This window comes from Pinus tabuliformis, chromosome 5_2, assembly GCF_031772625.1.
Source record: "Pinus tabuliformis cultivar Carrire ecotype Pingquan chromosome 5_2, CPIR1, whole genome shotgun sequence".
NCBI lineage: Eukaryota > Viridiplantae > Streptophyta > Pinopsida > Pinales > Pinaceae > Pinus > Pinus tabuliformis.
In genome coordinates, this window is record NC_142306.1 from 764,937,572 (window position 1) to 765,009,660 (window position 72,089).

Below are 72,089 nucleotides of genomic sequence, written 5' to 3' on the forward strand. Positions count from 1 at the left end.
AAATCATATGCTATAATAGATTAGTTGAGGTACTTCAAGCAACCAAGCACATTCATGTCTTTGTAATTTGTTTGGATAATAGCAAACATATGGATCAATTAGTTTAGCATATCCATGAAGGCATATAAATCAAGTAATTCACCATGAACATACACATATCTGAGAAAAATTCCATAGACAATGTTAATCCATACATTTTACACATCACATATCACACATTCTTCATCATCCATAGTACCTGTTGTCGCTTCAAATCACACCAGCAACACAAGTGCTGCAAGGGAGATATAAATCCTCCTAGAGAAAACCTTTGGGTTGACTGTAGACCAGTGCCTAGGACATCTTAAAGAGAGGAGTGCTTGAGAGATAATCTGTGACGGGTTTTTAGCACTCCAATTGTCAGGTGAAAAGGTAATAGGATGGGCTTGGTTCAATAAGCCTTCACTGAGGTAGTTTCAAGCCAACACATGGATCCAAATGTTGGGGGTATATTGGGGCAATCTCAAAGAGAAATGGCCTCTTCTTCTGGTGGCCGACACACAACAATGAGACATCTTAAGACTAAAGTTGTATAAATGGTGGAGAGAAGGAAGGAGGGAAATATATGTGTAGGGTTGTAACAAACAAAATCCTAAGCAACAATGTTCCAGCATAAATATGGAATTCGATATATAGGGTTGTAAACAACACAGAATCCTAAGCAAATATTTTCAAATAGAAATATGGAAGAGGGAGGAGGTGGAGTGATAGAAACAACGGGGTGCAAAATAAGTTTTGAAACCAAACATGACATGGGTATCATTATCTACCAAAAGCTAACGTAGATCCGGGCTAACTTGGGTCCTACAGGTTAATCAAATACACAAGTAAATATATAATTTTGTAGGTACTACAATGCTAGTGAATAACACAAGTATGTTTGTGATAACACAAGTATTGTCTTCTATTGAGCAGCTAAGATAAATCCAGAGTAGAGAGGAATAAATTGCATTCATTATACTATTTCAAACGAGGAAAAACACAAATGGAATGAGATTATCGAGAGGAACATGTTGCACAATAATAATGCTTGGAATCAACAAGGAAATTCCATTTATCTTAAAGGGTCCAAATAACCATTCCATACATTCAGCACGACATCAGTGAAGCCACCATGAAAAACAAATTGAACCAAAATGGCTCCTCATAATTCAGACCCAGCAGGTGAGAAATTTCGGAACCATCGAACCCCTGTTAAAGTGTTGCTTCCCCCTTTTTATAAGAAGAGGGGGAGCTGGAATTACAGTTTACAAAATATCTCAGCCCAGGGCCAGTTGTCCGACGGACTAGCTGCCTAGGCCTGCGATGGCATTGTTGCCCAAAAAGATTACAATAGGGATCTGCTCCCTTTCTTGGAAATAAATGGAAATTGCAGAACTAATGAAAGAAGGAGGAAAACGAAAAGATGAAGGAGGAGGTGTCCCTTTGTTGTTCCAATGGAGGCCCCTAATCAAGCCATATCCCTATTGTGATGTGTTCCTCTGCTGTGGAGCCGATTTCTATCATTTATGCCTTTACTTTACTATGTGAATGACCAATTCTATGGAATAGGGAGTGGGTCACTGCAAGTGCCTGTCTCGGCGATCCTTTGCTGTGTAGAGGAGTGAGGCTCCATGCTAAGCCATTAAGTCTTCTTGAGCCTCCCATACTGGTTCACCGCTACACCATACTCTTATTCAATGCTCCAGTTTCTGACCCATACGCCTTTACTACCCTGTATCGTGCTCTCGGAGCCCTGCTGTAATCGAGGCCTTTACTCTTGCAAATGCTGCAAAACGACAAGTTTCAAAGTTCCTTAGCCCCCTTGAGTTTAGCCCCTTATACTGTTGTTTTATTTATATGACCGGGGGTCGCAACCAGGGGCTTAGCCATCAGGCGCTGAGACCTTTAGACTTGTGTTTGGGGGCCTGTTTCCTTTGTAACACAAAATCCCGCATCACGGCGGTTTATAGTGCTTTCCCCTAAGACTTCCCTTTGAACACTGTGATCACCGATCTGTAAGGTCGGGCCCACTGGGGGTATAGCAATTGCATGGGAGGGGAAAGGCCCATTACCCTTTTTCCATAGCGCGGGTCGACTTGTCCAAACGTGAAATCCTCATGAGGTAGAACAAATAAAACATCACATCTGGAAGGATTTCCCGCATATCTCAATCGCAGGCCGAGAGGGACTAAGGTGTAGGAGTGCCTTAACCTATGGGATCTTTGATCGTTGATCTACAGTCGGTGACATCATTATTGCCACATGTCACCCTATGAGTGGTAACACGTGTCACCAAGAAATGCCCCCATAGGACCCTTGAAAATGCCAAAACTGAGTGACATGTGTCCCTCGTACGACCACGTCGCCTTCCGTACTTCCATGTGGAAGAGAGAGAAAGGGTTCGCTCGGCCTTGGTGTTTCCATGAAACTCCTTTGTAAACTGGTTTCGGCCTTCCCTAACACTTTTACACTGGATCACAAAATCGGCAGTTCACAGGGCTTTTAAAGTGGTAGCCCCTCTATTCCACCAATTATTGATATCGTAGTGTTGTGGGACTATAGGATTATGATGTGCGATACTGAAGGATGCAGCAATTTGACAAGGCCGATATGCCGGATTCACTGTGCCTGGGGCCCCTGACCTCCGATATGCAGTACACAACTTTGCCCGGACCCACCAATAGTCGATTTTCCGATATCGCGGGACTTGCACACCGTCAATAAGCCGATATACCATAAGCCTATGCCCAGGACCCCGCCGGTAGCCAATTATCCTAGTTCTTCTGATATGCCTAATTTGCAATCTGCCTTGGTCCTTTAGGCTTCCCTCTTTGTTTTCTAGCTTTTCAAAGGCCGCTTCAATATGCTCTAACTTTTGATCTAGAAGTCCATTCTTAGACTTCCATATATTGTTGGAAAGCTCTTTCTGAGCACTATGCAATGGAGGGGGTCCAATTAAGCTCTGAGAGCTTTTGTGGCTTGGGAAATGGCTTCAACTTCACTGCTATTTTCCACTCTTTTCATAGTTGCAATCATATTTAGCAGTGAGTGACAACATTGGCTCCTCCTGGGGATAGTGCCTTGTTGGCAAGGTGATGAGAACCTGTAGACCAGCATCCTTCACCATTAGACATGGAGTCAGAAATATATGAGCTCACATAAAATCTCCATGAACCTTTGTTTGCAAGGAGTCACTTCCTCCTCAAACTGAAATGCAGAAATAAAAATTCTAACAACTAGAAATTTAAATGCTTAGTAAGTGAGATTATTTATATGCATTCCTACTTATTCACAGGGATCAATTCAAGTAAGTGAGTTCAACCCTCCAATGGATCCATGCCAGCATTAGAGTATTGGGCCTTATGCCTTTATATTGTTGAAAAAAAATAAATTAAAATGAGTATGCACCATGAAAAATACGCAAATAAAAGGCTTGATGCATGCTCCATAAACAAACTTTGCTGTTGATTGAAGAATATGCCCATGTACTCAACCACAGGGTCTTGGAATGGACTGGGAAAATTTGCAACTACCTCTTTTTCATGAACAATCTGCTAACCAATATCCTCTTGGTTAGGGTAGCCACAAACACTTCTCAGCTCCATAGCTTTATATTTTTCTAGAAAATATTGTTGTTGATCATTTGTTACCCATTTGTCAACGGGCCAACCCTCTTGGAATTCTACAATAGAATCTTCATTTTTTGAGCTGTAAGAGCCAAAGACTTGAGGGCCTAATGAGAATTCCTAGCAGGGACTAGCTTTCTACAATAAGTAATCACAGACACTGCTTGGTTGTTCAACTTCAGGCTCTTCTTGAAAGTTTTGTTGTTGGGAGCCTTCTCCCCACTTACTAGTAAACGTCCCCTTTTTTACCCTAGTGACCATCTCTTCCTACTATGAATAATATGAATCATGCTTTGGAGGAGGGTCTTGGTCTTGTTCTCCATTCGAAAGATGAGCATTGCAAACTAGAGGCTCATCGTTGACTTCCTGACGCAGCTTCCCCTGACTAGAAGCATTGTGGCTATGCATCACTTGACTCTCTAGCAAAGTCGTATTCATCATCTGAAGGAGAAACATCTAGTTTGGCTTAATCAGACTCCTCAGGGTTTGTAGGTAGCTTGATGATATCTATTTCTTCACATTCTAGCTTAGTGAGTGATGCTTCTTGATGCGAGCAGATGCTTTCTTAGAGCGGAGTTCCACAAACATATTCAGCACGGTGTTTGACCTTGGGAAAGTCTTCATCATTAGATTGCGCGTAGCAATATTCAAATAGAGCATTCGGTGGGTAAAATCTTTTGAAATATTGATAGACTGTTGTATGAAAATATTTCAAGGAAGATGTGTTGCCACGAGGTATTGTTTTAAACCAAACTCTAGCATCCTCATCTAAAGACCACTTGAAAAACCTCATTTATACATCTTTAAGAAGAATACCTTGTTGCTCCATGCATTCATGAAAGTCTTTGAGGTGTTGGTTAGGTCTTCTCTCTGTGTTCCCACTGAATCTAGGCAAATAGGTATTCCACTCATGACATGCAAGGACATGATTGGAATAACCAGCAATAGAAGAGAAATCTAGTGCGGAAAATTGGTTGGCCAGAAATGCAGGAAGGGCCATCTCGAAAACCTCCCTATATGAGTGATTTCAGTTTCAAAAGTAAGGAAAGTTTTTAGTTGTTGTAGCATCAAAGTGAGTATGGGGCTGCTTGAAAACTAGGATGATCAAATAGAGATATGGACAGTGGATTCGCCAAGATGTTTACCATAAAATTGAGTGTGGAGTCTGTTATCACTCAGGTTGTCCTTCAGCTCCAAAAAGGATACGGCCGAGGTAACCACAGACCAAGTTTGGACTGTAGGTTCTAGCCAACCTGCAATCAGAGAGGGCTCTCTCTTTTATATTTAGCTTTGTTGAAAAGGACTTTAGGCTAGGTCTCGAGTTCAGAGGGTTTTTGTTTTGTTTTGGTGGGAAAATTGATATTTCAGGTAGAGAGGCAAAGCATAGTCTAAGGGTTTCGAACCATTGGGCGTGGAGTCTAGGAGAAAAACTGTTGGTGCTTTTCCTTAAAAACAGTGAGGGAAAATGGAGCAAGATAGCTGAGCATGAAACAATGTTTCAGGTTTTAAGGGATGGAAAGAAGTGCTAAGTAATGAGAGGCAATTAAGAATCTCTCAATTATGCTTAACAAGGGAGAATGACAAGGCGCTACCTAGGGGCAGTTAAGAATCCCTAGATAATTGGCAAACACAGGTGAATCGGGGTGAACATGAGCCAGAAGGAATTCATATTCATAACCAATTCAATCAGAGGAAAACATAAAGAAATAGCAGAAATTGAGCATAGAGAGTATTTAAACTAATTCTAGGCTATTCTTTCTTTCTGCTATTCAGATAGTGATAACAATAAAACAGAGGTAAGATGCACTTATTGCTTCAGGCTGTAGCACAAGAATTCCATGTTCATATCTCCATAAACATTCATTCACAACAGACAGTTTGCTCTCCGAACTTTATGCAATCTTTGATTATAGAAACAGTCAGGTATACAGTGCGAGTCTCTAGTGAAAATTCTCAATCGACCAACCCTTAAAACTATACAGAGGGTGGTATATATAGGGCAAAACTTTCTATCCACAGAGTTCTTTATTACATCTTGACCTAATCAGGTCATAAAGAATAATTAATTTACCTACTCCTATCTGAAATAAATGCATGAAAATATCTCAGGCTGCGCTGGGGCGGCCGTATCAAAACTGAATAACTTATGTAGTCCTTGGTGGCTTGGTGCAGGTGCTTCTGAAATAAATGTGCATGGGTTTCTGCTTCTTTGCTGTCCTGTGGCTTTGAATGCCTTAATTGTGATTTGAAGGCAAGGATGGGCTGATGATGCCTGATTTGACTTTCTGGGGGCTTCATTAATGTATAGGTGCTTTGAGCCCCTAAAAAATCTTTGTTGATACTCTTTGGCGTCTTTTCTTTCTTCTGATACTCGTTGAAAAAATCTGGACTGCTGTTCTGATGTGCTGCGGGTCTAATCACACATTGATGGCCATTGTTCAGCCTCTGTATCCTCTGGAACTGTCTTCTGCTCCTTTCGGTATGCTCTGCGAAGAAAACGGGTCATTTTTGCGCCTTTTGGGCTTCCTGGGGCCGTATGATGAAAAGATTCCCTGAAGATTCCTTGAAGATTCTCCATTTCGGCCTAAAAAATCCTGCGATGAGTGATTTGCGTAGGCGCAAATCGCTCATCAAAAACTGCCTCAGAATTGGATTCCGGGGCTCCGAAGTGCGACTTTTGCTCCTTCGCGCCAAAAAAGTGCTGATGACGTCAGCATGATGTGACGTTGTACGGCAGGTGACGTAAGCGATGACGTCAGCATGATGATGTGGCAGCATGACGTCAGCATGACGTCATCACGTACGGACAGTGATGTGGCATGACACGGTGGCAGGAGGCCACGCAGGCGGTTGACGTGTCGTGGTGACTGGGCAAGGGGGTGACGTAAGCGGCGACTGTGCAGGGCAGGAGGCGGTAAGCGGTATTGTGGCGCACCGCTTTTTGGAGATGGTGGTTTCGTGAGGGGGGCCTCCGCCACAGCCCAACGCTTGACGCGTGGCAGGAGGTACGGCGGCAATACCGCCCATCTCCCGGACGCTAAAGCTCGGGGATGGGACGACCCGCCCACCGTTGATCTGTGGGGCGGGCGATCCAACAGTCGGCGGTCGGTGCGAGGTGATGGCGGGATAAATGACGGGGAATATGCGAGGAATATACCTTTTTTAATACATGCGCAGGTGGGTTTATGACTTAGGGAAAGTGGGTTCCGGGTTTTGAAACGGGTGCGATTAATATTTACAGTTGGGACTTAGGGTAAGGGATAAAATATGGGTTAAATGCGCGCGGGTTTAGGATTTTATGTACAGAACTTTGGTTTGGGAGCGAAGTAGGGGGTTTTTTGAGGGTTTTAGGGCTAGGGGAGAGGTTATTAGTCTGACCAGGTGTCATATTAATCCCTGTTATGACTCGGATGGGCTAAAAACAGCCCCAGATGGACCATTTTTTCCCCGAACTTATAAAAATATGGCTATATTGCCAAGGTGGGGATATTTACATAGGGGAGTTTTATGTACATAGTTTTAATAGGGGAAGGAGAAAACTGCTAGGGAGTTATATAATATTGTTAATAGTTAATATGAAGGTGATAAGCAGGCGCTAAGGTCAGGGACCTTAAGCTAGATTTGGGGAAAATAACTTGAAAGAAACTGAGATCCTTGAGTGAAGCAGATATCCACCAAGGCAAGTGATATGGATGATGATGAAGCTAAGAGGAATCAAGCAGATCTTGACCTCTTTTGCGGAAATTAGTGAGTGACTTGGGGAATTAAGAAGAAGGGGGAGTTAGTGATGTCCAGCTCTGAGCTCTTCTGAATGAAAAACTGCCTGCAATGTGATCTGTAAAGATAAAACACAGTTTGAAACACAAAATTGATCATAAATCACCTTTCTGCAACCACAGCTACCTACCCATCCTACTTTCCTAGCATTTTTTCTTCTTTTCTGATTAGGGTGCACTTAGACTTGCAGATCCAGAATTACAATTTTTCTTTTGAATGTTTCCTATCTAAATCTGCACTTATTTCTGCCAGGGCCCAGATTAAACAGTTGGGTCCCTTTGATTCTCTACCTTTCTACAAAATCTGCCAAGGTTAAATTGTTTGGACAGATGCATTCTCTATATTCTACAATAGGAAATTGAAACCTAGGGAGACCAAGATTAGACTGTTTGGACCTCCCTTAAATGAAAATTCTTCAAAACTGGGACAACTCATCAAAAATTGGAATCAGCAGTGGCATTTGGACTAGCACACTTCATGGCTTTCTTCTTCGGTCTCATCTGGAAATATGGAACACTGCAGCTTGCAAAGTATGACATATTTGGCATGTAAAAATGTCAATCATGAAAAATGATACCCTGTTGCAACAGGAGGCTAACAGTGGCTCCACTTGGGGATGGCTTTTCCTTGTGAAAAGTCAAGAACAGCAGGTCAGACTGCCTTGATCTTCTGTTGTTGTTGTAGACTGGAAACATTTGTTCTGGCTGCTTAAAATATAAACTTGGAACTGTGAACAACTTCCTCCTCAACTGAGATTTCTGTGAATGGTACAGCATCACCTGCTTTCTTCTGCCTGCTTGATAACTATGCACAATGCTGCTGGAACATGCTTTTTTAAAATAGTTTAGGAACAAGGATCAAACTGTTGTGCTTGCCTTGCTTTTGCTTAGAGCAAGGTGTTGATATGAACTGAAAATTTTTGCTCTGTTTTGATACTCTTGAGACTGGAAAATATGCATCGGCTAAGTCCTCACCGAATTTTATTGTTATTCCTCAAAAAATCAGCCGGTTTATACAAAAATAAAAACTGAGTGCTGATATTTACAAATAATATTGTACAAAGGTGTTTACAAAATTTGCATTGTTTCAACAACAAGGATCATGATAATGTTTCAACATCCTGCCATTCACAGGGCCTTCTTCAACCGTGTTGTCCTCCATAGATCTGAGAAAATAAGTGTTGTTTCCCTGAACAGCAGAAATTACAAATGGACCTTTCCATAGAAAATCAAACTTGGCATGTTTACCCTTGTCTTCTCTTCTTGAATCCCACTTTAAAACTTTGTCACCAACATTGAAATCTTCAGCTTTTGCTCTCTTATCAAACATCCTTTTGAGCTTCTCCTGTAGAATTTGTGCTCTGTCATAAACTTGTTCTCTGGTTTGCTGCAGATGGATGGTCTGATTAATCCTTCTTTGAATGTCATTTGGTTCAGCCTGAATCTCTTGTAACAGCTTGATAGTAGGAATGCCCAGGGATGAAGGAAATCTAGCCTCCATGCCATATACTAGCTCATAGGGGCTCATCCCAATTGATCTTTTGCTTGAATGTCTGTCTGCCCATAGGGAATTTACCAGTTTTTTGTGCCAGTTCTTCTTGTTTTCTTCCAGCACTTTCTTTATGATGTTGATGAGGCTTTTGTTAGATTATTCAGCCAAGCCATTGCCTTGAGGGTAATAGGCTGTGGAGTGGCCCAAGGTAATATGAAATCTGTGGCAAAAATTGATCATCTTTTTGGACTTAAAGGCAGCGGCATTGTCAGTGATGATTTTCTCAGGGCAGCCAAATCTGGAAAGGATATTGCACTCAAGGAATTGGATAATGATGGTATCATTGGCCTTGGCCTGTCTACAAGGAATGGCTTCAACCCACTTAGTGAAATAGTCAGTGGCTGTTAGGATCCATTTGTGCTGGCCTGAGGAAGAGGGATGGATTTCTCCAATGAAGTCAAGGCCCCATTGTTGAAAAGGTTTTTTGGTGGAGATTGGTTTAAGGGGCAGGGGCAACAATTTTCTCTTGCCCTCAAAAATTTGGCATTTGTGACATGATATGGAAAACTTTTTTACATCTGCAAAAAGAGTGGGCCAGTAGAAGCCAGCCCTTAGAATTTTATCAGCAGTGGACTTCCAATATAGGTGTCCTCCGCAGTCACCTGCATGGAATTCTTTCATGACATTGTTAGTTTCATTCATGGTTAAACAATTAAGCAATATACCTTCATGATTTCTCCAAAATAATGCACCATCTATAACACAAAACTTTAAAGCCTTCATTTTCAGAAATATTTTCTTTGTTCTGGACAATCCTGGGGGAGCGCACAAGTTTAACAATACAAAGCATATATCAGTGTACCAAGGGGATTGTAAAAAGATCTCATTGATCTGTGGAGTCGCCAGCTCCGGTTCATTATCCAGCTGGTTAATCTCTAAGGCTTGAAAATTCGTCTCAGACATCAGTTTAGCTAAACCTTGTCCCTTTATCAGCTTGGTCGGTTTTATTTCTATGTCATATTCAAGGATGTTTGCAATCCATTTACCTCTTTTGCCTTCTAATCCCTCTTGGGTCAGTATGTCTTTTACAGCAGCGTGTGGGACATAGGCAATTACGTGTGAATACAGTATGTATACTCTAAAATCCTTGATGGCCTTAACAAGTGCGTAGGCATGTTTTTCCATGATTGGGTACTTCAATGGGGCGTCTCTTAAGGCTCAGCTGAAAAAAGCAATTGGCTTTTCAACTCCCTGCTCATCCTTTTGCAAAAGGACAGCGGTTATGGCGTGATCAGATGCAAATGAAAATATGATAAAATATTTGTCAAACTGTGGGCTAGTTAGGACAGGGGTTTGTGTTAAGGCTGATTTGATACTCTCAAATGCTTGCTTGGTTTCAAGAGACCATTTTACCTTGGCATCCTTCTTTAACATGTTTCTTAACAATCTTATCAGTTCATCTAGATTTGGAATAAATCTTCTCAAGAAGTTGATTTTCCCAAGGAATGCTTGTAGCTCTTTAATGTTTCTTGGAAATGGGATTTGGAGGATGGCTTGTATTCTTTCAGGAGCAATTCTGATCCCATCCTTTGATATGATGTGGCCAAGTAATTTGCCTTCTTCAAGGCCAAACAGAGACTTCTTGGGGTTCAAGGAAATTCCATATTTCCTACATGTCATGAAAATTTGCCTAAGATGCTTGAGGTGTTCTTCATCAGATTTGGAGAATGGGGTTAAGTCATCAAGGTAGACAACTAGGAAGTCATGTATTTCTTTTGCAAATGCAATATCCATTGCTCGTTGAAAGGTAGCACCAGCGTTTTTAAGACCAAATGGCATCTTTACATACTTGAATGTTCCCCAGGGTGTAGTAAAAGCAGTTTTGTCTTGATCGTCTGGGTGAACAAGTATTTGGTTAAAACCTGAAAAACCATCTAGCAAAGAGATTCTAGATGATCCCACTACTCTCTGCAATATGTGGTCCATTTTAGGCAAAGGGCAATGGTATTTTAGGGAGACTTGGTTTAAATTTCTGAGATCTACACAAAGTCTGATTTCACCTGTCTTTTTCCTTGTAGGAACAAGATTGGACACCCATTCGGAGAATCTGATGGGTGCTATTATGTCTTCTTCAAACATCCTCTTTACTTCCTTCTCAATCGGGGGAAGAAGCATGGGGTTAATTCTTCTAAGTTTCTGCTTGAAGGGTTTCTGGTTTGGTTTTAAAGGAATGGTGTGTTGGATCACCGAGGTGTCATAGGATTTCAAATCCTCATAGCTCCAAGCAAATACATCTTGGAACTCTTTGAATAGGTCAATGTACTTGGGCTTTTGATCGGGTGGTAGATTTTTGGACAGTTTGATCATTTTTGGCTTTTCTACTGTTCCAATGTTATGTTCTTCTATTTCAGTGTTTATGGGCTGCAATTTTGGTTTTCTGGGCACGTCATTAGCATCAAACATATCTTCTAATGGGGTTAGGCCAGCAGGCAAAAAATTATCTTTCAAGTTAATGACCTCTGCCTCTGTTTTGTCTATCTCTTCTATCTGTGTTTGTTTCAGCTGTTCTATATTTTCTTTGTCAAAAACAGTCGGTCTCATGAATTGCTTGACTGCTGTAGCTGTTATATCTTGTTGATTTTCAGTTGTTTGGTGTTCTGTATCTGTCATAGCATCCATGTCAATGTTAATATTTGAAAATTCATGCTCGAGGGGAAGGAAGCTGTTAATTTGGGCATCATTTTCGAATACTTGCCAATTTCTAACGTTGTTTGGAACAGTAGGCCTATGTTTTATTTCGGCCGTGAAGTGATGGTTTGGGTCAAAAGGAAGCTTACATGTACTTGCAAAGGTGGCTAGGCTGTGTGCATGAATGTTGTGATTTCTGGAAATCTTGTCAAGCTTGAATTCAGTGAATGCCTGGAGTATGTTTGTAGCAGCAATCCTATAGGCTCTCATTCTGTTGTCGTTAGTGACAAAATTACCTTTCATCTGTTGTATAACTAGGTCAGAGTCACCCAAGATAGACACTTTTACAGCTCCTAGAGTTTTAAGCAATTTAAGGCCTAAGAGCAGAGCCTCATACTCTGCCATGTTATTTGTGCATTTAAAGTTCAGTCTGTAGGCATGACCTTCTGCATGGTTATTGTATGTGTTGTGAATCCAGACACCTACCCCTGCTCCTAACTTGTTGACAGAGCCATCAAACTCTAAATACCATGTGATTTCTTGCTTATGGTTTGTAGTAAGAGTTTGAGCTATCTCAGGATTGGGCAGATTTAAAATTTATGTTTGAGAATGTTCTTCTGGTAGGCTGGTTGCATCAGCTGCTGTGACAGTTTCGTGGGTATTTGCAACCGATTCTTCGTTGATGTGTGCTTGTTGCTCTAAAGCGAAGGGCTCATTATCAATTGAAACATTTGTATCATGATTAAATAAAATAAATGAATCCATATCAGAGTGGATTGAGTAAATGGGAAAATTTTCAGGCCTGCTCTCACTACTCACCACATATTTCATGAGTGTTTCTCTGTACAGTCTCTTTGGTTGCCCAAAGACTGAAATGGTGGCATAGGAGAGGTCTAATTGAAGGGATCCTTGTAACTTTGCTCCCCATGATCTTGACAGGAGCATACCGTACTTTGGTGGGATGTCAGCAACTACTACATCCATGAGGATGGTTTTGTTGGGATATTGGACTAAGGAGACACACAAGTCTTTGATGAGGCCTAAACATTTCACTTGACTTGAGTCAAATGAGTACAGATCTTTGTAAGGTCTTGTAACATCAAGATTTAGTTTTTCCATCACTGCTTTGGGCATAAAATTGTGCGATGCCCCTGAGTCAAACATAGCATTGTGCAAAACTTTGTCATGTATATGTAAACTGACATAAAAGGGTGGGGCAGGTCCATGTGTTGATTTTCTGTTAACTTCTGGGCCAAATAGCAGTTATGTGGTGTCATCCAAAATGTTTACATCATCCTTGTTTTCTGGAATTTGAAGTGACTTTTGAATTTGCTGCCTATATACATCGTGTTTAGCCAGTTCTGATAGAGGAATGGCTATCTTGAGTTTTCCTATCTCTGCCTCTAAGTTAAATGGCTTTTCCAGTGGAGTCTTGGTGTTGATAATGGCAGTTTTTTCTGTTTCATTTGAATTCTCAGCGATCTGCTCTTGTTTATCAGCGTTATGGGAAGTTTTTGCTTGCGGTTTTTCAGTTTCAGGAGTGCTTTTTGGGATACTGTTTGAATTTTCTTTTGAGGAAGAAGGTGGCAAAGGTTGCTCAACCGAAGGTTGCGAGTCTGTTATGTCTTCTACAGTCACTTGATGAGGGTTTGGAACGGGTATATCAGCTGGTTCTATTATGACAGCCTTGTTTTTAATCTTGTTGGGCTGTTTGCCATCCTTTGTTTTACTAGGTTCGGAAATGTTAATGGTCCTAGTTCTCAGCTTATATTGTTTGTGTACCTCATACACAGCGGTATCATAGCCTTGTTTAAAATCAAAAGACTCGCCAGACTTAGTCTGAAACTGATTGTAATCGGGTTCATTTTGGTCTTCTTAGGACAGGACAGTTTGATGCTCACCCTTTAGATCCATCAAGTTCATGTGAGTGTCCTCTATGGGTTGACTAGAAGTAGATCCTTCAACATAGTTATCTTGGAAAGGGGGTCTTATATCATGGTCTTGGTTAGGCCTACCAGCATTTGTGTTCTGTGTTTTTCTAAAATTTGGGTTCCTTATGGTATTAGACTGTTGTCCTTCCCATGATGCCTTTCTCTCAACATTTTCTACTCTTTCTCCTAGCCTTTGCAGGCCATTGATAATAGCATCAAGCTTCTGGTCAAAGGCTGAGGGTTCTTCTTTAAAGGTGGTTCTTCTTTCCATTCTAGCTCGGTTTCTTTTGGCAATTAAATTGGCTTCTACGCTGACAGCAACATTTTGCATGTCCGCAAGGGTTTGAGGAGCGCTTTCTTTTAACTGGTATGCCATATCCGGGTCGAATCCATCAGGAAATTTGTACAAGGCCAGATCGGGTGGAGGCCTTAATTTCTGTGGTATTGTGTTATATACATTATTGAATCTTGCACAATACTCCAAAACAGTCTCTTGAGGACCTCGTTTGATCATATCATATTCAGCTAGTATGTGCAAGGGATCTTTCTTTTTCTCCCATCTGTTGGTAAAGGATTGGTAAAGCTCATCTGGGGTGGTTATGGAATTTGCAGCAAGTGATCTGAACCAAGTTCTTACATCACCTGTCAAACTCTGAACAAAAATTCTCATCCTTACACTATCATTGTCTATCTCATAGTTTTCAAAATAGTCTTGCATTTTTTTGGTATGCTGAACGGCTATGAAAGGACCGGTGCTGTCAAAATATGTGATTTTAGATTGGTACTCTTAAGGTAAAGCCCCAGCATTAGCAGGTAATTGCAGGGGTGCATATCTATTAGCCATATTGGCAGGTATAAGAGGAACAACGGGGATAAGTGGAACAACTGGAGTGACGGGGATCACCAAAGTAGCTGGAACGCTGGAAACAACAGTGGTGTCAGTATGTGCAGTGAATGAAGGTGTGGAAGGATTACTACGGGATGTAGATGATGAACTGATAGAAATAGGGGTTGAACGGAACAAAACCTTGACAGGAGTCGGAAAATAGCTAGGGTATGTTGTTTCAGGGCTCAAATCATCAAAATTTTCCTGTCCTTCTTGCTTCCTAAGGATTTTCAGGATTATATTAGGGTTTTCAAAAACAGCTGGAGGGTTGGGATCTGGATTTGACCTTGTATATCGTGGATTTTTCTTGGGAGCCAGCTTCTGAATTGTTTTTTGGGTATTTTTCCTGGGAATGTTTTTGTAATCTACAAGGGACTATTAAAATATGAGACAACTTGTTTGTAACTTAAAACTAGCATGAAGATTGACTGAAGCAGCATTTATTTACTCCTGTTAACGCAAAGCAAAAACAGTCTCAAAGGCTTCCTGGCTGACATTCAGGCTTCATCTGTAGTTTTAAGAAATAAACAGCAACTGGAAAGTTTGATTTATGGTCTCAGCAGAGCTTTCTTACCTTCTTCATGAAACTATCTGAGGAAGGTCCCCAGTGGAGTCGCCATTATGTTATCACTCAGGTTGTCCTTAAGCTCCAAAAAGGATACGGCCGAGGTAACCACAGACTAACTTTGGACTGCAGGTTCTAGCCAACCTGCAATCAGAGAGGGCTCTCTCTTTTAGATTTAGCTTTGTTGAAAAGGATTTTAGGCTAGGTCTTGAGTTCAGAGGGTTTTTGTTTTGTTTTGGTGGGAAAATTGATATTTCAGGTAGAGAGGCAAAGCATAGTCTAAGGGTTTCGAACCATTGGGCGTGGAGTCTACGAGAAAAACTGTTGGTGCTTTTCCTTAAAAACAGTGAGGGAAAATGGAGCAAGATAGCTGAGCATGAAACAATGTTTCAGGTTTTAAGGGATGGAAAGAAGTGCTAAGTAATGAGAGGCATTTAAGAATCTCTCAATTATGCTTAACAAGGGAGAATGACAAGGCACTGCATAGGGGAGGTTAAGAATCCCTAGATAATTAGCAAACACAGGTGAATCGGGGTAAACATGAGCCAGAAGGAATTCATATTCATAACCAATTCAATCAGAGGAAAACATAAAGAAATAGCATAAATTGAGCATAGAGAGTATTTAAACTAATTCTAGGCTATTCTTTCTTTCTGCTATTCAGATAGTGATAACAATAAAACAGAGGTAAGATGCACTTATTGCTTCAGGCTGCAGCACAAGAATTCCATGTTCATATCTCCATAAACATTCATTCACAACAGACAGTTTGCTCTCCGAACTTTATGCAATCTTTGATTATAGAAACAGTCAGGTATACAGTGCGAGTCTCTAGTGAAAATTCTCAATCGACCAACCCTTAAAACTATACAGAGGGTGGTATATATAGGGCAAAAATTTCTATCCACAGAGTTCTTTATTACATCTTGACCTAATCAGGTCATAAAGAATAATTAATTTACCTACTCCTATCTGAAATAAATGCATGAAAATATCTCAGGCTGCGCTGGGGCGGCCGTATCAAAACTGAATAACTTATGTAGTCCTTGGTGGCTTGGTGTAGGCGCTTCTGAAATAAATGTGCATGGGTTTCTGCTTCTTTGCTGTCCTGTGGCTTTGAATGCCTTAATTGTGATTTGAAGGCAAGGATAGGCTGATGATGCCTGATTTGACTTTCTGGGGGCTTCATTAATGTACAGGTGCAACGAGCCCCTAAAAAATCTTTGTTGATACTCTTTGGCGTCTTTTCTTTCTTCTGATACTTGTTGACAAAATCTGGACTGCTGTTCTGATGTGCTGCGGGTCTAATCACGCATTGATGGCCGTTGTTCGGCCTCTGTATCCTCTGGAACTGTCTTCTGCTCCTTTCGGTATGCTCTGCGAAGAAAATGGGTCATTTTTACACCTTTTGGGCTTCCTGGGGCCGTATGATGAAAATATTCCCTGAAGATTCTCCATTTCAGCCTAAGAAATCCTAGGCGCAAATCGCTCATCAAAAACTGCCTCAGAATTGGATTCCGGGGCTCCGAAGTGCGACTTTTGCTCCTTCGCGCCAAAAAAGTGCTGATGACGTCAGCATGACGTCAGCATGATGTGACGTTGTACCGCGGGTGACGTCAGCGATGACGTCAGCATGATGACGTGGCAGGATGACGTCAGCATGATGTCATCATGTACGGACGGTGATGTGGCATGACACGGTGGCAGGAGGCCACGCAGGCGGTTGACGTGTCACGGTGACTGGGCAAGGGGGTGACGTAAGCGACGACTGTGCAGGGCAGGAGGCAGTAAGCGGTATTGTGGCGCACCGCTTTTTGGAGATGGTGGTTTCGTGAGGGGGGCCTCCGCCACAGCCCAATGCTTGACGCGTGGCTGGAGGTACGGCAGCAATACCGCCCATCTCCCGGACGCTAAAGCTCGGGCAGCTCGGGGATGGGACGGCCTGCCCACCGTTGATCTGTGAGGCAGGCGATCCAACGGTCGGCGGTCGGTGTGAGGTGATGGCGGGATAAATGACGAGGAATATGTAAGGAATATACCTTTTTTAATACATGTGCGAGTGGGTTTATGACTTAGGGAAATTGGGTTCGGGGTTTTGAAACAGGCGCGATTAATATTTACAGTTGGGACTTAGGGTAAGGGATAAAATATGGGTTAAATGCACGCAGGTTTAGGATTTTATGTACAGAACTTTGGTTTGGGAGCGAAGTAGGGGGTTTTTTGAGGGTTTTAGGGCTAGGGGAGAGGTTATTAGTCTGACCAGGTGTCAGATTAATCCCTGTTATGACTCGGATGGGCTAAAAACAGCCCCAGATGGACCATTTTTTCCCCGGACTTATAAAAATATGGCTATATTGCCAGGGTGGGGATATTTACATAGGGGAGTTTTATGTACATAGTTTTAATAGGGGAAGGAGAAAACTGCTAGGGAGTTATATAATACTGTTAATAGTTAATATGAAGGTGATAAGCAGGCGCTAAGGTCAGGGACCTTAGGCTAGATTTGGGGAAAATAACTTGAAAGAAACTGAGATCCTTGAGTGAAGCAGATCTCCACCAAGGCAAGTGATATGGATGATGATGAAGCTAAGAGGAATCAAGCAGATCTTGACCTCTTTGGGGAAATTAGTGAGTGACTTGGGGAATTAAGAAGAAGGGGGAGTTAGTGATGTCCAGCTCTGAGCTCTTCTGAATGCAAAACTGCCTGCAATGTGATCTGTAAAGATAAAACACAGTTTGAAACACAAAATTGATCATAAATCACCTTTCTGCAACCACAGCTACCTACCCATCCTACTTTCCTAACATTTTTTCTTCTTTTCTGATTAGGGTGCACTTAGACTTACAGACCCAGAATTACAATTTTTCTTTTGAATGTTTCCTATCTAAATCTGCACTTATTTCTGCCAGGGCCCAGATTAAACAGTTGGGTCCCTTTGATTCTCTACCTATCTACAAAATCTGCCAAGGTTAAACTGTTTGGACAGATGCATTCTCTATATTCTACAACAGGAAATTGAAACCTAGGGAGACCAAGATTAGACTGTTTGGACCTCCCTTAAATGAAAATTCTTCAAAACTGGGACAACTCATCAAAAATTGGAATCAGTAGTGGCATTTGGACTAGCACACTTCATGGATTTCTTCTTCGGTCTCATCTGGAAATATGGAACACTGCAGCTTGCAAAGTATGACATATTTGGCATGTAAAAATGTCAATCATGAAAAATGATACCCTGTTGCAACAGGAGGCTAACAGAGTCGCCAAGGTGAGAGATATTCAACCCACACTTCCCTTGCTCACCTAACAAAGGAAATGTAAAAAAAATTGTACCCAAGGGAAAAATCCTTAGATACGTTCCTCGGAAACGACACCAGAAATATGTTGTCGCTTAAAATCGCACCAGCGGCACAAGTGTTGCAAGGGAGATAGAAAGCCTCCTAGAGACAGCCTCTGGGTTGATTATAGACCAGTGCATAGGACATCTTAAAGAGAGGAGTGCTCGAGAGATCATCTGTGAGGGGTTTTCAGCACTCCAATTTTCACGTAAAAAGGTAATAGGATGGGCTTGGTTCAATAAGCCTTCACTGAGGTAGTTTGAAGTCAACACATGGATCCAAATGATGGGGGTATATTGGGGCAATCTCAAAGAGAAATGGCCTCTTCTTCTGGTGGCCGACACACAACAATGAGACAGCTTAAAAATGAAGTTGTAGAAATGGTGGAGAGGAGTAAAGGAAGGAGGGAAATAGATGCATAGGGCTGTAACAAACAGAATCCTAAGAAGCAATGTTCCAGTATAGATATGGAATTTGATGTATAGGGCTGTAAACAACATGGAATCATAAGAAAATATTTTCCAATAGAAATATGGAAGAGGGAGGAAGTGGAGTGATAGAAACAACAGGGTGCAAAAGAAGGTTTCAGACCAAACATGACATGGGTATCATTCTCTGCCAAAAGCTAACATAGATCCAGGCTAACCCAGGTCCTACAGGTTAATCAAATACACAAGTAAATATGTAATTTTACAGGTACTGCAATGCTAGTGAATAACACATGTAGGTTTGTGATAACATAGGTATTGTCTTCTATTGAGAAGCTAAGATAAATCCATAGATTAGAGAGGAACCAACTACATTCATTATACTATTTCAAATGAGGAAAAACACAAATGAAATGAGATTACTGAGAGGAACATGCTGCACATTAATCATGCTTGGAATCAACAGGGAAATTCCATTTATCTTAAAGGGTCCAAATAACCAGTCCATACATTCAGCACGATATCAGTGAAGCCCCCATGAAAAACAAATTGAACCAAAATGGCTTCTCAAAATTCAGACCCAACACGTGAGAAATTCTGAAACCAACCAACCCTTGTTAAAGTGTTGCTTCCCCCTTTTTATAAGAAGAGGGGGATCTGGAATTACAGTTTACAAAATATATCAACCCAGGTCTAGTTGACCGACGGACTAGCTGTCTAGGCCTGCGATGGCATTGTTTCCCAAAAATATTACAGTAGGGATCTGCTCCCTTTCTTGGAAATAAATGGAAATTGTAGAACTAATGAAAGGAGGAAAATGGAAAGATGAAGGAGGAGGTGCCCCTTGTTGTTCCAGTGGAGGCCCCTGATCAAGCCATGTCCCTGTTGTGATGTGTTCCTCTGTTGTAGAGCCATTTTGTCATTTCTGCCTTTACTGCGTGAACGACCAGTTCTGTGGAATAGGGAGTGGGTTGCTGCAAGTGCCTGTCTCAATGATCCTTTGTTGTGTAGAGGAGTGAGGCTCCATGTCGAGCCATTAAGTCTTCTTGAGCCTCCCATACTGGTTCAACGCTGCACCATACTCTTATTCAATGCTCCAGCTGCCAACCCATACATCTTTATTGCCCTATACCGTGCTCTCGTATCCCTGCTATAATCGGGGCCTTTACTCTTGCAGACACTGCAGAACGGCAAGATTCAAAGTTCGTTAGCCCCCTTGAATTTAGCCCCTTAAAATGTTTTTTTCTTGATATGAGAGGGGTCCACGACCAAGGGCTTAGCCATCGGACGCTGAGACCTTTAGACCTATGTCTAGGGGCTTGTTTCCTTTGTAACGCAAAATCTCGTATCTCGACGGTTTACAGTGCTTGCCCCTAAGACTTCCCTTTGAACACTGTGAACACCAATATGCGGGGTCGGGCCAACTAGAGGTATCGCAATCGCACTGCGGGAGGGGAAGGCTTATTACCCTTTTTCCATAGTGCGGGCCGACTTGTCTGAACACGAAATCCTCATGAGGATAAAAAATAAAACATCGCATCCAGAAGGATTTCCCGCATATCACTATCGTAGGCCGGGAGAGACTGAGGTGCAGGAGTGCCTTAACCTGTGTGATCATCGATCTCTGATATATGGGGGGTGACGTCATTATTTCCATGTGTCACCCTATGAGTGGTGACAAGTGTCACCTGGAAATGCCCCCATAGGACCCCTGAAAATGCTGAAACTAAGTGACATGGGTCCCCTGTATGGCCACATCGCCTTCCATATTGTCACATGGAAGAGAGAGAAAGGGTTCGCCCAGCCTTGGTTTTTCCATGAAACTCCTTTGTAAACTGATTTTGGCCTTCCCCATCGCTTTAAACTGGATCGCAAAATTGGCAGTTCGGCTTTTACTCTGTTCCGTCGATTGTCGGTATCGCGGGGTTACGGGAATGTGGGATTGCAATGTGCGAGACTGTGGGATTGCAGGATGCGGGGCTTTGACAAGGCCACTATGTGAGATTCACTGTGTCCGGGGCCCCCGACCTCTAATATGTGATACACAACTCTGCCCAGACCCGCTGATAATCGATTTGTCGATATCGCAGGACTTGTGCACTGTTGATAAGCCGATAGATCGTAAGCCTGTGCCTGGGACCCTGTCGGCATCCAATTATCCTAGTTCCGCCAATATGCCCGATTTGCGATCTACCTTGGTCCTTTGGGCTTCCCTCTTTTTTTCTAGCTTTTCAAAGGGTCGCATCAGTATGCTCTAACTTCTGATCCAGAAGTCCATTTTTGGACTTCCATATACCATTGGAAATATCTTTTTGAGCACTTTGCAATGGAGGGGGTTCTATTAAGCTCTGATAGCTTTTTTGGCTTGGGAAATGGCTTCAACTTCACTTATCCTTTGCAATCGTTTCACATCTACAAGCATATTTAGCAGTGAGTGGCAATAGTACCAAGGGATAAAAGAAAATAAACTTATTTGTTTAACTTGAATGGATGGCAAATGAAGGAGTGGCTTCAACTCTCCACCTAAACATAAGCTAGCTACATGGCAATCTTTCTTTCATTTGACCACCCCCGAGCCAGATTCAGAGTTTGAGGAGTTATTTGCTCAAGGGAATTTCACACAAAGATTCAGTAAAACAAATAAACAAGAGGAGGATTTTACTGTCCAAGTGGTTTATCAACTACTCTCTAGCACCATAATGACTCTCTGCCTCACATACATCAATTACATTGATTCACCCAAGGCTCAGTCAAAGTATTACTCAAATCCAGGATAATGATTGCACTATTTAGGTGGTTTTTTAACTGAATTTTCAAGGCAAGCATTGTAGGAGTCTAAAGCCCACTATCCAGATGGTTTATAAACTTACTTGACAAGCACTAAGTGGTTTATTAGCTTCCTTAGCAAGCACTTATTGGTTTATTAGCCCTTTCTAGCAAGCACCACAATGGCCTAGCTTGCATGCCTTGTGCTCTATCAGCCTTCCAATAAGTGCCCAAGTGGTTTATTAGCCCATTCAACAAGCTCTAAGTGGTTTATCGGCTTCCCATCAAGAACTCATAGGTTTATTAGCTTACATAGAAAGTACTAAGTGAATCAAATATCCACCGAGCCTTCATTGGCCAGCCAATACAGGCACACAACACTAGCCTCAACGAAATCACAAGGAATGATTTTTTCAATGATAGAGCACTATCTTGAGACATTTTATTCTCCTAATTTCACTACTCAAATGCTTTCTTTCCTATGTATTGTCCTCACGTCACTTCCTCACTTCTCTTTTGTTCTTCGAGTTTCTCCTCCCCCGTATTCTCTTTTGTCCATGCTTTGCATGTTGAATTCTTTCCATCACATCCCAAAATAAAGGGGAGAGCTTGGGCATCATCCTCTACTCAGCCTGACCATACAAAAACTTCACTACCTATTTTTGTAGGCCATTAATTCATCAGGATGATAGGTAGTGGTATAAAATGAGGTGGCTTGGGTTTTAACACTTCACAAGCAACCTCTCCTCCTCAAATCTCTAAATAGGTGTCTTTTCCTTTAGCTCAGTCATCAATTTCATTTTTACATCATTTACATAAACATATGTACATAGTGACATTTACATGGGGTGCAACAAAAAGGTTTGTTACACAAGTTATCTTTTAACTTGATTTAGTCTCTTTTTTCCATGAATAAAAAACAATACCAACACAACGAGATCTCATTGTAACTCACCAAAGTGAACGTGTAGGTTCTTACCTCTTTTCATACCATTTCTCCTCCTACAAGTCATAAATGTTGGCACAAAAACATCATATGCAAAAAAAAAATGAAAATTTAAGGAACCAAAATATGAATGTTCTAATCCCTTTAGCATCTCCCCAACAATGACACCAAAGATGTTAGTCGATTTATATTTCAATTAAAATATCTATTTGAGATTTGTAAACTTTGAAATTTCAACATTTTATGTGCAATATTAGTGCATGACATCAGATTATTTTGAAATTTTGCAGGGCCATTTCATTCACTTGATTGATGTTTTAAAGAGGCTTTGTTCAACCTAGAGTACAATCTTTCATTTGTACAAGGATTTAAATGTCCTTGCAATTGAGAGAAAAACTCATCTTATCCTTTCAATATTCAAATAAAGTTGATCTCTATGGAAAATAACAAACAAGAAAAATCGCATAGCCACACAGAGATATTTCATCCACTGGGTTGAGCTATTAGGGATGCAGTGTTGGGCCTAGATTACATTTTTTTTTAGGGTTCAAATGTTCTTGTAGTCTATAACTAAGATTTTTTTGTTCTCTCAACCTTTAATGGAAATGGATCACCATGGAAATGGCACAAACTATAAACAACAACTTTTATAGGAAAGAATCTATTTCAAAATAAAAGTTATATTAGACAATGGAATTGGTGACATTGGCTAGTGAGGCTTCAATGGTCCAACTTACCCACGAACTACAATCAAGCAGTGGAAGAAATGAGATTGCTTGGTTAGGATTCAATTGTCATACTATCCATGAAATACAAATACATTGTGGAAGTAATGACATTGGTTCATTATGATTCAATTTTCAATCTTATCCACATAAAGGAAAGCACAAAATGTTGATGATTTTCTAGGGCAAACAGCTATAAATAATTTTGTTAATCATGATAACTACTTCCAATGATCATTTAGAATTAATTCCACATAGAATTTGTTCAAAAATTATCAAGCAGTTATACAAAAGAAAAAATAAATAAATAAAAAATAAAAATTCAACCATTAAACATGAAAGAGCTGTATAAAAGCAACCATGAAACCATGAGACAAGAGACATAGAAATTAGGCCTAAGGATAAGGGAAAACCTAGAAATTACTCCTTATGAGAGAAAGAGAGGTAATAGTTCATCAATACATCAGAAACAACATCAAAATGACAGCCAAACCAGAAGTCAAAACTTCTAAGCATATCCTCCTTCCTTATGAAATTCCGGCCCTCCCTTCTTCTTTTCCATTCATTAGAACAGACACCCCCAAGACATAATTCAATGCATCAAATGAGGAGGAAGGATATCCTTTATATTGACTTCAAAAGGGGGTCGAATGGGTGCCTCTTAAGGGCCCAGTTGACTTAAAATAATAGGAGGCTGGCTTAAATATATTTTAGAGGAAAAATATAAATTCAAATTTTTCAATTTCTTCACATGATGAAAATACTAACCATTTCTACCATATTTTCCAACTCTCCCTGTTAGCCATGGAGGTATTTTCATTCTCTTTCTCAAGATCAATCTCCCTGGCCAATCCATAGGTCTCCTAGCTCATGGCTTAAGGGAGAGATCATCAGTCTCATCATAAGGAAATATATGTAGCATCCAATATCTCAATGAGGCCAATCTAGTCATATCCATAAGGTACATATCCCTAACCAAAAACAAGGTCTCACGACCCACAACCTAAGGGAGGAAACTAATCCTTCCCGACCAAACCATATGTCTCTTTGTCACAGCCCAAGGAAGGGAACTCAAGATCAATCTCCCTGACTAAACCATAGATCTCCCAATCAACACCTAAGGGAGAGATCACAAATTTATTGTCCCCAACCAAAATGGTCTCCCGATAAAAACCTAAGGGATCACTTTAGGCCTTAGAACGAAACTCCCTGACCAGAGTCGTTGGACTCCCAGTCAACCGACCTGAGGGAGTGAAAATATTCTTGACCAATCCAAATGTCTCTCGGCACACAAGCTAAGGATGATTCATGATGTTATCAATCAATGCTCCATATCTAAATGGATTCCCAACCATTCCAGTCTTCTCACATAAACATCAACAACCAACTCAACAACAGAAAAGTAGCCAGGGTGGATTTCAACACTTTATCAAACATTCCAGCAAACAACAGCATCCATATTTCATTCAACTTCAATTGGGGCTTCTCAAAGAAGCAAACATCAACAACCTTCTCATCAGCAGAAAAGTGTGCCATAACTGAATCCAGCAAATAATAAGTGGCTTCTCACATAATCAAATATCAACAACCTACTCATCAACAAAAAAGTGTGCCATAGTCAAATCCAATAGACAATAGGTGGCTTCTCAAAGAAGAAAATATTAGAAACCTACTCAACAGTAGAAAAGTCTGCCATAGTCGAATCCAGCAGACAATATGTGGCTTCTCACATAAGAAAATATCAGCAACCTACTCACCAGCACAAGATCAAATAGATATGCAACCAACTTCACAAATCAGCTACATTTCCATATTCAATTGTGCTACATGTAGCGAGACCATCCATGTAATTCAGTCCAATATAGCACCCAGAATACATCCAGTCCAGATAGAGTCAACAATTCCATGCATCAGGTGGTTCAACAAGAAAATTAGAGGGATTCATTAATCAATAGCAGTGTGTCACAAATTTTTCATTTTTTTCCCCAAGCAAGTGTCCATAGACTCACAGTCCATTATGTGACAACCTCAGTAAGGATTTCACCATGCTCATGTCATACTTTCAATATTACAATTATTCAATCAACTCCCTCTGGCATTGGAGGAAGAGACCTCAGTCTTGGTCAAAAACATATCATCAACACATAGAAAAAAATTCATGGGATCTTCTTCAAGATTTGGATCAACATCACACTAATCATATTCATATTGGAAGTCACATCTGATTTATTTTCATCATAGATGAAAACATGCTTCAATTTAGGCTAGTATTGTTTGCTCCCTTTGAATATATATTTCATCCAATCATGATTCTTCTTGTCACATTGTTCTTCCATCCATTTCCAATGATTTCCATACCTTTGCAGTCTTTATTATGTTCCTTCAATCCTCATTGTAGGGCCATGGAATCACAAATACAACCAAGAAAGAAATACAAAGACAAGATATGCATAATGAAACAACAATAGAAACAATCAAGGAAGTACTTATCTCTTGAGAATGTGTCGGATCTCTTTTGATCTCAATCTTCTTGGGTCCAGTCAACCTCATTCAACTCATCAAGGAGTTAATCTTGTCCACATAATCATCATCAAAGAGTCCACATCATCATCAATAAATCGACATCATCAATGTGTACATATCATTTATATCATCAAGGAGTCCATATCATCATCAAGAAATCCACACCATCAAGAAACCCATATCATCAAGGAATCTGCATCATCAAGGAGTCCATATCATCATCAAGAAATCCACATCATTAAGAAATCCATATCATCAAGGAATCTACATCATTAAGGAGTTAGGGTTTCTTCTTTGAAGTCGTCATTATTTAGATTTTATTCTCCAAACCCTACCTAGGGTTCATAAATAATCCAATGTTAGTAATGATTAAAACAATAAAATAAATACAAGATACTTATCTTTTGAGATCATGACATCTCCCTCTTGATCTTTAGCCTTCCTGAATCCAACCTACAAATCAACCTCATCATCAAGATGTCAAATCTTCTAGGAGCTAGGGTTTTTTATTGCATGCGGAAGCAATAAATCCATAACCCAAGGCTTTCTCAACCCTTTTTGTCTAGATAAGATTAAAAAATTATTGTTTAGGGTTTTCAATTTGTATATCTAGCCTTTTGACTTCAAACCCTCATAATTTTTCGAGTTCAATCTAGGGTTTACAAACCCTAGATGAGTAACTTTTATCTTCATCGTCGACATCCTACATTCCTTTTTAAACTTCATCATTTTCACCATTGGCAATCCTAGGGTTTCATAAGCCTTAGATTTCTTTATCAAACCCTAACAAGAGTCAAGACATTTCAAGAATCTAGTCACACATTCAGACTTTCAAACCCTAAATTCTTTAGAGGCCAAGGAAACTTCAAATTTTTCAAAAATCCACTAGGGTCTTACAAACACTAGATATTCAACACTCATTATTACATTATCTTTAATTTCAATATCACATATCCTTTGCACAATTTTTTACTTTCAACATATGAATACATTACTCCTTCAGCATGAGACAAATTAGTTAGGTTAGTTGTAATAAATGTCATCCTTCTTTTGAATATTTATAAGGGATTGTTTCTTCTTCTTTGAGAGACTCTATCTCTTTTAACATATCCTTTGAACAAAGACTCGTTGGTCATCATCTCATGCATTGGTTTTTTATTTCTTCCATAGAGACATACAAGTTCTAACTTCAAGGAGCATTTGGATTATCCTTCAGCATTTCCACTTTCAAATATTGAACTCTTGTTTATCTTTCTTTTTTTTTAACAGAGTCGGTTACTGGGTTTCTATTCCAAAAAAAGAAAAGAGAAGGCAAGCCCCCATTACATCAATGCTAAATGGAGAGGGATGACCGGGAAGAAAACCAGTGCGCAAGCATTCCCTATCTTCCAAGCCCTTCCATTTTTTATTCTGAAAGTACCGATTGCACTATCCTTATAAATACCTACGAATTGATTCAACAAGAGTATACATTTGCATAACATAATAGATTGTTGGAGGAAGAGATTTTTAGATAGAAGAAGGGCAGAAATGAGGAGACTATTTTTTGTTGACTGAAGATTCATAATGAGACGGGATGCTATTCTTACTGCTTTGATTGTTAGAGTTCTCTCCCATCTGGTTAACTAGTAAACTCTTCAAATAGTTGGTTGTTTCTTCCATATGCTGACATTTGTGCTTTATTTCTGTTATTTCCTTCCTCTGTTCTTCCAGTTGTCTCTTCAGGAATGAGTTCTCAGATTTTTCTTCAAATTTATAGTCCTTTATCATTTCTCTTATCTATTTGATCATGAATTTATTGGCTCTGCACACAGCACAACTCTCGCACTTAGAAACATTTTCCAGAGGATTCCATTCCATTTTTCCTAAGGGATGAAGGCGATCTTTCCAGCAGGGAGAAGAATAGATGTTGATTTTCCCACAAGACGGGCCACCAATAATTCTAAACCAAGAGTCGAGACTGGAAATGAGCCACTAGAGCAGCTCTAAGGGAAGAATCATGGGCCACCAAGATAGTGTGAGGGGAGGTATAGGCCTCTAGAGCTACGCGATGAGGAGAGGCAGATACCACCAGAGCTACGCGAAGGGGAGAAATGAAAACCACCAGATCAACGCGAAGGGGAGGGGAAAGACTAAGATAGAGAGGAAAAGCAAGACCAAAGGAGTGCAGAGATAGATACAGGGAGAATGAGAGCTTCTTTTGTGACTAAGCAGAGAGATAAGGAGAGCGAAGGCAGTAGAGTGACCAAAGAGGTGAAGGAATCCAATCCAATAAATCAAGAGACGAAGTAGGGAAAGAAGCCACCAGAGTTATGCAAAGGGGAGAAGCACTAACCACTAGAGCTGCGCAAGGGGGAGAAGAGGTAGAAACCACCAGCTCAGTGCAAAGGGGAGAAACCTATACCACCAGAGGTGCGCGAAAGGAAGGGGCCAAACTAAATCAGAGAGGATAATCTCAAACACCCAAGGGGCGCAAAGATAGATGCAGGGAATTTGAAAGCTGCATCTGGGACTCAATGGAACTAAGCCCAGGGATAGGAGAAAGATGGAGAGAAAGAGAAGCAAAGAGATGGGAACAAGCGCTGAGAGAGAAAGATTATATAGTTGCGCAGAGGGCCTCTGCATGATAGATAAATTGTTCATTTCACAGGGAGCCTGCGTGGATGAGACTCGCTTGATTGACAAAGTCTGACAATGTTGTCTATACATTGTGATTTTCCTGATTCTATTAAGCTTCTGAGTTCTAGATTTTTGTATTGAGGCGACTGATGCCCACCTTGATGTCCTCGGCTTGAGTGCAGTTCTCTGCACTTGACAGCTTGAAGTCCTATGGGATGGATTTTTGAGCAGTTTCATTATCAATTATGGATTCTCCCATAGGACAATTGACCGCCAAATTGGCCTGTGTATCAGTTGTACCATTATTTTCTCTTAGGATATGATTGAAAGTGACTTCTCCAAGATACTGAATATTTTTTCCACCGTTTTGATTATTTGGCTCAGAATCTGGTTCTTGAGGCTTCTTCTCTCCACCATCGATTGAATAATTATTGTCGAATCCCCCATTATGACTGGGTTTTTCATACCTCATTGCCTTAATATTTTCGATCCCAAGAGGAGGTTGTATGCTTCTGCCCTATTGTTGGATAATTCTCCTAATCCCCATTCATAAGTGATGGGATTTATTCCTCCTGGATCGAAGATGAGACCTCCAGCTCCAGCCTTACCTGGATTAGACTTAGAAGCTCCATCAAACAATAAGCAGGGCCTATTTAATTTCTCTACCCATGCTTTAAAATCCTCTTTTTTAATTCTAATTTTCCAACTCTAAGTGCTAATAGTAGATCTACTGATGGTTGATTTGCTAGTGTTTGCTTTTTGTTTCTTGCTCATTGTGAATTCTATCTAGATTCTTTCCTCATGCTACATATGTTTGATATCTATAGCTTTAGCTCCTTTGGAATTGATGAACTTGGATGTCATGCTCCAAGTTTTAGCTAATATTTTATGTTGCTTGGAATGTGATCTTTGAAGATCCTTTGGTTTCTTGCTAGCTAGATTTTCCATCACGTAAATGAGGGCAAGCTCAGCCAATATCTTTTGATTATTTCTTTTCTTTTTAAAGTATAAGGATACTTTTTTTCCAATTTGTTAGGAGCGATTGCAGAGGCAATGAATGTTGAATACTTACCCCCAGAGGTCTTACGAGCTCTTGCCAACAAGCTCGAGCAAAGGGACATCCCACGAAGAGGTGTTGGATGTTTTCTTCACTTTTTTGACACATTTCACAGCATGAAGGGCCTTCATAACCTTTCTTTTTAAGGTTGTCAACAGTAAGGATCTTTCCTTTGAGGAGTGTCCACATGAATACTTTGATTTTTGGCAGGGATTCTATTTTCCATGCCTCCCTCTAGTGATCCCAATCACTATTTTCTTGTTGATGTAGGGAGGCATATCTAGATTTGACTGAAAAAACTCCTCCATTAGGATCCCAATGCAGAGATTCCTTTGAGACCAAGCTCAAAGGGGCAGCCCCTTTAAGATGCGAGATTAGAGATCTCCACTGAGGGACAAGGCCTTGGGGGAGATTGTGGACTCTCCAGTCCTCCCAATCTCCATCTCTCCAAATAGAGATGTCTTCCAGCGTACTGATGCCTTTTGAATTCATCCACCTTCTCAGGTCTTGAAGATTTTCTTGGAAAGCTATAGGTTGATTTCCCATTATTCTGTCCTTCCAGATTTTGATGAGTCTACCATTCCCAGGGATCTTAGAGGAGTTTTCTTTGATTAGGGGAAGGGTCTTTTTAATCAAACTCTAGATCTGGGAACACGGCCTTATAGGGAAACCTTTTTCTAATAATACGATCTTATATGGTTCATATATTTTTCTTCCAATATTTTCTTCCACCAACAATTCTCTCAATTATAAATCTCCAGCAATTTTTGCCCCTAATGCTAGATTCATTATCCCAGGAAGTCTTATTTGCAAGCCACTTTTCTCATAGGGTTGTCTTACTTCATCCCATTTCACTAGACTATGCTTCTTTGTTTCTAATTTACCCCCTTTCCATAGGAACCCCCTAATTAGTAGCTCTATTTGTTTGTGTGTACTTTCCGGAGCTAGTATTGTTGTGTACTGATAAATTGGGAGCGTTGTGAGTAATGCTTTGATTAATACCACTCTTCTTGCCATGTTTAGCCAATTCATTCCCTAGTTTTGTACCGTTATTTTCATTTTTTCTACGTACTTATTCCATATCTCAGTCTTCAGATTTTATTTGGAGATAGGGAGGCCTAGATAATGAAAGTGGCTCCATTTTTCTTGTAAGGGAATTTCCAGAATTTCTGATATTTTTTGTAGATCGTGCAGAGGAGAGTTCTATCAAAAGATTTGATGAGCCTCATCATTGGGTAACTATATGGACCTTAATTCACCTCCTAGATCAGTCAAATCAACTCTTCTCACAATTTATTACATGTTTTGATCATATTTTGTTTAATGAGATGAGTCAAAGTGAGATATTATTCCTAGTGGACTAATGTGCATTGAATGCAAGTTTGTGAGAGGAAATCAGGGAATTTTGGCAAGATTAAAGGTTTAAACTTGAATGGGACAAGGAAGAGGGATTGTAAGAGGTAAATCCTCCTCATTCACTCCTCCCTCATTCGAATATTCCTCCATCAATCACACTAGTTTGGAGTACAAGCATCCAAGTCATGAAGATCAAAAGGCAGCCGAGCAAGTGATAGTCAAAGAGTTAGTTCATCTCAAGTTTGAGAGCCGAGCCTCCCTAGATTTAAGGAGGTCGTTGGAGACTTCAGTTGTATAAATAAAGAGCCCTAGAGCCTCATTAGGATTCGAATTTTGGTTGTAAAAACACTAGTTATTTTTTAGCTCCAAACTTGTGGAAGACATTGTTATGTAATTGTCTGTTTTGATAATGAGAATGAGATTTTTCTTGATCCAATACTGAGTTAACTTAGAGGGTTGAAGATCTTGGGTTAGGTCCTAATCCTAGCAGCAAAGGCTCCTCTTGTATCTATATGCTTAGATTAATTTCATAGATTCATGGTTAAATTGTCCTTAGAAGTATTTCATTGCAAGTAGTGTAGATTTGATTAGTTTGTTTATTAGCTCGCTTCCATTTGTGCTTTACTTCAGCATTAGGTTAGAAGGGATAGAAGGAGCATAAAAAATCTATCAGTAGGTGTCTTTGCCTCACCTCTTCCTTAAGGGATCATGATTTGATGAAGGACCCCTATGCAACCCCAAAAAGACAGAATTCTACTTTCTCATGGAATTTAGAGTTTATTGTACTTGAACCAGCATTTGATTAGTTTGCAAGTGTAGGATTTAATTATCATTTTTTCCATATTGAGTCTTACAATAGATCTCATCAATGATTTCATCTTATTTTGCATATTTTCCTCATGCATGAAGTAGACAACTAGCTCATTAAACTCTGTTTTTCTAGCTTATTGAAATTCTTCTTGCTTACATGATTTTTCGGCAAATATCAATGTTTGATGCAGTGCAGGTGTTTCAAAAGAAAAGAGAGATCTCATAGTCAGCAACCTCCTCCCAAATTCATCCATCCATGATCATTCCTTGCTTTCACTAAGACCCTCACCAATTTCATCATTTTTCAAGGAAACTTATCCAAGCATGTTGAGCAAATTCGACCATCTCCCAACCCTGGTTTTGAGTTCTCAGTGATCCTAGGCATTTTATCACTCCATTCCACTCACCAACCACCTTCCCTAAGCCTTCCATCACCTTCAGCATCCATCGTTTTGCTCTCGGTTGTATCCTGTAGAAATACAGGGAATCCTGTAGGTTTTCCTGTAGTGGCCTGTTTTGAAGCCGAAATGAGGGAAAACCTCTAGAAAGCCACACAAGGTCACCTAAGGGTCCCCAAAACCTTCAAACCATCCTCTTACATCCCTAAGCCACCTGCCACATCACCAAGAAAGAGATTGGCTTTCACACTTCTCCATAAAAACGGAAAAAGACAAAAAGAAAAAACAAATTTGTTGTAGCCACTTACATGCACAGTAGTAGAATATTAATGCTTTGAATTTAAATACTTAAGATATTTGAATTCCATACATGTTAATCTAGCTTTCTTTCTTAAACATAGTCTCTTAACAATTAGGTAGGAAATGATGTGTTTTAGCATTGGATTTAAGTGTTTTTCCTTACTGCAGTAGACCAGCTTTCTCTCAGAGTAGATTTCTCTTTCCCTCATCAGTAATCAAGCTTCTTTTGAATCCATAGAAGTCTGGCTTGACAAACCCTAGTGGTATCTCACCAGCTGAATAGTGACAAAAGACAGAACCATCACTTTTACTTGTGTATACATCATTGTCACCTCCTAGTTTGTATGAACCCCGAGTTGATAAAGTAAAGTTGGTAGCCCCAAGAGTTGCAGCATTATTGCCGCAATACTAGTGCTCATCACTTTTTGGTGCCATTTCTGGGGAGGTGTCTAAGTAATGTGTGATTACTGCTTTCTTTCTTCCATTTCTTGTTTATAATATTCTGCTAGTAGTTTCATTTCTGCAAGAGTAACTTAGTTACTTTCCTTTCCATTCTGCATTCTTTGCTTTCCTTTCCATTATGCAAGTAAGATTTCATGCAATTAGTTAGTTTTCATTCAGTCAGTTAATTTTCATTCAGTCTACAATTTCAATTCTGCAATCACTTTCAAAGTTTGAAAAAAAACTCAAAACAAAACAAAAATATTTTTTTCATGCCTCGTAGGAATAGGGATAACTTAGGGAAATTTTTGCCAAATACCCCCACTGCTTCAAACAGCCAACCTTCCCTCTTCTTTGATGGTTGTGAATTGGAGGAACCCTTAGGTGAGCAACCTGAAATATTTGAAGAACCTACAGGTGAAGAAGAAGAAGAAGAACACATTCCTACTGATCCAATGGCTAAAAACATAAATGGGAGAGGAAATAGAGAAAGTGTTGAGGGTGCCTTCCCCATCAGGGAAACCAATGGGGATACTAAGATGAAGAATATAAGCCCCTCTACCCTTCCTCATTTCCATGGCCTAACCTCAAAAGATCCAGACACTTTCTTTTTTGAATTTGTTGTCATATGTCGAACCTATTACTACACCAATGATGAGCAGAAGTTGAAACTATTTCCATCCACTCTCAAGGATTGTTGGCTTGATGGGGCCTGGCCCAGGTTCGAAGTTAATTATCCAAACAAATCCCTGTACTATTGGCCCTTTCGGCAACAACCCATGGAGCGTGGACTGAGGTCTCACCCGAAGCAGTATGGGGGGATGCTGGAAATAAGTTTCCACACCCTTGAGATGTCTAAGGGGTCGACTTAGTCCAACTAGGAATGTCTTCGCCCAAGTCACTTCGCACACTACCCTGACCTACGAGACCTTCGCGATCTATTATAATCGCCTTTGCACAACCCTAACCAAGGGTTGAGATGCTTTTGCGTTGCTAAGGCAACGATCTGTGTTATTTCCCCAAGTACACCGCAGATCTTACTTATCTTCTTATAACTGTTAGTTAACTTCGCATAAATAGATACTTATCTTATATTCACTTGTTCAACACATTCATATGAGTTCGCGCAGCAAATAAATAGTAAACTTGCAATTCATACCCAATATACTTTAATGCATAAAACAGGAAAAAGATACACAGAATGATAAGAAACTTCTCTTTATTATTTCTCCAATGGTTACAGACTCGACTCACCCTGCACACTCAGCTGCAGGGGTCCGCGCACTCAGCTACGGACTACTAGGCCTCTGCGCACTCAGCTGCAGAGCCTTCTCCTACTCTACGACCCAAAGACACAACTTTACACTTCCACTTAGACTCAATGCTTCTTCTTCATTCTCTTAGATTAGATTCAATTTTCTTTACAACTTAGAGCCTCGCTCTATTTATATAATTCCATGGTTCGCGAACCATGGGTAGAACTCTCAAGCCGACATTACATTACAAAAGTAAGGGCAGACAACCCTATGAATCAACTACAACTTCGCGCTCCGCACCCACAAATCGTGGAGTCTTTACATCTAACTTAGTCAAAACTTGGGCTTTAAGCCCCAAAACTTGCCTTGGGGGATTCCGCGCCCAATAGGCCCCCAACACAAACATCGTGACTCGCCCTCAAGTCACTCTGTCAATGCAAAGATCTTTGCATGGAGACCTCCCAAATCTGTTCAGTTGCTGCAAGGTCGACAGTGCACTGAGCAGTTGCTTGTTATATCTCCTGGATGTGTTGTTCAGAGACCGCGATATCTGAACTGCTTCCCTCTATCTGCTCCTGCGTCCCCTGCATCTGCGTGAGCTTGCCTTCAATCGTTGTTGTGATGACAAAGGCCTCGTAAATCCATGGTTGGACGCGTGCCTTCAGAACTGCTTCTTTGTGTCGCGCCGTGTCTAAGCACTTTTGCCTATTGCATTCACGCGAGCCTCTTCGGCAGTCATTTCTCCAATTTCCTTAGCTTCTTCAGACGCTGCCATTTTGTTTGTCCAGAAATCTATCAACTTCTCAACCGGGTGCTTAAACAATGCTCTCAACAGGTTAAACAGGTCTCGGTTCAGAATACTCTGGGCACACGACAACTCAATTCTCAAATGACCAAGTGTTGTTTACTGGGCAGCCCTTTGTAATTTATAGTGCCTTTTGAATTCAAGTTCGATCGTTCCCCCAAAATCTGGTCCATTAATGCTCCCTTAGCGACAGATTTTCCCAAATCTTGCCCATAAAGCTTGCCTTAAATGCCTGTCGCCCGCTCCATTGGTCTCAAACTAAGCATTAGATCATGAATAGTGACTATAACGGTCACTTTCCAGCCAACCCGTGCGGCAGCGCAGCTACCCTTGCACTATTGCGGACCATGTGACACTTCGCTCCTACGCACAGTCCTGACATCGCGTAGCTCTGGGGCAGAGTAGCTTATAGTCCCACACCTCCTTTCAATTGCCTGGAGCACTAAGACTGTGCTTCCCACAGCTAGTCAGGTGGTCGTGCCACCTATATATGGTTTCGACCGACTATCGTTTACATTTCCTGGGAAAAGTTTGCCTTTTAACTTCAATACCTGCATCGCGCACTTTACCAACTGCATTGCACCACCATCTGTGATCCCCTTAGTAATACGCGGTCCAATCCAAGGCATCAAACTGATCAACTCTTGGCGGTAGTCTCCAAATTTATCATCGTAATCATGTGCATCCTGTTGTATCACCACAGTCTTTTTATCAAGAAAATCCCTTTTTATTCCTTCCTCCAGCTTCTTGACTTCTTCTTCCACCATGGCGCTTTCCTCCCTCAAGCGAACTTTTTCCTTCATGAGTTCTTGGAGCCTAAGATCACCCTGTTGGATCTCTTCATCAGGTCCCAAGCATTCTTCTTCTTCCAACTGTGTGATCCCTTCTTTCAAGGCTCCATGATCCATCATATCCGTGGGCGCTACTATGCACGGACTAGGCATGATATATTTCATCGGTATTTCAGTGTTTGCTTCATAAACCAACCTAGAAGGCATCTATCCCGTCAGTTTCTTGCACATCTCCCTATAATCCCATAGGATTGTTGGTACGCATAGGTCCCAATCACTTCGTTAGATATTACATATGTTGTTCAGTGCTGCTCAAACTTTATTAAAGGCTTCCACGTGGATAACCTTTTACGCGCGTGTTCTTTCCACATTCTATCATTCCAATTTGAGGAGTCGTTCGCGCATTTTCCCCCCCAACACATGCTTAGTGATCGTATTTCCCATCGTGAAGTTCATGTGCATCCGCGTAGGTTGTTTATCATATGCCTGTACCCACCTAGACAAATGTGTGCGCGGACTATCCCGACCATTGTAGGAGCTTTCGTGCTCCCATGAAATTCGTCCACCTGTAGTAGGATTTGCGCAATCTTGCTCTCACGCGGTTATTTTGTAGATGTAGTCCAAATCATCGTCACTTTCATAGTCATGCACTGGATCTGTGTAGTGCGATCTCTCAGCAGGGTATAACTATGCGCAGAGACTTCTTCTCAAAAATCGTCTTGCGCTTCTTCAGATTAATCACCCCATTCATGTCAGTGGCCCAATCAATTCCTAAGAGTGTAGGGTAGGGATTTTTGTCATCAACAATCTCTATCACCTCAAAGTCGGCTAGCGCGCTCGCTCCCTCAATATCCACTGTGATTCCTTACAATCACCCTAAGGGTATTATCTTCTATTGGTTTGCAATGCGCAACTGAATAGGAGACCACTGCAGCGTGGGCCTCCCCATGCACTCCCATGTCTTCTTTGGCAGAACGTTCGTGTCCGACCCTAAATCCAGAATTACTTGGTCCATCTCATATTCTCCAATCTGCGTGGTTAGCCTCATTTCTCTTCTTGTTATTTTCTTATGCTTTCCAATCTTTTGAACTACGCATGGTTCTCCTTGCGCAGTCCCAGCGCATCTGTTAATGAGTTCCTGTAATCCCTTTACAGCCTTACTGTCGCGCAGTAACTTCATACATGTTTCCAGGAACATCGTGAGCATCGATGGGTCCATTTCCGACTCTGGTCTGTCTTTGCTTCCTAAAGTGGAGGCATCAACAAAGCTCTTCTTAGCTTCCCTAAAAGTTTCCTGTGTGCACACCAAATCGAACTCCGCTTCCTTCATCGGAGCTTTGCGAACCCAAGTACTTTCTTTGGGTTGTTTGTCTTTATCATCTCCCGCCATAATTCCACCTTAGAGCAAAATATTCACATTTGGCTCTTCCTCGTGCGGCTCAAACCTCATCATTTGCAGGTTTTGAGTAGGGGAGGTGGTAGCACTCCCTTGTTGCGTATCCTAGCTATCAGCGTAGGAAAATATTCCGTCTCATGATCAAACAAGGTACAGTACAAGCATTATGGACGCGTTGGATTTGTACAATCGTGAGCATAATTTCCTGGCCCTCCGTAATTGTAGCATATTAGTTGTCTACGGCCTCTTCCAGGTCCTCCTCCACCTCGGCCTCATCCGTGCCCCTAGAATTCGGTTCGCGCCATCCCTACACCCTAGTCTAGGGGCCATGTTTCGACCTGAACCCTGTAGGTGGGGGTTTTATCCATCATTAGCTCATAACTTCTACATGTGTGCTCATTGTGTCCCACCGATCTACAGAAATTACAGAACAACTATTGTGAATTCTGTGTGTACTTCTACAACAAATGGCAGTTGTCCATAGCATACTTTCCTCCTATTTGAGAAATCGCGCACCACAGAGCAGGCATTGCGCTTGGTCCTCCTTGTACTTCTAATCTTAACGGCATCGGTCCTCCTCCCACAAGGTAACATCGGGCAGTGGTCTTTGTCATGACCCTCACCCTTGCATTTCACACACCACACCTCTTCGTACCCTTCTGGTCGAACTGTCGTGTCCTGTTTCAGACTCTGCATCTTAAGGCATAAGTTTTTCAACTGCGCGTAGATCTGTTAAACTCCCAAGTTAGGATCCTCTATTGGGGTCTCATGCAGCCTCATCGTGATTTCTAAAGCTTATGCCTGAGTTGTTAACCTATATTGCAACAGCACATTCCTCAAATACGGCGTTAGTGATGCTACAAACCATTCGCCGTGTTGTCCATCTGTCAAAGTCATATTAGCTTCACGAATCATACACTTCAGCCTCTAATCCAGTTCCCACTGAGTCTCACCTGGTAGCATTGTCATCTCCTTGAACCCAATGATCGACTGTGCCTCTGACTTTGGCCTGCTGAATTCTTTAGTTAGCACAGCTTGGATAGCCGCGATTCCCACATTTGGATTATCACTTGAGTGCTTAATGTACCAAGTCAGCGCGCGATCCTGCAGAGCGCTAACCAACGTCACTTTCTTGATATTATCATTTGTAACTCCCTGCGCTTCCCATACGGCCTTTACAATGAACCAAAACTGGTCTGGATCTTCATTTCCCAATCCTTTGAACATAGGAAACTTTATCGTGTTGGCCATGTTAAAACGCGGTGGTGGCGGAGGTGGTACAGGCGAAGATGGAGGTGATGGTGGTGAAACTAGCGGTGGTGTGGGTGGAGGTGGTATGTGCGGAATCCTCTGCCTTATCAAATGGATTGCACTTCGCAGAGAGACCCTTGCGAGCTCTTCCTCGTCCCCTCGCGGAGGTGAAATCAAGGGGCTAGTCTGTAGTCCCGTACTTCCTCTTTTTCTGTAAATTTTCCCACTTTGTGTAGCCCCGAACATCAATGTAACTGCATAATCCACTTTTCGAACACTAGCATTTTAATCCAACTGTTTAGAGACTTTACGTACTTACCTCGCGGTCCTTTGAGAAAGTGTCGCTCTACCTCGCTATAGCTGACTGAAGTATCTACCGCGAACTCAGTAATGAATCATCCTATAATCCGATCGATCCAGTGATCAACAGCATGCGCGATCTTATCCTCCGATGCTTCCAATCTACGCACCAATTCAGGGGTCCACATAATAGGACCGTCGAGCTTCTGCCTTCCTTGGAAATCTGATAGCTTCGCAATCCACTCATACAGCTCAGTAGGGAAAGACGTGAAGAAAATTTCGTGGATCTCTGTGTACAGGTAGCAGTCTAACCACTCTTCCTTCAATAGTTGTGGATTCTTGTTCTCATGCGCCGCGAATTTGTGAATTTTACTATCCAGCCACCCTTCAATATCCTTCTTAGTTGGATTCCAGTGCTGTGACATCAAAAATCTCTATGCAGATTCCGGTCCCAGCAACAGAACCATTTGTTGGCTTGATGGGGCCTGACCTAGGTTCGGAGTTAATTAGCCAAACAAATCCCTGTACTACTGGCCCTTTCAGCAACAGCCCGCGGAGCGTGGACTGAGGTCTCACCCAAAGTAGTATGGGGGGATGCTGGAACTAAGTTTCCACACCCTTGATATGTATGAGGGGTCAACTTAGTCCAACTATGAATGTCTTCGCGCAAGTCACTTCGTGCACTACCCTGACCTGCAAGACCTTCGCGATCTGTTATAATCGCCTTCGTGTAGCCCTAACCAAGGGCTAAGATGCTTTCGCACTACTAAGGTAGTGATCTGCGCTATTTCCCCAAGTACACTGTGGATCTTACTTATCTTCTTATAACTGTTATTTAACTTTGCATAAATAAATACTTATCTTATATTCATTTGTTCAACACATTCATATGATTTCGTGTAGCAAATAAACAATGAACTTGTAATTCATACCCAATATACTTTAATGCATAAAATAGGAAAAAGATACACATAATGATAAGAAACTTATATTTATTATTTCTCCAATGGTTATAGACTCGACTCACCCTTCACACTCAGTTGTAGGGATCCACACACTCAACTGCGGACTACTAGGCCTCTGCGCACTCAGCTGCAGAGCCTTCTCCTACTCTACGACCCAAAGACATGACTTTACACTTCCACTCATACTCAATGATTCTTCTTCATTCTCTTAGATTAGATTATATTTTCTTTACAACTTAGAGCCTCGCTCTATTTATACAATTTCATGGTCCGCAGACCATGGGTAAAACTCTCAAGCCGGCTTTACATTACAAAAGTAAGGGCAGGAAACCCTATGACTCAATTACAACTTCACGCTCCGCGCCCACAAAGCGCAGAGTCTTTACATCGGACTTAGTCAAAACTTGGGCTTTAAGCCCCAAAACTTGCCTTGGGGGAATTCGTGACCAACAAGAATGCAGCTTTGTGCTGGTTCATGGGTTTACCTAAGGATAGTATCACAACTTGGGCTTAGAGGTAGCAAACCTTCAACAACAAGTATCGAGACTACTTTAGGTCTAAATACACTAAAGAGGAAATTTTTAGGATGACCTTAGGGCATGATGAATCCCTAGAGTATTATGAAGAAAGATTCCATCTTAGCTACAAAAGGGCTAGGTGCACACTTGACCCTGAATCACTAAATCTATCCCTTCTTAGGGGAGTAAGGGAAGATCTTTTGGATACCCTAAACTTGTTAGTAGGAGGGGATATCTACCAGTTACCCTATGATGATATCAAGACTGTCTTTAGAAACCATTCTAAGGTAGCTAGGAAAAAGGGTAGGGGTATTCAACCTATGGTCAGTCCATCCTCTTCCAATACATCCATCAAGGGTTAAATTGGAAACATGCTGGAGGATTACAAGAGTGAGATACTGCAAACCCTTTCCCTATAGATGGAAACTATGCACATTAAGAGAAAACAGGGGAAGCAGAGAGATCCTTAGCCATTTTCTACCCTAGATGCGCGAAGAGGCACCCTATGAATGAATGTCCATTGAATTCTATTGAATTTTTCTCATTTTGTGAAGAAGACCACTCCACAGACAAGTGCCCTTCTCTCCCTGGACTAAAATTTGTATATCAAGGAGCTGAAGGGGTAACTGAACATCTCTGCTACATAAACCAAAGGAGACCTCATGGGCCTAGGCCATACTAGTAGGGCATGCAAGGGTCATCCCATGCATATTTCATCCCCAACCAAACCACATCCATACCTTCTTGGGGTCCCCTTACTCATCCTTCCTGGTCTTCAATTCCTCATTGGTCCTTTGCACCTCATTATCATTCCCAGCCAACCAGCCAGTCATTTCAACCATATGCTCTGCCACAACCTCAGTGGAATGCATTGCCCCAGGGGTGGAGGCCCCCATACAACAATGCTCCAACTTTATTTCCTTCACCACCTGCTCAACCACATCTTTTACACCCTGCTCCACCTAAACAACCCCAGATGCTTGCCCAGCCAAATCCAAACCTGAACAACAGACAGGCACAACAAGTATACAGTGGAGAGACATCCTATCCTGCTTATGCTATGGAGATTCAAGAAATCAACCTGAGATCTGGGAGGGTACTCCTGGACAACCAACCTCTACCTCCACCTAGGGAGGTTGAGGAAGAAAGAGAGGAAAGCATGCCTAAAGTAAATCCACCACCCTTTCCTGAGAGATTAACCCAACCACTCCAGCCTACCCCAGAAGAGATTGAACTTCTAGGAGAATTGAAAAACCTATGTGTCAGAATTCCACTTCTCCAAGCTATAAAATATGTACCTATTTACAACAAGTTGATTAAGGAGAAGTGCTTCAGGCATCCAAGAAAGCGAAGAAGAGATGCCCATACCATTAATGTCATTGGACAGCTGTCCAACTTAATGTTGGGGCAGGTAATCTGTCCAAAGTATTTGGACCCTAGAAGCCCTGTAGTAGATGTGCACATCAATGGCACCATTGTCCCACACACTTTGACCAATCTTGGGGTTTCCATTAATGTGATGACCAAGGACATCATGCTCAATCTCAACCTGCAGGGTTCATTGAGAAAGACCACAACAGTCCTACAACTTGCAGACCGCTCCACAGTGACCCCCGAGGGGATTGTGGAGGATGTGATTGTCTCCATTGACTCTTGGGAATACCCTGCAGATTTCCTAGTTCTCCAACCTAAGGCTAAGCTTACTAGTTACCCTCTCATCCTTGGGAGGCCCTGGTTAGCCACTTTCGATGCCTACATTAGCTACAGGGTTGGGAATATGACTATCAAGAATGGGCATATGTCGAAGCAGTTATTCCTATATCCTCCTGCCCATCCATCTCTAGAACATGACTTACCTTTATGGCTGGAGGAGGAGGAATAAGAAGATGAAGTTTATTCTACCCAACTCTATACCTTTATAAACAACCATGGGAGGGGGACAACCGGATGAAGATGATTTGATTGAACACACACTGCAAAGTCCAACTCCAAGTAAATTGTCCTTAGAAGAAGTAGTAAAGGAAACCCAAAACAACCATCAGATTGATCTATGCTTAGACTCTTCTACCCCTATCCATGTTAAAACCATAGAATTCGGCCCTGAGAGAACTTTGAAAATCAACCCATCTCTTTCTATTCACCAAGAAGAAAAGTTGTGCAACCTGCTAAAGGAACACTTGGATGCCTTTGCTTGGAGTTACAAATAAATGAAGGGAGTGCACCCCTCGATGTGTACTCACCACATTTATATCAAAGAAGGTTGCAAACCATTCCGACAACCCCAAAGAAGGATGAATCCAACTATCAAATATATAGTCAAAGAAGAACTGCAAAAGCTGCTAGATGTAGGATTTATTTAACCTATCTCAGACAGTGAGTGGGTCACTCCTTTGGTGTTGGCTCCAAAGAAAAATGGTAAGTGGAGGATTTGTGTCAATTACATAGAGTTAAACAAAGCCACAAAGAAGAACCATTTCCCTCTACCTTTCATCGACCAAGTGCTAGATGGCTTGGCAGGGAAAAAGTTTTTCTCTTTCCCAGATGGATTCAGTGGGTACAATCAAATCCAGATCAGCCCAAAAGGCCAAGATAAAACCACCTTCACTTGTCCCTGGGGTGCTTTCTCCTATATGGTCCTTCCTTTTGGCCTATGCAATGCTCCTGCCACTTTCCAGAGAGCAATCCTGAGTATCTTTGTCGAGTTAGTCCATGATGCAGTAGAGATTTATATGGATGATTTTACACCTTATGGATGCAATTTCCAGGAGGCTCTATCCAACTTAGGTAAGGTGTTGAACAAATGCATTGAAATGAACCTGTCCCTTAGTCCCGAAAAATGTGAGTTCTTGATAAATGAAGGGACTGTGCTAGGTCATTCAATATCCCAGAAGCAACTGCAGGTGGACCCAAACAAAATAGTTATCATCCAAAGGGTCCCACCTCCGCAAAGGTAGAGAGATGTCAAAAGTTTCCTAGGGTTAGTTGGATATTATCGAAGCTTTATTAAAGACTTCAGCAAGTTAGCTTCTCCTTTATTTGGGTTTTTGGCCAAAGACTCTGAGTTTGTATGGTTAAAAAGCTATCAAGAGGCCCTGGACACCCTGAACGCCAAGTTGACCACTACACCGATTCTTCGAGGCCCAAATTGGGCCCTTCCTTTTCATATACATGCTAATGCCTCACACAAAGCCATAGGAGCAGCTCTAGGCTAGATAGATGAAAAAATTCCTTATGTTATTTACTTTATCAGTAAGAATCTGTCAAAGGCCTAACTAAACTACCTAGTGACCAAAAAGGAGATCCTGGTTGTTGTGCATTAATTAAACAAATTTAGGCATTACATTACAGGTTATCAAACATTTGTACATACTAACCATGTTGCAATCAAATATTTAATGAATAAACCTGATGTGAATGCTCGGATTATTAGATGGTTACTTTTATTACAACAGTTTGATCTAACTATTGTTGATAAGCATGGCAAGGAAAATGTTGTTGCAGATTTTTTGTCCAGATTAACTTTGCCTGCAGGTGAGGAAGGAATGATTGATGATTAGTTACCGGATGAACACTTATTCGCCATTTCAGTTCTCTCTCCCTGGTTTGCTGACATAGAAAACCATTTGGTAACTGCACAGTTCCCACCGAATTTGTCCTCAAAAGATAAAAGCAAGATTGTGAGGAAGAGCGCCCCCTTCACTTGGATTGGGGGCAACCTCTTCAAACTAGACCCGGATCAAATTCTGAGAAGATGTGTCAGGGAGGATGAAGTCTTTGACATGCTTCTGACCTTTCATGATGGGCCTTATGGAGTTCACTTTGCAGCAAAGAGGATAGCATTCAAGGTGTTACAAGATGGTTATTATTGGCCCACTCTTCATCAGGATGCGAAAAGATATACTAGTCAGTGTGATCGGTGCCAAAGGATGGGAAAGCCTACTCCAAGGGATGAAATGCCTCTGCAGCCTCAAGTGAATTTCAAGCCATTTGACAAGTGGGGCATGGATTTCATTGGGCCTCTTTAGCCTCCTTCTAAGAAAAAGTAGCATATCATTGTATGCACTGACTATCTGACTAAGTGGGCTGAAACTAAGGCAATCAAGGCAACAACAAAGGAGAAGGTGGTTGAGTTCTTAAGGGAGAATGTATTCTGCAAGTTTGGGTACCCTAGAGAACTGGTCATTGATCAAGGCAGCTCGTTTACCTCCAACATGATTGAAGACTTGTTAAGACAGCACAAGATTAAGCATAGAATCTCCACTCCCTATCACCCACAAGCTAATGGGAAATTCGAGGTGACCAACAGAGCGCTGGAGGGAATTATAACCAAAGTAGTTAGCAGCAGCAGAAAATATTGGGCAGATAGACTAGTTGAGGCCACCTGGGCCTATAATACCACCTGGAAGACCACCACTAGATTCACACCCTATGAGCTGGTCTATGGGAAGAAGGCCCTATTGTCCATTGAATTTGAGTATAATACATTGAGGATGGCAGCCCAACTAGATCTAGATCTCAGCAGTGCACAAAAAGAGAGATTGCTCCAATTGAATGGTTTAGATGAGTTCATAATGTAGGCCCTCCTACACACAGAGGTAACTCAAATTCAGAGGAAGATCTGGCATGATAAGAACATCAAGGATAAGAAATTTCAAGAAGGTGATTGGGCTTTGTTATATGATTCCAAATATAAATACTTTAAGGGCAAGTTAAGGACTAGATGGTTAGGGCCTTATGTTATAGAGAGATGTCATGATAATGGTTCAGTGCAGATCAGAACCATAGATGCAGAGGCCATTCCTTTACTTGTTAATGGGCATAGATTGAAAGTTTATAAAAGGCCATTGTCAAAGCAAGAGTTCATAGATGGTATCAACAAAACAATGATGGTGGTGGAGCAAGTCTTAGCTCCTACCTCATCAAGTCACTGAGAAAAGAAAAGAAAAAAAGGAAATAAGGAGACTCAAGAGAAAACCTCCATGAGGCGCTTGAGTCCCACTATTGGGTTGAAAACCTCTTGAGGCAGCCTAATGGTGTCAAAAAAAAAGAGAAATAAAAATATATATGGGTGAAAACCTCTCTTGAGGCGCCCAGGGCAAGCAGCTAGGATGAAAACCTCTTGGAGGTAGACTAGTTGTTTTCAAAATATATATATATATATATATATATATATATATATATATATATATATATATATATATATATATATATATATATATATATATATATATGAAAATGTTGTTTGCAGGTCAACAGGAGGACGATCAGAGCAGCAATGGAGAATAAAAAGGGGCCTATTCAGCTCATATTTTTATTTCTCCATTCATTATCCTTCACCATTCCACCATTCCTTTCATTTTTTCACTCATTTGACTTAGTTTGCAAGGGTTCTGTGTTTTCTACAAGATTCCCTGTAAACCTACAGGATCCCTTGAAAACCTACAGGATGATCCTGTAGGAATTACAGTGGCTTGGGAATCCTAAAGGAAGCAACCCTAGGGCAAGGAAATGACCTACCCATGTCAAAAAATAAATCCCTACATCACCATCTCATTACCATACCACTCTCCACCTTGATCACCTTTACATTCATCATTAAAAAACAATCAGTTTTCAAAAAAAAAAAAAAAGAGATAGAGAGCAAGGGGAATAGCACCTGAAGATTATTTTTCATTATTCACACACCCCTAGACTTCCTCTCTGTGCATGTTCATCATCCTCGGGTCCCAGCAGTGGAATATGATTAAAAATTTTGAGGGAGAAGCAGCTACAACACATCCTATAACAAATCCTATAGCAGCCTATCCCCCCAAACAGAAATCATAGGTTGCAACAAGTTTCAAACATGGAGATCCAAGGACAGAAGAAGCTCCTCCAAAGCAGCAACGGCATCATAATCCTCAACACCAGGTACCTACAAATCAAGAAAATCATCAAAGGACAGTATATAAAAATGAGGGAGAAATCACATGCAGCCAACATACAGCAAACACCTCATTTCTTCAACAAACTGCAGCAAGGTATTGTTACCACAGGTAAGTATCTCGCTTCACTCTCTCATTTTCATAATGTAATCAAAATATGTAAATATTATGAACAAGTTGGTTTATAAGCGAAAGGTGGCCAGTTAACTTGGCCACCTTTGTTAAGTCAACGAGGACAAAACAATTAGTCCTCACACACGTGGCAGCGATCAAGTCTAAGAAAAGGAGGATGAGGTCGAAAGCAATTAAGACTACGGATGCACAAAGTGGGACTTGATTACAAGGTGAGAGGAATGATGATGTGGTAGTGGGGACCAATGGTCCAAAAATAGAAATTCGTACCTCGGCTGCCAGCACACCACCTCACTCAACTCGACCATAAAAGGAAATAAATGTTGATCCCCATGCATTCATCTTCTTAAGGCTCACTCCATCAAATTTGCTCTTGGCCCTCAAGCAACCTACAGGAGAGGGAAACTTCATTTTTTCCTATGAAGGACCTCCTACAGGATGCTACAGGAAATCCTACAGGATCCCACAGGAATCCTACAGGATACAGTCAGGCAGTCTATAGGATTGGTAATGAGCAATTTCAGAGGAGGAAACACAGGGGTTGGCTACATCAAGCACTGTAAGGAGGTAGGCTCTACATTTTTGCCCATTTTTCCAAGTGAAAGGAACAAAAAAGCTTCTAGTTTGATTGAAACTGATAGCTATGTAAGGGAATTGTATCCACGGAAATTCTAGTCCCATTTCCTCCTTCAGTAGAATTTTGCATCATACATCTTTGCTCCTCCATTCACTAGACAAAATGACAGTGGGGTTTAATAGAAGGGAGCCCATCAACATGGTGAGGATTCACCAACACCCTGCTATGCTAGAAATATTCACAAGGCATAATTTGATGGGAAACTTTGAGAAATTGAGGGGGTATGATGATGAAGTAGCCAGAGATTGTGCTCTCTCCCTCATCCCACTGACTAGGACCCATGCCATTGTTGTGGTGAGAGGCCTCTCCATAGAGCTCACCCCTGAACTCATAAGCAGAATTACCACACTTCCCTTAGGAGTGCCTTGGAGAAGGGAAGACCAGGGAAATAGCCAAACTACAAAGAATAAATTCTTTCTAGAGGTAGAGGAGGCCATGGAAGACAAGAATGGAATGAGAAGAGCAAGCCTACCATACCCTTGGAATGAAATAAGATACCACCTTATAAAATACATATCATGTGAAGGTAGGTATAGTGTGGTATATGGATACGACTTTAGGCTTATTGAAGAATTGAGGTTTGGAGCAGATACACCTCCTCACCACAGACTCGGCATACCCTACTTCCTTCTTCAATCCCTGATAGATATGAGCATAAAAGTGAAGGAAGGAAACTACTAGAATTGGCCCATCATGGGTTAATTAGACTCATCAAAGAATATTCCCTCCACAACCTTAGAATTCCTATCACATGGGCAACTTTCAGAGATATACAGACATAGGAGGATATAAAATCCCTCACATATGACAAAAGCCCTACTGCCAGTGAAAGGGATGAATAGGAAACTGAAACAGATGAGGATCTAGAGAGGGATGAAGAGGAGATAGATGAGGAAGAAGAGGAAGAAAAAGAGAAGGAACATGGTAAACAAACAGAGGAAGATGAAAAGGAGGAAACTGATGAACAAGGTGAAGAAGAGGAGAAAGGCAAAGATGAAAAGGGGAATGGAAAAGAGGAGGCAGAAGACAAGGAGGAGTCACCTAGGGTGTCTCCAGAACCCACTGAGAGAGAGGAAGCAACTGTCCTCACTGCCCTTAGCACCCCTATCAAACAAAAGGGAAAAAGACAAAGACAAACTCCATTATACTTCAGAACAAGAAAAAGTACAAAGATAAGGCAGGGAAAACCTCAAACTCCCACCAAGATTCCCATTGTTATTGAAGACTCACCTAAACAGCAAGAAAATATGGCCCCTCTTATTAAAACTCGAGGAGAAGGATCCTCAGCACAAACCTCCCCTAAGTCTCCTATCACTTATGAGAGAGGGCCTGTGACTAGATCTACCTCATCCAAGGGAAAATACATCCTACAGGATACATAGCAGGACCTACAAGAAGCAGAGGAAACCCTACAGGAAACTCTGCTAAACCTATAGGAAACTCAAAAGTTAGATAAGGAAGGGAGTATGCAGCAATAACCAAAGGAGGACCCAGAGCTAAGGGAACCTAGTCCTCAACCTAACTTTGACTCCTACTATAGATTTATTGAAGGGGGCAGGGTCATTCCACAAAAATTTTCCAGCCAATTATTCTTTGAGCTTGATAAAGAAAGAGCCAGAACACATAGATGGATGCAGATTGCCAAGTCCAAGGGAGTAAAGGACATAGGTCAGATGGAAGAGAAGTTCAAAGAGATGGGCAGAGAACTAAGCAGCCTGAGGGAAAGAGAGACCATAATGAAAACTCAGTTGGAGGCAGAAAATGCATGCTTGAAAGGACAGCTGCAAGAAAAAAAAAATCAATTGGAAACCATGGCTAGTCTATCTTTAGATGAAATCTAGTGTAGGATGTCAGCTAAGTCCTATGCATTATACCTTAAGGAACAATGGCTACAATTCCAAATAAATACCCTAACACAGAGAGGAACTATGCCATTCCAGGATTATAGACAGTTCATTGATCTTTGTGATCAAAGAACATTGGAGGATAGGGCTAAGATGTCTGAGTTCTACTTGCATAACATGGCCTTGACAAATCTGAATGTATGGGATCCTAATGCAAAACTAGGGGATTTATTGTTTATGGCTTTGGAATCATGGATGAACCATGAGGAAGCAAAGGCTGCAGAAATGAAGAAGATATTGGCAAGGGAACAAACATAGCCTCTCATGATAAGAGCTTAGCAGTCAAATCCAATCATCAGCACACATAATTTAATTGCAAATGAACCTCAACTTACACCCAGGTATCTTGCTGCCCAAGAGTAAGAAATTACACATTTTGAGGATATGTTCAGGCTGTTAGGGGATGACAACATGCAAGCTTGCCAAAGGAGATGGAATACTCTACCATACAATTTGAAAATCAGAGAGTACCACTCTCCTCAAAGAATAAGAGAAGCACTAAACAGGACACCCATGTACAAGCAAACCATCCAAAGTCTCGAAGTCAATTGGATTGGCTTGAGACTCAGTCCACCACTACTCTTGGGGATTTTAGAAGGAAGGAAGGAAGAGGAAGAAAGAAAGCAGTGGGAGGAGATAGAAAGCAAGGTAGGATTCTATGAACAAGAAGAGGAAACCACAACGAAAGCATGGGATTTCAAGGAAGCCACCAGGGCTATGAAAGATATGGATATTGATTGAGTTGTTCAAAGGATGAGCAACACTTTCAGTAGGGGGGTGATGATGAGCCTCATCATTGGGTAACTATATGGACCTTAATTCACCTCCTCGCTTAGTCAAATCAACTCTTCTCACAATTTATTACATGTTTTGATTATATTTTGTTTAATGATATGAGTCAAAGTGAGATATTATGCCTAGTGGACTAATGTGCATTGAATGCAGGTTTGTGAGAGGAAAACATGGAATTTTGGCAAGATTAAAGGTTGAAACTCAAATGGGATAAGGAAGAGAGATTGTAGGAGGTAAATCCTCCTCATTTACTCCTCCCTCATTCAAATATTCATCCATCAATCACACTAGCTCGAAGTACAAGCAACCAAGTCATGAAGATCAAAAGGCAGTCGAGCAAGAGATAGTCAAAGAGTTAGTTCATCTTTAGTTTGGGAGCCAAGCCTCCCTAGATTTAAGGAAGTCATTGCAGACTTCAGTTGTATAAATAAAGATGCCTAAATCCTCATTAGGATTTGAATTTTGGCTCTAAAAACACTAGTTATTTTTTAGCTCCAGACTTGTGGAAGACATTTCTATGTAATTTTTTGTTTTGATAATGAGAATGAGCTTTTTCTTGATCCAGTACTGAGTTAACTCAGAGGGATGAAGCTCTTGGGTTAGGGCCCAGCCCTAGCAGTAGAAAAGGCTCCTCTTCTTGTATCTGTATGCTTAGATTAATTTCATAGATTCATGGTTAAATTGTCCTTATAAGTATTTCATTGCAAGTAGTGTAGATTTGATTAGTTTGTTTATTAGTTTTCTTCCATTTGTGTTGTTGGGTCCCTATAATACTAGTGATTACCCCATTACTATTGCAGTTATACCCCTTATTTATATTGTTGTGCCCCTATTACCCCCATATTGTTATTTATGTGCCCCTTAGAATCCCTCTATTGTTATTTTTGTGGCTTTATATTATTATTGTTAGGTCGACTGGATTATATTGTGACTCCTTAGACTCCTATATATAGAAAGGAGGTTTTGTCATTTGTATCATCCAAGAATTGTTCATTTATGTAATGTAAAGGAGGTTTCCCCCTCGAAGAGGCTGAATTCTAAGGCGTGGATTTATCTTTTCTATCTTTTCTTGAGCTGGTTTCATAACATTTGGTATCAGAGCTTTGGATTCTAGGGTTTCGCTGCTCCAAACAGGTCATCGTGGCATTTCCGCTATAACTTTTTTCTGTGACGTTTCAGAAGTTGCAAAAAAAACCCATTTGAGAAGAATTGGCGATGAACCTTGGGTCCGAATTTCAGAGCTTTTCGCGCGATATTTTCAGAGATATGATCTGAGGAAGTTGGCTTTTTTGCAGACTCCTGAATTACATTCAAAACAGGTGACCTGGGGAAAATCATCATAACTCTCTCTCTGAGGATCGGATTGAAATTTCGTAAAAAGGTACAGAAAGAGGACGGAATGCAGTTTCTTGTATGTGTGTTTCAGATTCAAAGGTTGAAACAGTGACTCGTGGCATGTCATACAAGTTCGCTCTACTGAACCAGTCTAAAAGCAAGTCACTGTGGGAGATTTCACATAACTCTTCCTTGGAGAACCCAATTTGGTTCAGACTTGTGGCATTGGAAAGAGGACACAGAAGGCTACTGCAGGTAGCAATTTCAGAACTGGATGATTCGAAATTATAGAGATACATCAGATTCAATATCAGGCTTCTATAAAGTGAAAAAAGGTGTGTAGTTTTTTTTTAAATTTTTATGTAAGCTTGGTTTAACGGAATTCAAAGGGCATAGTAAAGCATTATTATCGGTAACTGATGCCCCGAGGAAAGAAAATGCAAACACCTAGTAAGGAACCTGAAAGCTCTAGCATGACTCATGAAGAAGAGGAAGAAATGCTACATGATATATCAAAATTACAAGAACAAGTGCAACAAATGTCACGCTCACAAAAGCTAACAGAAGCTAAGATAAGTGGTGTGGAATCTAAGATAAAGGGCATGGAAGCTAAGATGGATGATTCGAAGACAGATTTGAAGAGAGACATGGCAGATTTGAAGATAGATTTGAAGACAGATATGGAAGAATTGAAGAAGTTGCTACAAGAAAGTGTCACTAATGGTGAAAAGGTAGTAAAGGAAACTCATGATGAGAACAAAAGAAATGTTAATCATGATACCATAGACGCTAATGTTGGATCGAAGACTCACCATGTTCCAAAAATCGATATGAGGAAGTTTGATGGCAAGGATCCCGCCACATGGATATTACAGATGGAGCAATTCTTCGATCTCAATAATGTGCAAAACACACAAAAGGTACGTATGGCAACTTTATATTTGGAACCAAATCAGTTTGTATGGTATCAATGGCTTTGTTCTCGTAAACAATTTATCACTTGGGCAATTTTTACGGAAGAATTGATAGCACATTATGAGGATACAAAAAGCAACACTTTTTTTAGCCAATTGATAAGTCTCAAACAAAAGGGTTCAATAATGGAGCACATTGAGGAGTTCCAAAAATTGAACATAAGGGTAAAAGATATTCCAGAGGAGCATAGGATTGATGTGTTCATAGGGTCTTTAAAGGATAATATCCAACATGATGTGCGCCTTTGGGAACCTGATTCATTAGAGAAGGCATTCAGGTTAGCAAGAAAAATGGAAAGCAAAATTATGGCAACTAGGAAGCATACCATTCACAACTATAAAGACGGAAGTGTTGTTGCCCATAGTCTTCCACAACCTACAAGGTTGACACCACAACAATTGGAAGAAAAAAGAGCAAAAGGGCTTTGTTACAATTGTGATAGCAAATACATAAAAGGTCATAAGTGTGCTGAGAAGAAATTATTCTACATAGATTGTGAAGAGAAAGAAGAAAAGGAGCAAGAAAGGTCAAAAGAAGAGGATATATTCCAGGAACAAAGCCTATATGAAGAACAAATAAATCCGACCATATCTTGTAATGCATTGGCGGGAATTACCACTCCTCAAACCATCAAGATAGAAGGACAAATCAAGAAGAAAAAGGTAATAGTGTTGATTGATTCAGGAAGCACCCACAATTTTATTCATTGTAGGGTAGCAAAAGAATTGAATTGCTTCCTATATCCAGCACCAGAGTGTCAAGTGATGATTGCAAATGGAGGAACAATAAATTGTTCTGGAAAGTGCCATAATATCAAGCTATCCATGGGAGAATATGTATTGACTAGCCCAATGCTTTCCATTCCAATGGGAGGTGCTGATGTTGTACTAGGAGTCCAATGGCTACAATCCTTGGGTACAATAGCTTTTAATTTTCAACTTTTCATGAAATTTTCTGTGGAAGGAAAGGAAGTTGAATTAAGGGGTATTGCAGGGAAACCAGGAAAGATAATCAGCTCTAATGGCATGACAAAGCTTCTAAAAAAGGAGCAAAGAGGTGTAATTGCACAATTATGTTCGCTAGATGTTTCCACATTGGAATCATCTATTTCTCCAGATCTCCAAAAAGTCCTGGACAATCATTCCAAGGTATTTGAGACTCCCAAAGGTCTCCCACCTATGCGTGATCATGATCATGCTATTCATCTGATTCCAGGAAGTGTTCCTCCAAACATCAGGCCGTACAGATATCCATATGTCCAAAAAGTGAAATTGAACGTATGGTTGCAGAAATGCTAGAGGCTGGTATAATTCAACCGAGTCAAAGTTCTTTCTCAGCTCCAGTAGTATTGGTGCACAAGAAGGATGGATCATGGCGCATGTGTCCAGATTATAGGGAGCTCAACAAGCTCACTATTAAAGATAAGTTCCCCATTCCTGTCATTGATGAATTACTGGATGAATTGCATGGATCAATTTACTTCACCAAGTTGGATCTTCGTTCGGGATATCATCAAATCAGAATGAAGATTGAAGACATTCCGAAAACGGCATTTAGAACTCATGAGGGTCATTATGAATTTTTGGTCATGCCTTTTGGCCTTACCAATGCACCTTCAACATTTCAAGGTTTGATGAATTCAATTTTCAAACCATTCCTTAGAAAATTTGTGTTAGTATTTTTTGATGATATACTAATCTACAGCAAGTCTTGGAAGGATCATGTTGAACATGTTGACAGGTGCTACAACAACTATTGGAGGAGAAACAATTATATGCAAAAAGATCCAAATGTTTCTTTGGAGTCCAGGAGGTGGAATATTTGGGTCATATTGTATCTCATGAAGGAGTTAAGGTAGACCCTAGCAAAATTAAAGCCATTAAGGAATGGAAAATTCCCACATCCATAAAGCATCTGCGAGGATTTCTTGGGTTGACAGGGTATTATCGCAAGTTCGTTAAGAATTATGGGAGAATAGCAGCACCTCTAACAACATTATTGAAGAAAGATTCATTTTCATGGACTCCGGAAGCAACAAAGGCCTTTAAACATCTTAAAGAGGCAATGTGCCAAGCACCGGTCTTAGCTACACCGGACTTCACAAAAACCTTTATTGTGGAATGTGATGCTTCAGGAAATGGAATTGGTGTTGTTTTAATGCAAGATGAAAGACCCATTGCTTTTGAAAGTCGTCCAATCAAGGGAAAGTTTTTAAGCAAAGCTATTTATGAGAAGGAAATGTTGGCAATACTCCATGCACTTAAGAAATGGCGACCCTACCTAATGGGAAGACACTTCAAGGTAAAAACGGATCATGATAGCCTTAAATACTTTTTAGAACAAAGATTATCCTCTGAAGAGCAACAAAAGTGGGTCACAAAGATGTTGGGTTATGACTTTGAAATCATCTACAAAAAAGGGAAGCAAAATGTGGTGGCAGATGCACTCTCAAGAAAGGATGAGGATATGGAAGCATTGTTGTGTGCCATCTCTATTATCCAACCAGATTGGATAAACGAAGCAAAGGAGGAATGGAAGAATGACGAAGAAGTGTGGGCACTTATTCGAAAGCTACAACAAGATTCCAGTACTTCTGATACATTTAGCTGGCAAAATGATTCGTTATGGTACAAAGATCGCTTATACCTCTGTAAGAATTCCCAGCTAAAACAAAAGATTCTTATGGAATTGCACACAGGGCACTCGGGATTTTTAAAAACTTACCACAGGGTTAAGAAGGAATTTTTTTGGGATGGCCTTAAATCAGATATTCAAAAGTTTGTGGCGGAATGTTTGGTTTGCCAACAAAATAAAGTTGAAACAATTAAGACACCGGGTCTATTACAACCTTTATCCATTCCAAGCCAACGTTGGGAGGAGGTTTCAATGGATTTTATCACAGGTTTACCCAAGTCTGAGGGAAAGAGTGTCATCATGGTGGTAGTTGACAGACTTACCAAGTATGCACACTTTTGTGCATTATCACATCCATTTAAAGCCAGTACAGTTTCTACTGCATTTATGGAAACAGTTCAAAAGCTACATGGAAACCCAAAGATTATTGTAAGTGACAGAGATCCCATTTTCACTGGAAATTTTTGGACAGAATTATTTTCTTGTCTTGGTACTCAGTTAGCTCATAGCTCATCTTATCATCCTCAATCTGATGGGCAAACTGAGATAGTAAACAAATGTTTGGAAGGATACCTTCGTTGCTTTGTATCTGATAAACAGACACAATGGGTCAAATGGTTGCCTCTGGCTGAATGGTGGTATAACACTTCCTTCCATACAGCAACAAAAATGACCCCATTTATGGCACTTTATGGGTACCAACCACCATCAATCACATCATATTTAAGAGAAATTTCTAAGGTTCAGGCAGTGGAACACCACATCGAACATCAACAACAAGTCCTCCAACTCTTAAAGGATAACCTCGTGTTGGCACAAAATAGAATGAAACAACAGGCAGATCAACATCACAGTGAAAGAAGTTTTGATGTAGGTGATTGGGTATTCCTACTGCTACAACCATATAAGCAAATGTCCCTAAAGCAAGCTAAGAAGGATAATAAATTATCACCAAAGTATTATGGTCCGTACAAGGTGTTGGAAAAGATTGGTACTATGGCATACAAATTGGAGCTTCCTGCAGCTTCTCGATTGCACCCAGTTTTCCATGTTTCATGTTTAAAGAAGGTTATAGGCGACAAGCTCCCAGTTCAAACAATATTGCCAGAACTTGACGAGGAAGGAAAAATTATATTGGAACCAGAAGCAGTCACAGAAACAAGAACTCGACAGCTACGAAATCGATCAATTTCAGAGTATCTTATCAAGTGGAAGAACTTATCCACTGAAGATTCCACATGGGAGGATGAGAATTTTATGCAGAAGTATCCAAAACTGCTCAAGCGTTGAGGACAACACTTTTTTGAAAGAGAGGGGCATGTTGGGTCCCTATAATACTAGTGATTACCCCATTACTATTGTAGTTATACCCCTTATTTATATTGTTGTGCCCCTATTACCCCCATATTGTTATTTTTGTGCCCCTTAGAATCCCTCTATTGTTATTTTTGTGGCTTTATATTATTATTGTTAGGTCGGCTGGATTATATTGTGACTCCTTAGACTCCTATATATAGAAAGGAGGTTTTTTCATTTGTATCATCCAAGAATTGTTCATTTATGTAATGTAAAGGAGGTTGCCCCCTCGAAGAGGCTGAATTCTAAGGCGTGGATTTATCTTTTCTATCTTTTCTTGAGCTGGTTTCATAACATGTGCTTTACTTCAGCAGTAGGTTAAAAGGTATAAAAGGAGCATCAAAAAGCTGTCAGTAGGTTTCTTGGCCTCACCTCTTCCTTTAGGGATCATGATTTGAGGAAAGGACCCCTATGCAGCCCCAAAAAGACAGAATTCTACTTTCTCATAGAATTTAGAGTTTATTGTACTTGAACCAGCATTTGATCAGTTTGCAAGTGTAGGATTTAATTATCATTTTTTCCATCTTCAGCCTTACATTAGATCTCATCAATGATTTCATCTTATTCTGCAAATTTTCCTCGTGCATGAAGTAGACAGCTAGCTAATTAAACTTTGCTTTTCTAGCTTATTGTAATTATTCTTACTTGCATGATTTTTGGGCAAATATCAATGTTTGATGCAGTGCAGGTGTTTCAGAAGCAAAGAGAGATCTCATAGTCAGCAACCTCCTCCCAACTTCATCCATCCATGATCATTCCTTGCTTTCACTAAGACCCTCACCAATTCCATCATTTTTCAAGGAAACTTCTCCAATCATGTTGAGAAAATCCAACCATCTCCCAACCTTGATTTTGAGTTCTGAGTGATCCTAGGAATTTTATCACTCCATTCCACCCACCAACCACCTTCCCTAAGTCTTCCATCACCTTCAACACCCATCGTTTTTCTCTCGGTTGTATCCTATAGAAATATAGGGAATCTTGTAGGTTTTTAGGACATCCTGTAAGTTTCCTTGTAGTGGCCTGTTTTGAGGCCGAATTGAGGGAAAACCTCTAGAAATCCACACAAGGTCATCTAAGGGTCCCCCAAACCTTCCAACCATCCTCTAGCATCCCTAATCCACCTGCCACATCACCAAGAGAGATTAGCTTTCACACTTCTCCATAAAAAGGGAAAAAGACAAAAAAGAAAAAAACAGATTTGTTGTAGCCATTTACATGCACAGTAGTAGAATGTTGATGCTTTGAATTTACATGCTTAAGATAGTTGAATTCCATACATGTTAATCTAGCATGCTTTCTTAAACATAGTCTCTTAGCAGTTAGGTAGGAAATGGTGTGTTTTAGCATTAGATTTCAGTGTTTTTCCTTACTGCAGTAGACCAGCTTTCTCTCATAGTAGATTTCTCTTTCCCTCATCAATAATCAAGCTTCTTACGAATCCATAGAAGTTTGGCTTGACAAACCCTAATGGTCTCTCTCCAATTGAATAGTGACAAAAGGCAGAACCATCACTTTTACTTGTGTATACAACACTGTCACCTCCATGTTTGTACGAACCCCACGTTGATAAAGTAAAGTTGGTAGCCCCAGGAGTTGCAGCATTCTTGCTGCAATACTGGTGCTCATCAAGATTCTACATTTTTTATTATTTAGAAGTCCACCAAAGACTTCCATAAAATTTTTCAACACCTTTTTTATTATTCTTTCCATTATACAGGAGGCCGCTCCCATGACCAAGGTGTCATCTACGAATAAATAATGATTTATTCTTTTTACTGCTGGAGAGATTGAGAGACCTATGATAGACTGCTCTTGTCTTCATTTGTCAAGGTTTCAACTCAGAGAGTTTGCCATTATAATATATAGGAAAGGAGAGAGGGGGAAGCCCTGACGAAGCCCTCTTGAACTTTGGAAATATTCACTTGGTCTTCCATTGATCAATGGAGAAATCCAGGGGCCTACTATACATGCCTTAATTATATCTATTGCCTTTTTTGAGAAACCAAATCGCTGAAGGACCGCCACAAGGAAGTCCAGATTGACCCTATCAAAGGCATTTGCCATATCAAGCTTTATAATCATACATTTTTCCTTTTTAAGAAGGCTAGAGTGCAGAGCTTCTTGGACAATTAGGATATTGTCAAGAATTTGTCTTTTTGGAATGAATCCTCCTTGATTTTCTGAGATAATTTCTGGGAGTACTGATTTTATTCTATTTGCCAGAATCTTTGTAATAATTTTGTAGGAGGAGTTACATAGAGAGATCGGCCTGAACCTACTAAAAGTGTTTGCATTCGGTTCTTTTGGAATTAGAGCAATGAAGGAGGAATTTGTGAATCCTCCTATCTTGAATTTCCCAAAAACATTTCTGATCATTCTTATCAAGTCTTTTTTTATGGTACTCCAATTATTTTTATAGAAGGAGATAGGGAACCCATCCGGGCCTGGAGCCTTATCTAGATGTAGATCCCAAATAACAACAACCACTTCCTTTTCTTCAACTTATTTTGTTAATTCATTGTTTTCTCCATCGCTGATTTTTTTGGGGGTATGTTGTAGAAATTCTTCATACTCACTATTTGTTGTTGAGGATGATAACAGATTTTTGTAATATCTGAATGCCTCCTTCTTTATTTCCTCTTGTCCTCTCACTTCTTTTCCCTCATTATCCATAATTCTATCAATATGGTTTTGCATTCTCCTGATCCTGGTAGTATTATGGAAGAAGGTTGTATTCTTATCACCTGCTTTAAGCCATAAGCTTCTAGACTTTAGTCTCCACTCTTCTTCTTCCACTCTGTTTTTCCTATACAATTCCCAATACGCTTGTTTTTCCTGCCATAGACTCTCCTGCGTTTCCACTTGCTTCTCTTTTTCGACTTGGATTCTCTCTATTTTTTCTGTTAATTCTTGCTTTCTTTTTTGTATTTCTATTTGTTTTCTCCTTGCCCATTGTTTCAGCTCTTTCCTCAATGATTTAAGTTTAGTTTCCCATACATAATTAGGAGAAACAATTATTTGATTTGCCCAAACATCTCCAATGATTTCGTCGTTCCAAATGGAACTGAATCTGAAAGGAATGGGGCCAAAGTTCTCTAATAACCCAAGTGAGAGTGCCACCGGTTTGTGATCCGATGCTATGTTATGAATGATTTTGGACTTTATTTCACTGAAGGAGGTGGCTATTGTGTCTTGGATTAGGAATTTGTCCAGCCTTTCCTTTATATTATTTTTACCAATTCTTTTGTTACTCCATGTATACTTCCCATTGTTAGGAGGTGTGTCCAATAATCAGCAGTTTTCCATGATAGATTCTACCATTTCCCTTGACGGATCAGCATTATATTTCCCACCAAACTTCTCCTCTAGATTCAAAACCAAATTAAGATCCCCTCCTATTATTATGCCTCTATTTTGGACCTGCAATAGATGATTTTTTAAGGTGTCCCAGCAGACTTCCTTATCCTTGTAGTGATTTGGGGCATAAATGTTAACAATGCAGTATATCTCCTTTGTCTTTTTATTTTTCAGTTCTATTTTCATCCAATGTAGCTCTTTTTGTGTCTAAATCAACTCCCACTTCTCTATTTTCCATAATGTTCAAAATCCCCATTAAAGCTCCTAGTGCTAGGATTGATGTTCCTTGGTAGTTTTTCATTTTTTGAATCATTGTTTCCATTTCCTTTTCATTTATCTTTGTCTCCTGGATCATAAAAATATCAGGCTTCTCTGACGCTATTAAGTCTTTCATTGCCTTGATTTTTGGCATACTTCCCATTCCTCTACAGTTCCAGGAGACTATATTCATTATCACTTGGAGTTGAGGGTAGAGGGACCTTTCCCTCTGATGGGTTGAGCGAGTTTCTCCTTTTTTTTTTCTAGAAAGGTGTCCAATGGTTGTTGGGTGCCCAAAGCCATATCCTTTTCCACTGCTTCATCTTTGATTTCTCGCTTGGATTTTCTACCTGCCCGTTTAGGGTGGTTGAGGGAGGAAAGGAGGTATTTGGAGATGGTTCAAGTGATTATTCAGTCAAAGGAGGAATGGGAAGGGATATGGGAGAGGATGGGAGAGGTAGGGGAGGGAATGGAGGAGAAGGGAGGAGGGGAGTGGAGGTGGGAGGGGAGGAGGGAATATTCGAGTCCTCAAGAGAGCTAAATGGATTAGAAGCTAAAAGATCCAAAGAGGGGAGTGGATAGAAGAAGGAGGAAGAGATGGGGAGGGAGAGGAGGGATATTTATGAGGAGAAGGCAAAGGAGTCGGGGGGGGGGTGGAGGGTCGAGGATGGAAGGGAGGAGACAGAAGAAGGATGGGATGAGGGTTTGGGTTTGGTTGCTGACTTTTTCTTCTTGACCTACTCCCATTTTAGTTCTTGGTTTTCTATTTCTTCTATTTCCTGATTTTTAGTACAGTTATTTTCAAAATGACCATACTCATGACATACCTTGCATTTTAACAGAATTTGTTCATAGTCTAGCTGTTGAATATGAACCCTTCTATCCACTTTGATCTTGACTGCTTCTAGAAGTCCTTTCCCCAAATCTACTTCTACACATATTCTCACGCAGGCATGCATGTTTTCCTTTGGCTCAATTATGTCGATATATTTCCCCACTACATTTCCTATTGCTTTAACAGATTCATCTCCCCAACAATGTAGAGGAAGATGGGGAAGCCTTACCCATATTGGAACTGCACTTGGCATGTCCAACTTTGGATTGAAGTCTGCAGTCCATTTATTGAGATAAATCCCTCTTGAATCCATGACATATGGCCCATTTCTAAAGATTAAATCTTTGTCCTCTTTCAATTCAAAGTGGAAGGTAAAATAACCTCTTCTACAAAATCTAATGGATATTTTCCCCATGATAAATGAGGCCCAATTTCTTTCTACCCATTTTAGGACCGAATGGGGAGAGGGCCAGAGACCAGTAAACTGACTCAACAAACCTCATTCAGAGAGGGATGGAGCTGGGCGGAAAGGAAGGGAGGGAGGAAGAATTATTTTAGGTATTTCAGCGATCTTCTTAACAAAATTTGATATGGACGGTCTAGGACGAGACAGTCCCAAGAAGGAGAGCAGAGAGGCAAAGGCTTCTGTATTGTCTCCCAGCTGAGTTGAAGCTCTGGCAGATGAGACAGGAATCGATGCACCCTAGGGAGGAACTCCACATGTTCCATCATGTACCAATCGAGGGCAGCAAGCCCCAGGAGTAGGAGGCCCCGGGAAGCGAAGGAAAAGGTCGCGCTCAGAGATTGAATTCATCAAGGCGAGAGCAGAGCGCGTGCGGTTATTGCAACCTGAACTACTTTTTATCTTAGGAGGTTAAGTACAAGCATTTCTCGTGAGATGATTTTATCCCAAGAGAAATGCTTGTACTTGACCTCCTAAGACCAAAAAGAGTTCAGTATTTGAAAGTGGAAATATATATTTCCGAACTTTATAGATCATGTTGTACAATGCATCTCATATTTCAGAGGTTCTTCTTTTAAAATCAAGAGTCATGAATATTTTAGACGTTAGCATATGTATTTCATATCATATCCTTGCAAAAGTAAGATTAATGATTCAACATGTACTAGATCAATTTATACATCATAGTTTCTAGTACAAGGTTCCTTTTTAAGATGAAGGTATATAGCTAAGATTGGACATTGTCCTAAAGATTAGTATAATACATATATCAGTTCCAAACTACAAATCACGATATGGTTTGAACTTGTCTTCGATATTGCTGAATATCACAATATTCCTTTACAGCCTTTACATTCAATCCCTATTAACTTAGCTTCAAAGAAGTGAGAAAGAATGAATTTGATCCCAAGCAAGTTTGTAAATTCAAATGAAATTTCATACCTTATGTTTATAGCTTTGATGTGCTTGAGGCGAGGATTCCTAGTACTTCAAGGGCTATTAACTAGGTAGGTTCCAATATGGTAGGTTCGAACTTATCTTCAATATTAATCTTGCCACCCTTCATTGTTTGATTTCATTAAAGGACACGATCTCGGATCTGGAACATATAAGAGTCAACTTCCTTGTTTCCAGATTGATTTGGTCTACCCTTTTTGGTAGTGTATGAGATCCATCTTTTATGTATAATAGGAAACATCAAATCGAGCAGTCATACCATGTTGATCAGTGAATTATATTCGCAATACCCTTCTTTATAGCATTTCTTCAAACTTTTAGAATCTATTCAATTTAGTTGTATGACAACACAAACGTGGCCAAGGCGTGACACATCCGTCAACCTATTGAGGCTCTCATCTTTCTAAAAAATATGCTATGAGGTCTTTAATTGAAGTGATCCTTCTCAAAAGAAGATAAGGCTTGTATTATGCTTACCTCATAGAGCTCAAATCACATAACTCCTTAATAGACTTCACATCATACCTTATAAACTTTAGCCTCAAACTTTGTGGTATTCCACATTGCTTTAGGTCCTCGGGTAGCTTGCATAATGTAGAGAATAAGGAGCTCACATAAGATGCCACATGAAGCACAGAGAATAAGATGCACAGGGAGAGCTTGGATGCCTTTGGATTCAATACAAAGTTTAGATCCCTTCCAACTCATATATAGGTTTGGCTTGCATTAGTCTACAAGAGTTTTGTGCCTTATAGTTCGCAAAAATTCCACAAAGAATGAGTGCCTTAAAGCTCGCATAAGGGTTGCCATAGGTGAAAAATACTTCAACTCTTCTCTTCCTTAGGTTTTTCGATAATCTAAGATTTTTGGCCCCTTTTTACTAACCACATTGAGGCCTCAGCCTTCTTGTAGAGAAGAATTGGTGCTTCAATCTTCACAAAAATATGTGACAAAACTTAGTTAGGGATTTGGCCCCTCTTCTAAGGACAAAACAATCTCTCCAAAACCCTCATCCGAACCTTCCTTCAATTCATTCTGATCAGAAATGGACTTCAAATTTCTCTTTGATCTTCCATAGCTCTGATACCATGTTGATTTTCTAGGGAAAATAGATAGAAATAATTTTCTTCATCATGATAACTACTTCAAATGATCAAATAGTATTAGTTCCACATAGAATTTGTTCAACAATCATTAAGTACTTATACAGAAGAAAAATATCAACCATTAAACATGAAAGAGCAATAGAAACATAACCATGAAACAAAAGACCCATAAGGGGAAAACCCAAAAATTCTTCCTTATGAGAGAGAGTTCATAGTTCATCAATACATCATAAACAACATCAAAATGATAGTCAGACTAGAAATTAAAAATTCCAAGCCTCTTCTCCTTCCTTCTGAAATTTTGGCCCTCCTTTTTTTTCCCTTCACTGGAATAGAGACCATCAAGACATAATTTGATGAATCAAATGAGGAGGAAGGCTCTCCTTTATATAGAATTTAAAAGGGGGTCGAATGGGTGCCTCCTAGGGGCTTAGCTGACTTAAAATAAAAGGAGGCTGACTTAAATATATTTTAGAGGAAAAACATAAATTCAAAATTTCAATTTCTTCACATGATAAAAATATCAACCATGGCTACCATATTTTCCAACAAATGTAAGCAATGTCATTGGCTGGTTAGGCTTCAGTTGTCATACTTATACATAAAAAGAAAATTCTGTGTGAACAAAGTGTGTAAGCCAACAAATATAGAGTATGTAAAACCATGAACTCGGAATGTAAAAACCAACTAACATGGTGTGTACAATAACATGAATCTCATAACGTAGAATTAAATCAATACAACATACGTAGAGCTATGAATATACAATGCAAAACCATGAACATATTATATATGGAAACCATATATATAGAGTATACAAGCAAATCAAATACTGAGTATATGATCAAATAAATACAAATTATTTAAATCAAGAAATAAAAATATGACAACCAACTAATACATTATCTATAGCACCACAAGCCTCAAGGGTTAGTTTAATTGGTCAAGTCCATGTCATTAAAGCACCTTTGCCATTGAGAGGTCACAAGTTCAATTCTCTCGACACTCTCAGGGTTAGGCTCTGTGGTTGGGCCAACAGGAAGTGATCCCTTTGACCAGATCTTCCTAGTACAAATATTTCATGGAAATAGTGGTCATCGATCTTCGAGGTCCGTGAACCACATAGAAAAAAATTATCTATAACACCATAAATACAAAGTATAAAATCTAATTGATACATAGTCTATAAATAAAACATAGAGTATGTAAAATAGAGCACGCAAATCTAGTGGAAAAAATTGTACATATCCATGCTAAACCTATGAAATTAATGGTAGTGTTGGTTAGGTTGAAGGGCCCTTCCAAATGGCTCAGGGTATGAAAGGCTTACAATACTAGAAACAAACTTTACACAAGATCATTACTGAGAACATCAGTGTCACATCCTTCTCATTGATTAAACCAAAATTTTAATATTATAACCATATAATATCCTAACATTAATACCATTACTCCTTATCGCCTTTTTACTACCTATCCATCCATTACTTATCTTGATTTACTTCATAGAGCTTGTTTTTATTTAGGGAAGAGCATAGGTTGATTCTTAACACATCCTTAGCTCCTGGATCAAGCAATAACTAAATGAGGTTACATGGCTTCATGTTTGGTTAATCTCGGTAAACTATAATGTTCTCATGACATGGAATGGAATATCACTTGGTTGTTAGTCGAGATCACGTCCACAACTGTTGCATGTCTTGCTTGGAAGAGGTTTAACCATCATATTCACTGTGAGATAGCACAATCCTCATTCATCATAGGGGTGATCCAACTAACGCCAAACTCTCTTGAGGTGCCTAGGAACAAAACCTAGGTGGTATATTTTCCTTTGCAAGATGGCTAATATGTAAAACGATGAGGATGATTACTAGAATTATATAGTGGTTACAGGATTTGAAATGTCATTGATCATAAGCCAACCAAAAACTATTTTTAACGTATCAAAAGCCATACTCAAAATAAACAACTTCTTACCTTGTGAGGTTGAGATGTCACTTTCTTTTGAAAACATAGGAAAAACATGGTTGATCTAGGTGGCTCCAAACACAGGCAGAAGTCCAAGAGGGCTCAGAAATGGTCAAAATTGAAAGTGGTCAGATTGCTCCTAAACCAACACCAGATCGAAGTGCTCATCGTCGTGATTCCAATGGTTTGAATGACACTCAAATCCGAGCTCATATGATGGAGATAGAGCCAGTCCAAGTTTAGGATTGACTTGGCCAAGTGGCAGGGTTAAGGGACCTACAAATTTCAATGACAGCAGTCACTGGAATCTGGCCACCGAGATGGGAAAAATTGTGGCCTAATTAATTTTTCTAATGACCCTTGGTTTGGGTCAAATTGACAAAACATTTTATATAACACTAAAAACAAAAACAAAAACAAAAAAATTATTGGGTGGCGGGCTACCAACCCCACCACCCCAACTGTCTGCATACCAATATGGTCGCAGGCGGTCAAACCCCGCCTCCACCGGAACCATATTTATGACCAGTTGTATGAGGTCGAGCCAGCGGGGTTCAAACCCGCCCAGCCCACGTGGTCCAACCCCCAACGGGCGACCCCATAAAATAGTCAACATAACGAAATCAACCAATGCTTTACCAAAAATTAAATCAAAAAACACACCATTCGTATAAAAAGACTAACTGCACACCAAGTTGGGGAGGGTCGAGATTTGATCCCCCGATCTATCTGCCTCCATTCGTCTGCTATAACCAATGCGCCAACTGCACCTCTGGTGAAATCCATCCGCTCATGTGTATTTAAGCTGACACATTTTTCATTCGTCGGGGAGAGAGAGAGCGAACGGAACGGGGAGGCCAAAAATGGAGTTTCATGCAACAGAACCACAACCAGGTGGAACCATGACGCAGTTCCAAGAGGCAGAACCTTGACACGCTTCTTGAGACAGGGAATATTCTCTTGATGCCAAGATTCCTTGGGAGGTAATTTTTCTCAGTGTCAAAATGTAATCAATTTTACAGTCATTTTTCTCATATTTTCACAAGGAACGCAAAGGCAAGGTCGAATTCACCTTTTGAGCAACAAATTCGCAGATTCCTAGTGGAGGAAAATCTTCAAGAATCTTGAGTGAATCTTCCAAATTCCTTGGAGGCTGAAATTTCCCAGATCCAGAATGTAGCCAACTTTATACTCATTCTTATCAAAATTTCGCAAGGATCTCAATGATAAGATTAGTTTTCTGATTTGAGTTGCAGATCTCCAATCAACATAGAGGAGGGAATCTTTGGAGAATCACAGGGGAATCTAAAAGATTCCTACAGGCCCAGATTTTGTAGGCATCAAAATTCGACAAATGGATAGTCGATTTTACACCTCTCCATGACACAAATTTAGTGGTGCTGTCAGTTTTTGTAGCTGAGCATCTATTTTTTGGCCATTTTCCAAATAGGAGTGGCGGTGTCAGATTTCAAAGCATGGACAGTCAATTCTATGCCACTCGACACCACGATTTCGATGGTGCATTCAGATCCAGAAACTGAGTATTCTATTCTTCAACTAGTATCAGAGTTGAGGTATATGAAGTGTTGTTGTCATGAACTTCTTTGATCATTTATTGTGAGATGTACTATGTTGTTTCGATTCGTGCTTGATGTATGATGCGGAATATTTGTGTCTATTTCATGTGAGATGTATTCATCATGGATTGTTGTGTATGTTTTCTTTGAGATACCTTTGTTTCCATGATGGCGGGATACTCATTGTCACCATGGATGTTTTGGTTGAGATCCCTTTGATTCCATGATGGCGAGATACTCATTGTCACCATGTGTAAGATTATGTCATGCTGATAGGAGGTCTATTGTGAGTGATAGTTCATGTAGTGGGACGTCTCGTGGAGAGACTTTTCCACTCATGTAGAGGGCACATGTCCTTGTATGATAGAAAACATAGTCCATTTAAATCTTCCCCATTTCTAGCACTAAATGAAGCCGCCAACACCATCTTGACACTGGGCCCGGAGACATAGTCCACACTGGACGAACTCTATTATAAATGTCTCTTATTTATGATTTGTTAATCGTCATTATGTTTCCATTTGCTTAAGCATGCATGTATTTTCATTTATTCTCTTATAAAATTCAATTCTAACTACATCATGGAAGCAAAAGATATTGGCTAAATCTGGAAGTTGAGTCAACTCGGATCAAGTTTTGGTATCAGAGCAGTCTTCGCGTGGATGTGAATTGCGAGCATGAATAATGGAACGTGCAGCAATGCAGGATGACAAAGAGATTTACGAGGCCATGCTAAGATTGTCCAAAAAGATGGACATAATGTATGAAGCTCTACAAGAAGAGATAGAGGAAAAGCAATGATTGCAGCTTCAGTTGCGAGCCATGGAAGAGGCCCTGGAAGAACTGAAGCACAACAACCAGAGTCTTCAAGCAGATAACGTTGAATTGAAGATGCTTCTACGAGAAGAGAAAGAGGAGAAACAGAGACTGCAGCTTCAGCTACAAGACACGACAGAGGCCTTGGAGGAGTTGAAGCACAACGAAGGCTTAAAGAAGCCCTCATCACATGTTTCCAAATCGACAGTTGAGGTAAACAGTTGCGATTTTTCTTTAGTTTCATCTTCACATGACACTATTTTTGTTGGAAATGTAGAGGTGTCGATTCCAGGAACTGGCATGAGACTCCTTACCAAGATGGGGTACAAAGGAGGAGGACTTGGCGTTAATGGCCAAGGCATTACTCAGCCATTGGAGGTTGTGCAGAGACCTCGATTCGCAGGACTAGGATACACTGAAGGAGAGAGATCAAAGGTGTCAGATGCTTCCATGATATTGTTGAAAGCACCGAGGAAAGAGAATGATGGGAACTCATCACCATCATCCCATGACAGTGCACATTGCAGAGAAAGAGCTAAGGCAATCTCTCATTGCCATAATTTCACCAGAGACAACCGAGAGAGGTATAACAAGTCTTAGTATTCTAGAGTTCATTTCGATTACAATAATGTTGTTAATGATGAACGTAAAACATGGCATCGAAAAACATGTAATTTTTGTGGTTTACATAACCATGTGTTTGATGAGTGCTGGAAGAGAATTGCAGCACGAAAGAGGATGAGGCATGAAAGGCCTTCTCCACAGTAGGCAAAGAAGAAGCATGTTAAGTAGATCTGGAGGAAGAATACTTTTTGTAGTCATTGCAACAAAAGTGGTCATCAAAGGGCCACGTGTTGGAGGCTCCATCCAAAACAACATCGCAAGGACAAAGAATCCGAGCATGAACCAGATGAAACAGTTGTTCGACCAATGAATGCGGCACAAGGAGATGACCTATTCACTTTGATAAGTGAGAGATGGTTTTTCTAGGTGTGGTAGAATGTCATGGTCTTATTTTTGCCAATCTTGTGTTGCATTCTAAACTGTAAAAATGATGATGTGTTTTCCATCACTTGTTAAAGCAATAACAGTGTCTGGCCTTCTTTGTAAATCATGTGTTGCAGTTTAAAATGTAAAAGTGATGATGTGTTTTCCATCGCTTGTTGAAGCAACAATGATATTTTGGCCTTGTTTTGGTAGATGGGGTATTATTTCCATTTTGATGTAAACTTAACCACAGAGCATGTGTTATAAACTCGTGGCAAGTATGGGATGCTTGGGTCGTTAGTTGGTCATGTAAATTAAGCCTGTAATTTGCAAAATGCACTACAAGTTTGCAGAGGGTGGAGGTGTTAGCTCATCACTTATGACTCCAAAGGACAAAGGTGAAGGAGAAGGAAGGGTCACCTGTCAGGACACTTGTAGTGTAGACAATATACCAAAACGTTGCAGATTATTTTCATGCTTTTGGAGGACAAAAAGCTCCTTAGTGGGGAGGAGTGATCCAGGTGGCTCCAGACACAGGTAGAAGTCCAAGAGGGCTCAGAAATTATCAAAATTAAAAGTGGTCAATTTTCTCCCAAACTAGCACCGGATTTAATTGCTCATTGTCCTTATTCAAATGGTGTGAATGACACTCAAATCTGAGCTCGTGTGAGGGAGATAGAGTCAGTCAAAGTTTAGGGTTGACTTGGCCAAGTGGCAGGGTTAAGGGACCTACAAATTGCACCAGAATTGGTCACCAGAATCCAGCCACTTGAACAAGAAAATTTGTGGCCTACTTAATTTGTCTAATGACCCTTGGTTTCAGTCAAATTGACAAAATATTTTATATAACATTAAGAAAAAAAAAAAAAAAAAAAAAATTATTGGGTGGCAGGCCACCAACCCTGCCACTCCAACCGTCTACATACCATATATATGGTGGCGAGTGGTCAAACCCCGCCACCATCAGAACCCCATTAATGACCATCTTTATGAGGTGGAGCCACTGGGGTTCGAACCCACCCGGCCCACATGGGTCAGCCCCCAACGGGTGACCCCATAAAACAGTGAACAAAGCGAAATCAACCAACACTTTACCAAAAATTAAATTAAAAAATGTGCCATTCATATAAAAATATTAATTGCACGCCAAGTTGGGGAGGGGCAATATTTGATCCCCCAACCTCTTCGCCTCCATTCATTCGCTCTAACCAACGTGCCAACTGCGCCTCTTTTTGAAATCTGTCTGATCATGTGTATTTAAGCTTACACATTTTTCATTCGTTGGGGAGAGAGAGAGCCAACGGAATGGGGAGGTTGAGAACGGAGTTCTGTATAGTGGAACCATGCCCAGGTGGAACCATGACATAGTTCCAGGAGGTGGAACCTTGACACGCTTTTCGAGACAGGGAATATTCTCTTGATGTCGAAGATTCCTTGGGAGGTAATTTTTCTCAGTGTTAGAATGTAATCAATTTTACAGTCATTTTTCTCAAATTTTCATAGGGAACGCAATGGTGAGATTAGATTCGCCTTTTGAGCAGCTCAGATTCCTAGTGGAGGAGAATCTTCAAGAATCTTGAGGGAATCTTCCAGATTCCTTGGAGGCTGAAATTTCCGAGATCCATAATGCAGCCAACTTTATACTCATTCTTCTCAGAATTTTGCAAGGATCTCAATGGAGATATTAGTTTTCTGATTTGAGTTGCAGATCTCCAATCAACCCAAAGGAGGGAATCTTTAGAGAATCATGGAGGAATCTAAAATATTCCTATAGGCCTAGATTTTGTCGGCGTCAGAATTTGACAAATGGATAGTAGATTTTACACCTCTCGATGACACAAATTCAGTGGTGCAGTTAGTTTTTGTAGCTGAGCCTTCTATTTTTTGACCATTTTCCAAATTGGAGAAACGATGTCAGATTTCAAAGCATGGACAGTTGATTCTATGCCATTCGACACCACGATTTCTATGGTGCATTCAGATCCAACGGCTGAGTATTCTATTCTTCAACCAGCATCCGAGTTGAGGTATATGAAGTCTTATTTTCATGTACTTCTTTGATCATTTGCTATGAGATGTACTATGTGTTTCGATTCCTGCTTGATGTATGATGCAGAATCTTTGTGTCTATTTCATGTGAGATGTATTCATCATGGATTGTTATGTATGTTTTCATTGAGATCCCTTTGTTGCCATGATGGTGAGATACTCATTATCACCATGGATGTTTTGGTTGTGATCCTTTTGATGCCATGATCGCTGGATACTCATTGTCACCATGTGATCCAGGTGGATGTTGGTGGCCACCCACCTATCCCATTCGGACCCCCACAACTGTCTCTTTCAGTTTTTCTGTTTCCTTAATTATAGCACAGTTTACTATTTTTAGCAGTTTTTTGAGTCCTAAACTTCCGGAGCCATTTTGAGGCCCTAAACGATGTTTTTTGGGAAATCCACCGCCAGCGATTTTTCTTTCTAAAAATCGTCTTTTCCGTGGTAGTCCTCGGAGATATATTTCCAACGGGCTATCTTGCGCGTCAAACGGAGATAGTACGACCAATTCGCGACCCCGAGAAGTTGATGTACCAACTTACCCAAAAACGGGGCCCACAATTTGTCGTTTCATCTTCTAGGGCTAGGTTTTGGAATGTGAAGGGGTTTTCCATTGTTTCTCAACAATAAATAGGCCCTCGAGCCTCATTGTAACACAGTTTTTGGAGAACAATTCAGAGGCATGTAGCCGACACATCTCTTCTCAGAGATAAGCTACCATCGCCCTCACTGGGTTATTTCCATTTCTATTTGTAAGCATATTTCAGTATTTTACAGTAATGAAATGAAGTATTATTTCTGCTGCATATTTGTCTTTATGGTTATCTCTGTATTTTCTTGCGTTCCTGTTTAAATCCGGATCACCATGTGTAATATTATGTCATGCTGATAGGAGGTCTATTGTGAATGATAGTTCCTGTAGCGAAACATCTTGTGGAGAGACTTTGCCACTCATGTAGAGGGCACATGTCCTTGTATGGCAGAAAACATATTCCATGTACATCTTCACCATTTCCAGCACTGAATGAAGTGGCCAACACCATCCTGACACTGGGCTCGGAGACGTAGTCCACACTAGATGAACTCTGTTATCAATGTCTCTTGTTTATGATTTATTGATCGTCATTATGTTTCCATTTGCTTAAGCATGCATGTATGTTCATTTATGTTCATATAAAATGAAATTCTAACTACATCATAGAAGCAAAAGATCTTGGTTAAATCCGGAAGTTGAGTCAACTCAGATCAATGGTGAAAGGTAAGGGAAAAGGGGGTAAAAGGGTTTTCTTTAACGATGTAAATAATGTCAAAATGGAGGCATGACAACACACATGAATGTTGTGCCTTTTTCATGCATTTAGTGTAGATCTATTGTTCACATGATTATTCATTTCATTTTGTCTATGTACATGTGGACATAAGAAAAATATACATAAAAATAAATAAAATGCTTTATTTTTTTGCATTTGACAGAATGAGTCTAAGCGATTTTTAAGTGTGTCAAGGAGGATCAAACCTCTCTAATTTTGTTGCTTAATTTTTGTTTCATCTTTGTCCAAGTAGCAATTACCATTAGATATATTCATATAAATGAGGGTTTCCATCCAATTATGGAATCAATTGGCACCATCCCACCCCCCATAACCCCCAAACCCTCTCTCTCTTTCTTTGGTTATTCATGAAAATTAAATTGAGAATAAACCCTTAATCCTAGTTATTTTCTTTCAAGTTGAAAGGGAAAGAGAAAGGTTCCATTTTTTCTCTTTCACTTTCATTTATAGTTTTATATTCTATTATCTTAGTGAGGAACCAAAGAAAGAGTGGAAATATAAATAGTTATATTGGCTCGCTTTCCTTTCTTATTATTAATTATTTGTTACTTAATTAAACTTAGATCAGGTAGTAGACAAGATAAAATTAGTCCCCCATACCACCATAGGTGCATCAATGAGACTTAACTTTTATTTGTTTAATTTTCCCACCCTTTCCCCCCTTCTACCCTTTCTTATTTTCTTGGTTTTACTTAAACACTTGTTGGCAACTCTG